General features: G+C 38.4%; 1 protein-coding gene across 1 annotated transcript; it reads right to left on the bottom strand.

The window, feature by feature from the left end:
* Nucleotides 1-69048: 69048 nt before the first annotated feature.
* LOC141441353 (protein charybde-like) lies at nucleotides 69049-71528 on the bottom strand. Its single transcript, XM_074106057.1, has 3 exons — nucleotides 71210-71528; nucleotides 70574-70919; nucleotides 69049-70269 (listed from the first exon to the last, which is right to left on the bottom strand). Exons 1-3 carry the CDS (start codon nucleotides 71262-71264, stop codon nucleotides 70185-70187), a joined length of 486 nt encoding a protein of 161 aa, XP_073962158.1. The 5' UTR covers nucleotides 71265-71528; the 3' UTR covers nucleotides 69049-70184.
* Between the last annotated feature and the right edge of the window lie 561 nt (nucleotides 71529-72089).

The following is a 72089-nucleotide window of genomic DNA, read 5'->3' as shown; positions in this document are numbered from 1 at the left end:
CCTCTATCTAACGCTCCCTCGTGGTGTGATAGTTATTCATAATTAATCAGTCAAGGGGCTCGAATATTCTTCTATTTATTTTAGTCACTACCTTTTGGCATATGTACTCATTACACCACAGATTTCACTCACGAGAAAAGTGCTAATAAATTGCGAGTAATAATTATACTCGAATATACTTATAAATGATTATTTCGATACTTTCTCCAGGTTATTTACGCTTCATTAGGTAAAATTAGGTACGGCTTTATTATTTACCTTTTTTTAATAATCCGTGTTCTTAATTAAATCAAACATGTAAATTGTAAATTGAAAGTTTGGATCTATGTTTGATATTTATATACTGAAGTATCGTATAGGTTATGGTTTTAGTGACAAGATATCGCGTAGAATGTTAACTAGGGGACAGTTATGCGTAACTAAATTCTTAGATGGGTTGCAAAAGTGGGAAATGTGATAATAATTAATTTAGAATTTAAAATTATTGCTTACATCGGAGCCACCTAAAGGAATTGGTGGATTGTTGTAACACGTGTGAAAAAGAGACTGGAGGAGCATGAATGTGAATGTGTATTGATTTCCTGATCATATGACGTGACCAACTTGAAAAAAATACTTGACATTACCAAGTTGAGGGGTTATAACAATTCAATAGTTCTGTGGATGGCAATGATGGTTTATCGGCGCTTAACCTTTGATACAGCACTCGTCAAATGGATTTCTTGTGCAGAAGGTGATAGGTTAAGTCATCAATGACATCAGCGTTGAAGCTGGCGCCAGAAATTCATTACTATACGATTTCCACCCAAGCAGATGCTAAGGTGCTAATGCTAAATCGTCACTACACTACACATTCACCAAAGGACTAGTGTCCATGGTGCTGGAGGGATGTTTAGGGTTAGACTGTTGATTAACGGATGTTTATGACCCACGATGACGGATACCGTACTTTATGTACACTGATGCTTCGCGCTCAACCATCCAGCTTTGGAGGAGGGTATATTGGCGGCTCCATTTCCGGTCGACAGGCAGATGCAAGACTGGGGTGGAGGAGCTGATATAGTGCTATTAGAGCTGACTGTCTCACAACCAGTTCCTCTGTCCGACGCTCCCTCGTGGTGTGATGAATGATCCATAATCAAACTGTCGAAAGGTCTGAAGATTCCTCTAGTTACTTTGGTCAATACCTTTTGGCATAAATACTCACCACGCCACAACTTTCATTCATGGGAAGAGCGCTTATAAATTAAAAGTGATAATTAAGACTCATATATTTGTGAAAGGTTGTTGAAATGTTTTTTCCAGTTTAACAGTTTCCACTTACAAAAACATTTGGGGGTGATTGAAACGGAACAAGAGACACCTTGTACCGCTTCGTTCACAAATATATGAATAAATAAATAAATAAACATAAAATTAAATAACTACTGCAAAGTTCACAATGTATTAAATAAGCCTCTGCTGTTTACCATGTCTGGTCTCTATTATTCGGTTAATCGCTTATTTATTTACCTAAATGATCACATTAAAAGAAAGGGTGACTATATTTAACCACAAGTGAATACATGGATTCAAATGAAATATAATATACTTGATGATAAAACAATAAAGCTCTTCGTTCTTCACAGCTCCATACATTATTCAAACTTAGAACTAACCTTCGCTTCCATTCATCTTACGGTGTTAATATGACTATCTCATTACAACCTTTATGAACTGTATTTCCTTCGCGTTCTAACACTTTCATTAATAAAAATGGGTAGTTCTCCTATTAGGCGCTGCCTCCCTAGTGATTCATATTGTAAATGCATGGGATTTGGCCATAATCACAAACAAATTAAAAGCGAATAAAGAAGAATGTATCGTGCGTCTCATTGTCTGTCTCTTTTACATATTGTTTAGAATCAACCCTTAGGTTAATTCTTCATTCATTATTCAGAGTCGTTCACCTGTCTCGCTCTTACTCTTACAAACTCTATTTCTTTCGCACTCTGGCGACTCCATTCAAGCTGCAATATTCTTCTTTTATCGTTCGGAACTGACAGCCATATGTCTGTCTCGTTCTGACCTTCGCAAACTCTATTACTATCACACTCGAATGACTTAGTAAAACCGCGTAGTACTCCTGTTAGGTGATGCGTTCCTGGTGATTTATACTGTGAGAGATCCGGCTGGAAGCGCGAACATGGAGGCATATAGGGCCCGAGAAAGTTGTAGTTCAAGTACTTGTATACTCCTTATGACTCCTATTATCCTGGTAGTTAGTGAGGTAGGAAATCCAGCTAGGTGCTTAGCTCGAGGAGAGCGTTAAGCATAAGGAGATTGAGTTATATATGTGACGTCGTGAAATGTAGGAATATATGTAAACGCCGGGATCGCGAGAGAAACCGTTGACTTTGTAATAATTCTTGTGGCAGGGGGCGCCGCGGTCGCATAGTATTACGCTATAGTATAAAGACTAGCTGTATGAAGAAGTGTAGAAATTAACTGTAACCCTTTAGGCGGTTCTGTCTCCCTGGTAGTCGAAGACACAGTTAGAGACACAGAAGCTTGAATTGTAGGAAACCCTTGGGCCACAGCTAGCTTTGTAATAGCTCGTGTGACAGGAAAAGCCATTACGGCCGTAGAATCCTTAGTTTACGAAACACGGGAGGCATCGTTGTCTCTGGAGTGATAGGAAATGCAGTTGCTCCAGTAAAAGCTCGGAGTTTACGAAGCGCATGAGACACCGTTGTCTTGAAAGAATAGGAAGTGTAGCTATTGGTTAAGTAGCTCGAAACGCGATACTCTAAACGCCGCTGTCTCTGCAGTAGGACGAGCGCTAGGAAATGAAGGAATTTACTTAAGCTCTCCGGACGCCGGAAACGCATAGCACGAAACGCCGTTGGCGCTGCAGTAGTATGTATAACAGGAAGTGTAGGTGTACGCGCGGGAGGCGCTGCCACACGGAATCGCGCTGTAGTAGGAGTCTTAGCTGTGTACGTAAACGCCGGTATTACATAAAACCTCTTAAGCGGCTCTGTCTCCTTAGTAGCCTAAAACACAGGTATAGGCGCTGCAGTATGGATTGTAGGAAAACCTTGAACAGCAGCTGTAGTTTTAAACGCTTGTATGATAGGAAATGCAGTTGTTCCAGTAAAAGCTCGAAGTTTACGAAACGCATGAGACACCGTTGTCTTTGAAAGAATAGGAAGTGTAGCTATTGGTTAAGTAGCTCGAAACGCGATACTCTAAACGCCGCTGTCTCTGCAGTAGGACGAGCGCTAGGAAATGAAGGAATTTACTTAAGCTCTCCGGACGCCGGAAACGCATAGCACGAAACGCCGTTGGCGCTGCAGTAGTATGTGTAACAGGAAGTGTAGGTATACGCGCGGGAGGCGCTGCCGCACGGAATCGCGCAATATAGGAGTCTTAGCTGTGTACGTAAACACCGGTATTACATAAAACCTCTTAAGCGGCTCTGTCTCCTTAGTAACCTAAAACACAGGTGTAGGCGCAGCGTATGAATTGTAGGAAAACCTTGAACAGCTACTGTAGTTGTAGACGCTTGGATGTTAGGAAGCGCAGTTGTAACCGTAGGAGCATAAAGCGCGCGAGATGCGCGAGACTTAGCTGAAGCGATATGCGGAAGGGCCCGAAATGCACGGAAACGAGGGAACGCAGGCGGCCGGAGGCGCAGCAATATTAAGAAAACCTCTTAACGGCGCTGGCGCCTTAGTAGCTGGGGAAACAGGAAGTGCTTATAGAGCAGGAAATGTAGGAGTGTTAGCAGTATTAGCAGGTGGGGTAGATGTAGTTATAGCAGGAATACACGCTGTCGCACAAAAAAACTATAAAAAGGGCTGCGGCTCGTAGGAACGGATAGTCAACTTTGGGTTCTTTCAAGTGCAGGTCGTTACGCTGCTGGGTAATTGATCTACATAGTAACTACGCGATTTTATTTGTATATAAGCTGGCGGGCTGGCAGTGTTAGGCCGATGTCGCTGGGGTTACCCACGCGTTTTGTTTCGGTCTTTTCGCTGTTAGTTCTCCAGGCTTCATTTTTGTGTTTGTGAATAGCTGGCGGGGTGGTAGCGGAGCCGATGTCGCTAGGGGAGTACCCATGCGTTTTGTTTCGGTTCCTTTGCTACTAGTCTTCCAGCTTAGTTCTTTATTCTGTGAGGTCTGATTTGAGCCTCGGGGTTGGATACCTTGCGGTGCTAACGAAAACCCCCGCTAGAATCACCGCGGTCACCATTACCCAGGAACCAGGAACTGTGAGGTCAGATATGTATTTCTTTATCTTGTGCAACGAGTCATGTAAGTACGCCCTTGTTAACTTTACTCATTTACTGTTGTGTGCTATATATATATAATATATGTGTGCTTAGGGACTTAATAGAAAACATAAAAGAAAAAAAATAATCTAATATTAAAATTTCTATGTCTAAGGTTGACACAATTATGGGATACCTACTAATAATTCCATTCAAAGAAAATTCTCAACATTTATGTGTTATATTTGGTCAAAGCTAGGCATGTAGCAAAGTTCTATTCTTGACAGGGGAACGCTATTCATGTACTGAGAGCCAGACTGAATAAATCGTAAATGTATAAACTATCTGCTATCGACAGATTCTTACAAAACAATAATATGAATAATTGCAGTATTCTTAAAGTGGGTAACTTATATTGTGTTTGACTGTACAGACGGGGAGACCATTACCTCCATCCAATAGATATTAAGTTGGTTGGTATTCTATTTCTCTAAGATAATTCCATAGGTAGTGAATGAATACTACTTACCTGCATAGCAAATAATCTGCCTTTACTTGATAGGATAAGAATACCCAAATTGAAATCTATAACCCGGTCTATAAACAGGTGGGAGGTAATTAGGGGGGGACAATAATTTATACATATAATATTATCAATTAAATAAACTATTTATAGCAAGAGTACTTTTGCCATACCATTATATTATAGGAAGGAAAACCCAAATGCTATTTCTAATTGACTTGTATACACCGACTTTATGAATTTTATCACCTGGTGGACACATAAGTATATTACCTATATACAACTTTATTATCCTGCATTTGAGCCCTAGAATGCTCTTTATTTACTTAACTAATCCATTTAATTCTGTGTGCTTATTTCCAATTGCTGAAGTAAAATGGAAAACTTATAATACCATATTCCTGTTCTACCTATCGCTCACACAATATCCTTATAGTGTGGGTAGTATTCTGTATATCCCCATTATACTATAGCAAAAGGAAACATTATTTTATTCTCATTTTGTTTGTGTTTTATTAACTGTTTTCATTTGGCTTATTTTACTGTTTTTATTTTACACTGTGTTTTTACTAATCCTGTGTTCTTCCCTTCTTAGCATTTTAGAAATCTTGGTTTGTTATTATAGCTAGGTGTTTTAAAAGTCATGATTTTAATAAACTTCACAGACCTATATAATCACTAGGTTAATCTCCTTAAATCTTATATATTTTACTATGTTCTACCATAAGCATTTATTAATGCGCTTTATTTCAGAATGTCATACCTTAGAGCTATACTTGTTCCTCTCAAGTAATCATGGATACAACTTGCCCCTGTTCCCCTAACAGCATTCCATAACATACTACAGCATTCTATATTCCTAGTCAAATTAGTTATTTTCTAGTAATGTGTTCTTAGCTGCGTTATAGGTAGGTAGATAATTAGTTGTAGCTTAAATTCAGACCAACCAATCTTTACTTCTTCACTAAAAGTACCGTATGGGTTACCTAGGACGGACACAACGAAGGGTCAATCATCTTATTTAGGCACTAGACAACCACTAGACGATCACATGGCCAAATCAAATCATCACGCTATCATATAGTAGGTTTCAGACATCTCAGTAGGACTCATAAGCTCTAGTTATATAGGTAGGCTGTATATAGGTAGGTCATAGCTTTGAGCTTAGGAGTTTTGATTTAAGTAACAGTTAGCTTCAGATTCAGGAGTTTGAACCTTAGGTTGAGCTTTTGAGCTGGTAGAGCTTTAGGTTTAGTTGAGAGAGGGCAAAAAGTTTTATATCGGGGGGGGTTAGTTACAATAGGATAAGAAAGGGATCGGTGAGAACTTAAATAGATATAAAGGCTGACCAGAATTATAAAAAACCTCGCCATATTGCGGAAAACCAATGGAACAAATTTCTTGCACTGGTAACTCTAAATTCAAATGTCATCTGTCTATTGCTGTCAAAGTTTAACGTTGTTTGCGCGTGGTATTTTAAAGTGTTATTTTGTGTTTTTGTGCGTTAAAATGCCAAATATTAACCATAGCCTCGGAACGAAAATAATTCACAATGTATAAAATTATTTTTCACAGAAAAAGTCCGAGGGATTAGAAAATGTTCCTTTAAATAACATCACTGACACCGTTGTCAATATGACTGGTAGGTATCGTATAGTAAGTGTAAAGAATGTTGCAATATAAAACGTAGAAGTGCTGCCCTCGCGTCAGGTTTTTTATATTCCTGGTCAGCCTTTAATAAGTAGTGAAACTATTATATTTATCGTGAACCTTTAGGTGAATTTCAAATGTAATGTACATGCATTTCGAAATACTCAGAGCTGCAGTGTTGAGGTGAACCCACGATCCGCTGGTAGATCCTATAAGAGTTCCGTTTTTCCTTTTTGATGTACGGAACCCTAAAAACAATAAACAGTGAAACGTCATGCAATACGCTTAAAAAATAAAATAAGTATTCCACGATAAGTCAAACTAACCCAACCACGAAATTCCCGCTCTAAGTACAGTGTATGTATGAACAGAGGAATCCACCGGTCTGTTAAACATCTGGTGGCATCTAGTCTGTGCGCCAGCATAAAGTTTTATGACTTAAGACGCGTCTCGTAAAGCACAACGAGCGAGTTATTGGTGTGTAAGCTGTTTACTGTCGCTATCAGCTATCACCATGACGGTAACACACCGCGGGCACAGAATATATAATAGTACTAACGTACATAATGGCCACGCTCCGCCCCGCACCGGTTCGAGTTACCCCACCCCTCAAGCGCAAATTGCAGGAAAACCGCAGGAAAGCAGTCGGGCGCGCAACGCGATGTACGAGTATGTCGGCCGCACGGCGCCAAGTTCGAAAGTAATAATTTTGCGAAGTGGTAACGGTACCCTACCTACTTCCTTTTATAAATAAATAATGATTTCTGAAACTATCGCGATTAATACATGAAATAACTACCTACCGAATAATTCGTTTAAGTTTCTAGACGTATATCTATTGTAATTGAAAATAATAATGCTTAAATACACAGACAGACACATTTTAAGTAGGTTTCAATAAATAGGTAAGATTAACGATTACACTTATTTAAGCGATTATATCTAAGCCATACCTACATATAAGTACCTTTAAATGTCATTGGTAGTACTTATAGTACTAGGGTTTTGCGATAGTCAGCCCTGTGTATCTTACGCACACATTGACGCGTGTACAGACGTCGTCGTGCTTATGTAGATTCAAGAACGCGTATTTTGTACGTCGTGGCCGCCGTGTGCCGCGGGCCACAGTATTAACCAGTGGAAGATCAAAATAGAATCCGGAATGCTGAAATTTAGCGAAGCGCCAGAGTAATTTATGATTTTAGGCGAAGGTATCGATGAAAAACAATATTATTGCCTTGCTTCTTCGCTAAAAACTGCGCAACTGCCATTTAGTTGTTGCTTTGAAAGTTGCTTTTAAAATATCTGAAATACTCGTAGAGAGTTTGAAACGTTTTAGCATTTTGTACGGTCTTTGTAATAGTTGGACTTAGGTGACTTCTGTATTGCTTTATGCGGAAAAGGAGAGACGGTTCTACCTGATAACACATATACGTGTCACACAAACATACCTACTTAAATAGCTGCATTGTATGACTTTTAGTGAAGCTAGGGAAAAATATAGTAGTTCAGCCATTCTCATTCCTCTGTGCACAAGTCTAATTACTGTGTCGCGTTTCCCCGCAATAGTGACACGGTAAATGAGATTGAATACATACAAAGATTGAATAGTCGATCGGCCAATCTGTTTGCTGTACTTACATTGTTGGTGCAATTAACTTCGTCAGAATATAATACTTTAACTTTTCACATAAGTTAAATTAAAAATACTTGGACAAGTGTGATGCAATAAAATGTCTATATTTTAATTTAGTGTTCGTGTTGGGTGCAAATTTTATGTTCTTTAAATCACCTACCGATTTGCACTGTGCATCTCTTAATCTCCCAGCTCAAGGCGCGGAAACTGCTGGAGAATTTGACGAGCAAGTTGCGACTTGCGCAGTTGGTTTATTTCTTATTTTACGATTGAGCTGTACTTTATTTGCATTTCACTTGACACATTACGAGTATACTACTTAAAGTACTAGAGCGCTTTCAACCAAAGCAACTGAAGGTTTGGAGACCTATGTCCAACAAAGGCCTTCGAACGATGTGATGGTGATAATTATACTATTACAACAGTCCCATTTTAATTCTACTTGTGACCAAGATAGCAAGAGTGGAGATTGAATGGAAAGGAGAGGCAGAGATAATATGGATGTCATTTTTTATAACAGAAGATTTACCAGTTGCGATACAGAAATGTTGAGCACTTAAAGAAAGTAAGACAGAGAAAAAAAATGTAAATACCCGACAAGTGCCCCTAAATTTTAAACTAAAACGGAAAACAAGTCTAGTAGTCTAGAACTCTGTTAAGTACCTAGTTAAGTATTCCAGCAGACTTGACCAATTCGAAATCGTGACTAGCACCTAAATTTCTAGTAAAAGTAATCCTGACTTTTGCTGTGCTATACCTATTTTTGTATTTTAACTGTATTATATTTAATTTGCAACGCCACGGTTTTATTCTTTGGTGAATCAAAATATCAAGCTCATAGATAGTAGCACGCTTTCTGAAATTGAGAACCAGCAACACGACTCTGAGGACTGAACCCGGAGGTAAGTAAGTGTAGAGAGTTTGCTTCACAACTCACAATTCTGTATAATTTACGAAGTTTGTACTTATTTTCGACAAGTTTAGTGACGATGGTACAGTCAAGTGCAAAGATATCGACACGGCCTATGTTACAAAAATGTGGACATATACAGGACCTTAATGTTAAGTGCATAAAGTCGTGTATATGTCGGCGGCCGATCGTAAAATCCGCCAGATCACGAAATTCCTAAGAATATTATGAAATGGCGCTATTTCATGATATGCCTAAAAGTTGGCCAGGCATATCACGATGAGCCTGCGAAACAATACGGCAGATCAATTGGAGCAACCCATTCGTCGATATTCCTAGCTCTAAAAAAAAGATAAATTTAAGTACGACGAGCGAAGCGAGGAGTTGTTAGTATGAATTGTGACCACAACGCACGAGCAGAGCGAGCGAAGTGAGCGTGCCGTGGCAGCGGCCGGCGAAGTGCCGGGAACGATATGGCGGCGTTTCATGATATGCCTAGGAATTTCATGATCTGCCTAAACGTCACTATATAGCGGATATATAGCGGATGTCCCTTAGCCAATTCATGAAATGGCGCCACTTCACGATATGCCTAGCAAATTCGTGATTTGGCGGATTTTACGATCGGCCGCCGACATTTACATAATATTTTACTAACTTTGGCCTTGTCGATATCTTTGCATTTGAGTGTACCTGGTTGCTTTTGTAAAACGTACGAAACCTAATACGTAATAGTACGAAAACGTATCAAATAATATAAAGTCAGTTGAGTTGGCCAGTGACGTCACATTTCAATATTACCATTAATAGTGAGGTACCTATATAAGGTAGGTTTGTTTTGGTACCATACAGCCTATTTGAAACGAAGGATATTAATTTCACAATATAAAAGAATACATTATATCGAGTTAATTCCACAAATTGGCTCATTACAGTGATGTTTTTTTACTGCTAGTATGGATCAAACTTTCAGTGGTCGGATCGACATGAAATTTGTTCCATATGGCTGTAAGTAAGATAGCAATGCCGTTACAGTCAAAACCTGTTTTTTTAATAAAAATATTACAGCTGTGTTCGTTATAATATACCAGGATATCAGAGATTGGTAGGAAGCTTCCAGGAATCGGGAACACAATTAACCCAGATCTCCAGGAACAATGACCGGATAGCCGCTTATTCTGATGAAAGAACTGTTACCACGCGTTTGTACAATTTTTTACCGAAAATTTAATAAAAGTTCTAACAGCTTAAGGCATATTTTAAGTGCTGAATTGGGCAACTGGTAGTCGAAGCTGTTACTTTTAACAGTTTTTATTGATTCGCAATTAATTAAATCATATATTATTTGTATTGTATAACTATGTTTACACGCGTAAAATATTAGATTCAGCAGGTGAATTTAAACTCCGGCATCATTAACTTTATCTTGTCTTCATTGACTTTACATTAAAAACAGCAATGTCAAATTTTATGACCGTAAACCCAGCTATTGAGATTTTAAGACTTTATCCCGATTTTAGTGTACTGTCGTGTACTGAATCTAACTACAACTGTAACACCTTATATAATGTAGATAGTAAATAATTTTACAATGAAATAAATTTAATAAATAAAAGTATTTTTTTTTTCTTTTTTATTCTTCTTTTTTTTCTCTTAGGAATGATTTTGTTTGATGGGGGTCGTGGGTTTGAACCCCGGCTCGCACCTCTGAGTTTTTCGAAATTCATGTGCGGAATTACATTTGAAATTTACCACGAGCTTTGCGGTGAAGGAAAACATCTCGAGAAAACCTGCACAAACCTGCGAAGCGATTCAACGGTGCGTGCGAAGTTCCCAATCCGCACTGGGCCCGCGTGGGAACTATGGCCCAAGCCCTCTTATTCTGAGAGGAGGCCTGGCCCAGCAGTGGGACGTATATAGGCTGGGATGATGACGATGATGATGATGTTAGGAATGAGAAGGGTAAAGGAAACTGGCCTATGCCTATTTCTTTTTTCTTTTCTGGCAACCCATTTTGTACTGTTAGTGTTTCTTTTATTTTAATTAAATAGGAAAGTATTTTTTAACTGAAAATTGTATCGGTCTCACTTGACTGTATTTTTTTTTAATGTATGATGACCAGATGGTCCCAAAGGAAGACCAGCGCCGTTCGCAAGACCGGCAGATTGCTGATTTGGGACCATTTCGTGACATGCATAACTATATATTTTTTATTATTATTCTTATCCATGTCACGTCACGTCATGTCATGTCACGAATAAATGTTTTCTCTCTATCTTCCTTTAAATATACATCGAGTAATACCTATTTAAAATTATTTAATTTAAACTTGCACAAACATTTCCTCAAATATTCCAGGTTGATTTTATAACACAGTGATGATTGTGAGCAAATTTTACTAAATACACACTTTACCAGATTCCCTGCCAGAATCCACCCTCTTGGTACTTTCAGCAAATTACAATTTAGAACTAACCTACCGCCGCTTCGTATAAATTACTGTGAAGTCTGACGATGCCGATGTTACATACAAATCATTTCCGATTACGTGGAGTTTGCTGTACAACTACCCCCTTATTCATAAAACTTAACAAGCCTACGTTAACTAACAAATGCTTTGTCCCTTTCTAACAAATGCAAATGTCGAAGTGACAGATAAGGACAAACGAATTTTAGCGGCATTTTAACTAAAATAGGTTTGATTGTCGTTTATGAATAAGGGGGTTAGTCTATACCAGTACCACTACCATGAGTTTACAGTGACCGTACTCGATAGCGACGGCGTAAATTATTTGTATGGAGAACTAGCGTTTACCCGCGGCTTCGCACGCGTAAATCATTAGATACAGCAGTTGAATTGAAATTCCGGTATTTTATTATATTCTCGTGGGAATTCCTTAAAATTACATCGTGGTTTTCATTGACGTTAAATTAAAACACTCATGCCAATTTCATGAGTCTAAGCCCAGCGGTTGTTATTTCGTGGGAACATCGGGATAAAAGTTGCCTATGTGTTATTCCAGACGTTCACCTACCTACATGCCAAATTTAATGCCTCTAAGCCCAGCGGTTGTTATTTAGAGATTTTATCCCTATCCCGTGGGAATATTGGGATAAACAGTATCCTATGTTTTAATCCAGGTTATAAACTAACTTTTTGCCAAAATTCATCCAAATCCGTCCAGCCGTTTCAGCGTGAAGAAGTAACAAACATACTCACTCACTCACAAACTTTCACATTTATAATATTAGTAGGAAGTAGGATTGTACAGCGCCCCTACAAATAATTTACACCGTCGCTATCGAGTACGGTCACTGTAAACTCATGGTAGTGGTACAGTGGCTTTGTTCATGTGATTCATTGCCTGGCAGTTGGGTTAGCCATCCAGTTTACTAAATTTCATCCAACTTTTTTTTACATGTTTACCCTGCATCTGAAGATACCACTTATGCTATGCATATCTTACATTGATATTACGCATTACAAATTGCATTTATTTATAATTAAAAAGTAATATTAACGTTTTGTTGTCTTGAACTGAGTACAAAACTTGTTGTGTTTAAATAAAACAAGCGTAAAGGTAAGTCACAGCAGTAGTAGTTTAAAAAAATTACCTAAAATTCATAATTCTTCATCATCATCATCATTATTCTAAAATCGATGCCATGGTACTTAAAAACAGATTTACGTATCCATATTTAATAGTTTCAGACGTTTCCCTACTTGGATATATACACGTATGTATCATACGTATTGTATTGTTGGCCGACGTTGGCGCAATGCGTAAAAGGATGTGTATGTATGATTAACGAGCAATTTTACGTCACTTAATTATTTACTAACGAACAAAATTAAGCACCCTTTGTATGGCAACCGGTACCGCGGAGTTAAATGGCAGATTAGAAGGTCTTTCGACAGCACTCAGGGAAATAAGTCCTTGAAGTAAATTAAAGAGCCGTGGAATCAATTTATTCCCTGAAAGTACTCGGTCGGGTGTTTATTGGGTTCAAAGGAGCGCTTTTTTTTTAATCAGCTATGTAGAAACACCAGTCGAGCGTTAAGTACCTATAAAAAATTGTGACAAAATCTAAGTACGAGCTAAAAGTATACTCTATCAACAAAAACATAAAATGTATATATGACTTAGAAAAGTTGAAAGCTCCCGACATGATCATCATCATCAGCCCGAAGACGTCCACTGCTGGACAAAGGCCTCCCTTTAGAACGCCACAATGAACGACAACTTGCCACTTGCATCCACCGGTTTCCCGCTACTCTCACGATGTCGCCCGACATCGTCATTTCTAAATTCTATATCTCAAAAAGGACTGAATCTATTTTAATGAAACAGCTATAAACCGGCACAAGGGAATTTACTTTCACGTAAAGAAAAACCGCACCAGACAGACATACAGACACTGGCTTATAATACCCCTATTTTTGAGTCGGGATTTTAAAAACAACCCATCACTTGGTATTTGTACGGCCAAGGACTTTATTCATGGGCCACCATGGAAACTTTTCAAAGGAAAAGTCATTACGATGTCACTGTGACGTTTACTGTGAAATGGTTCCGTGGTGGCTCTGCAGTCCTTGACCGTACCTATTATTATTACGGGATTAGCTGGTCACGATTTTAAATGGGTCTCAACTGTTGAAGTTCCGGTTACAATGGATCTAGATAGACTAATACACAATATACTAGATACACAAATAAACCAAAAAAAATAATACATGAAAACACAATGAAAATAGTAACATACTTAATACACAATTTTGTGTGTTCCCGCAAAAGAGAAACGGTCGCTAACTCATATATGCATTATGCTGCGACGAGCGCTGATTTTCCGCCAGAACCGTACGTGTGTGCTTCTTCGAATAAACTTAAAAGTGTAATAAAAATTAAAAAAACTAATTACTTTTAAAAGTCGCTGAACTAATGTTGTTCAGTTTGAGGAATATGATCTATGTTTTAATTATTTGCTCATATTTAATTACAGGCCACACCCGGTATAGTAAAAGGTTTCCCTGGCAACAGGGCAATTAATTCCACCTCAATCACGACACATTTCCATCAGAAGTCGGACAATGCAGTTATCCGACGATCGCTTCAAGACAATAAGACCCGCCATTGCCCGAGTGGGAGTATTGATTCGATCTCCCATTGTTCGGTTAACCTCTTACTTGGGGATATTTTTAAAATTAAGTGCTTGATTTGGCGATAAATAAGTCTTTGTGAAGTACTTATTCATAAGTTATCATTTAAGTACTTTGTTATTTTAAAAGCTAGAAATACGTTGATTCAACTGCCATCTACATATCTTTGGCGACCGGATGGCCAAGTGGTTAGAGAACCTGACTACGAAGCTTGAGGTTCCGGGTTCGATTCCCGGCCGGGGCAGATATTTGTATGAATAATACAAAGTTTGTTCTCGGGTCTTGGATGTTCAATATGTATTTAATTATGTATTTGTCTATATAAATATGTTTATCCGTTGCCTAGTGTCCATAGTACAAGCTTTGCTTAGTTTGGGACTAGATCAAGTGTCCCATGATATTTATTTATTTATTATTATTATGTATGTTTATATAACGTTTTAAACTTTCGTGATTCTCACTCATAATCAAAATACCATAAACGGGACTTATCACGCTATTTTTACACGAGTAATATTTACCTCGACGTTTCGGCAACGTTACAGTTGCCGTGGTCACGAGTAGACTCCAACGGCAACTGTAACGTTGCCGAAACGTCGAGGTAAATATTACTTGTGTAAAAATAGCGTGATAAGTCCCGTTTATGGTATTTTGAATGTTTATGTTTGTTTTTAGCCTGTGTGTGTGTGTGTGTGTGGTGTGTGTGTTATTGTTGCTATAATTAAATATCATTCTTTCTTTTGCAAATAGAGTATTTTTTCTGAATCGAATAGAGTAATAACCTAACCTAACCAACCAAAAGTAGGGAAACCCCGACTTTGTCACTTCAAAGTTCAATATCTCAAAAACTGGTGAACCAATTTTGATAAAGCATGTTTAAGAACCATTGCTAGAAAACCTGCTTTCAAATGAAAAAAAACCGTCCACCCGTTTAAGAGCTACGGTGCCACAGACAGACACACATAGCGGTCAAACTTATAACACCCCTCTTTTAGCGTCCGGGGTTAAATGACAGTCTCAATTTGTATTAGTCTTCATTGGAGGCACAAAACTATTTTATTATTAAGTCTTAATTAACTGAGTCTACTCATAATCATGACGCTAGTTGAATGTAATTAACAGTAAATCATTTAGGCCGTCTTGCAGGAAAAAATAAATCTTGATTTAGTAGTTAAACCTGGCTTAAGCTTGACAGTTCCATACATTTTGACACTACTAAGCTGAGCTTAACGCTACTCGATATTCATGTGTTTCCAGCAAGTAGCCATTAAAATAGTTATCATTGAACCAGATTTTTCTTAACAACATCAACCTCATTGCATCTATACACACACGCACCTACACACTATTTTTGCGCCAAAAATCTTCTAGCTTGTCTATGTAGAGTTTTCTAAATGTCATTTTGCTTTTTGACCACTATATATGGCGGGCGATTTTTCCAGCCACCAATATGGTATTTGACTATCTTTTATTTACTCTGTAAATTAAAACTTGAAAATGCATGTAATCGAACAGAAAAACAATTTAGAAATATAAATAAAAATAGAAATAGAAACGTTTATTCGCTAATTCGCAAAAATATTATAAGTACACCAAAATAAAACAAGTATAAAATAAATATTAATGACAGTATTTGCGAAAATCGCGATAGTGTTGGCCGTAGAGGCAACGCTGGTCTTCCGCTGAACCGCTGGCGACTTCACGGAAGGCGACATAATTTCAAAAAAAAAAGAAAATAAATCTAAAAAGAAAACAAATAGAAAGTAATATAATTTAAATAAAAATAATAAACAAATTATTTATTATATATTTAAATACAACAGAGTTAAAAAGGTTTGAAAAGACAGAGAAAGACTTACTTGCATGTCACACGCAAGTAGCACCATACTTGCTGCATAGAGAAAAGCGTTTTAGAAAGAGACAGATATATAGTTTTTTCAAAATATCGCTATAAACCCAATTTTCAACCGAATTATTTTTTCTCTTCGCTATGTATAATAATACATTGTCTGTGTGTATGTATTTTTTTATGTAGCCTGTATTATGTCCCACTGCTGGGCAAAGGCCTCCCCTTTCCTCCGCCACTCTTCCCTGTCCTGGGCATGCACCTGCCAATCGACCTGAAAAGCGCTCAGGTCGTCCGGCCATCTCCTCTTGGGTCTGCCTCTGCTCCTATGCCCATCCCTCGGATCCCATTCGGTTCGGTTCGGTTCTGTTCAGTTTCGGTTTTATAATAATATAAAAATATGGCAAATTCCACAGTTGTCAAATACCGTATTGCACTTGCACTAACATAACATATTTAAACTTAAAGGCTTGATTTAATAATGACAATGGCACGTTATAAACAAACCCGGGCAGTCGGAATCAATTCACGGCATTTGGCAAAGGGCGGGCTGAACTTTGTTCCCCGGCCATAAATCAGCTTGTTTCCACCACATTTGCTGCGGCAAAGGGGTTACGACTAGTACGGCACTGCCGTTTCACTTTTCTTATATACTCGTAATTATTTTTAATTAAAAGTTATCATCATTATAATATTCAATTATTCATGAAATTAATTTTTTTACATGTAAATTATTAAGTAAGTACTAGCGTTTACCCGCGGCTTCGCACACGTAAATCATTAGGTCCAGCAGCTGAATTAAAAATTCGGGATTTTTAAAAATTCCCGTGGGAATTCCCGAAAATTAAATCGTTGTTTTCATTGACGTAACATTAAAAACAATCGTGGTAAAATTTCATGACTAATTATTAATCCCAGCCCCATCAGTTGTTGTTTCGAGATTTTATCCCTATCCCGTGGGAATATCGGAATAAAAAGTAAGCTATGTTTTATTCCAGATGTGACTCTAAGCCCAGTGGTTATTAGTTCGAGATTTTATCCCTATCTCGTGGGAACATCGGAATAAAGAGTAGCCTATTTGTTATTTCAGACGTCTACCTATATACCAAATTTCATGACTCTAACCCCAGCGGTTGTTATTTAGAGATTTTATCCCTATCCTGTGCGAATATCGGGATGAAAAGTATTCTATGTTATAATCCAGGTTATAAACTAACTTTCTGCCAAATTTCATTCAAATCCGTCCAGCCGTTTCAGCGTAAAGAAGTAACAAACATACTCACTCACTCACAAACTCACTCACTCACTAAATACGAAAACTTGTGTGTATATCTATGTGTGTATGTGTATGTTTATTACTCCTTCAAGCTAAAACGGCTGGACGGATTTGGGTGAAATTTAGTATGTAGATGGCTGGATATCTGGAATAACACGTAGGCTACTTTTTATCTTGATATTTCCACGGGATAGGGAAACAATCTTGAAATAACAACCAGTGGGCTTATACACCTTACACCTTGTACAGACCTTGTACAGATGATATTGACGGTTGTCAATATTGCAATTTGAGATTGCAAAATTATAAGTATACTAGCTTGTTACCCGCGACTCCGTCCGCGTAGTATTTGTTTACCGCTATCCCGCTGGAACTATGAAATTTTCCGGGATAAAAACTATCCTATGTTCATCCCCGGGACTCAAACTATCTGTATACCGTTCAACGGTTTAGACGTGATGAAGTAACAAACAAACAAGCAGACCTACAAACTTTCACATTTATAATATTAGTGACATTATAATTCCATTTCGCCGTAATATAGCCATAGCGGGTTACAGCCGAGTGAATTTCGCAACGGCGCAGGAACTCCCAAGCTATGATATATCGCTCGGTATTCGTTTTAAATGTTAAGTGGAGGGCTTAATGTCGGGGATGATCTGCCCGGACAGCTGGAGGCAGTGGATATATCAAAATCAGGGCAAGCCTTCGTGATTGAGTGCATACGAACTTGGAGTTGAACTGAGAGCTATATCACAGTGTCTCGCAACAGATTATAGAATAGTTACCTACTCCATAACGGATTTGACTGTCATGTTTGAAGCTGGTGGCTTACCGCTTATGGTAATTGTTACAGAAGAGTAAACTTTCGGTATCAACTAGAACAAGTAGAATCATTACGTGTGACGGGTAGAGGTAGGAAGTTTTATTATATGGAGTAACGAAGCACTGCCTGCGAAACACTCGACGATTGGGGTGGCAAGTGGCAAAGACAGGTGGCATTTTTTCTTTCTCTTTCTGTCTATCCATCACTATAAGATTCGTCATTACGCGCAAGAGAGGCAATGAAAAGTTCATCACCATCAGCCGGAAGACGTCCACTGCTGAACAAAGGCCTCCCCCTTAGAATGCCACAATGAACGACAACTCACCACTTGCATCGACCGGTTTCCCGCAACTCTCACGATGTCGACAGTCCACCTGGTGGGAGGCCTGGTTCGTGGCTCGTGGTTCCGCTTCGGCAGTGAAAAGTTAGAGAGCAGAAAATGGTGGCCACATCGTAAATCGCGAGCAGAACATATACTCACTAGCTTCGTCAGTAGCTTTTATATTATCATATAGTAGATTGATAACAGAAAACGCCTGGAGGAGCTATTGGTCAATGAAACACCTTATGAAGGGTAACTTCCCAATTTCCTTAAAAAGGAAACTCATGGATATGTGCGTACTACCAACTCTCACCTACGGTGCTCAAACTTGGTCCTTGACAGAAGCTCTAAAGTTCAAAATCGGGGTTTGCCAGCGAGCCATGGAGCGCAGCATGCTAGGTTTAAAACTCGTCGATCGGATCCGTAACACCGCCCTGCGCTCCATGACCCAAATCACTGATGTAGGTCGATCGGCGTCTAAGCTGAAGTGGACTGGGCTGCCAGTTTGCCGCATGCCAGACGAGCTTTGGCCAAGATAACCACCGAGTGGTGCCCACCAACTCGAAAAGGCGACCTGCAGACCTAGCGGCGATGGCGGGATGAACTGGACTTCTTCTTGAAGGACTGGCCCTTGTATGCAGGGGACAGTGGAAGTATTGGGGGAGCCTTTGCTCAGCAGTGGGACAGAATAGGCTAACAATAATAATAATAATAAAGATTGATAAACAATGGTTGTAAGTGATCAATTCCACCCAAGATATTTAGGGGCACGAGCGAGCAAAGCAAGCGACGGTGCTTATAGTTCGCGGGTGTAATTTGATCATTTACACTCGAGTTGAACGCTCTGATTTTCATCACAAATGCGAGGAAATAAAGAAGAACCGTTATAAATGTATACGCAATTTGTAACAGAGCGGAAAAAAATTATCGCGCCAACCGTCTTTTTTTTTAATGGCCTCGCGCTCTTGACTTTGGCACATTCAGCCAGCACTGGCCAGCAGCATTATGCCAGCATGGAGGTTTGGAGGTAAGTAGGTACCTATAACGCATTAAAATCTCCTTGTTTACCAGTTCGTGAATACAAAGGAGCACCATTAGATTTTTAAATTTACTACAATCCCTATAGGTAGAGTCATTCACGATGAAGCGTACCATGGTTCTTATTACAATGTCATTAATGTCTAATTTCGACAAAATCACGCGTCTTCGTGGATGGCACTAGGTATAAAGATGTAAATCGAATTTACAACACGGATTTCAAGTTAAATGCAACCTACTTTCAGAGCTTAAGTGATGAAAAATTCATAAATCTATTTCGTGACATACCAACAACTTTTTTAAATTTTATTTTAAAAATACCCGATGAAATTCTTAACACGAGCGTTCAGATAAACTAACACCTGAAATTTTCCAGAAATATCGAAGTGAAGGCAAGAAAGATACACGGGTAAGAAAGAGATACACAACAAAGCGACTAAATTCTCGCAAATATGCTACCCGAGTACAAACTCAGTTTTAATGACCCCCTAACGGCCGTCCTGGGGGCTTTTACCCACAAATGACTAAGCCAGCTAATGCGAGACCCGTATCTGTTGCTGCGATCTCCGAGGGTCATTGTCAGGATAAGGTGAGCTAAAGATACCTTCGGTTTTGGACGGACAGATTTAAGGTGGGTGAATATTTTGTACTACCTATATTAAATAAGCCGTGGTGGCCTAGTGGTTTGACCTATCGCCTCTCAAGCAGAGGGTCGTGACTTCAAACCCCGGCTCGCACCTCTGGATTTTTCGAAATTCATGTGCGGAATTACATTTCAAGTTTACCACGAGCTTTGCGGTGAAGGAAAACATCGCGAGGAAACCTGCACAAACCTGCGAAGCAATTCAATGGTGCGTGTGAAGTTCCCAATCCGCACTGGGCCCGCGTGGGAACTATGGCCCAAGCCCTCTTGTTCTGAGAGGAGGCCTGTGCCCAGCAGTGGGACATATATAGGCTGAGATGATGATGATGATGATATTAAATAACTGAACAGATGTTGTGAAATATTCGATACAACTCGTTGTATTATTGATATACCATCCCAGCCTATATACGTCCCACTGCTGGGCACAGGCCTCCTCTCAGAACAAGAGGACTTAGGCCATAGTTCCCACGCGGGCCCAGCGGGTCCATTAGTGACATGTTTGTATTTCATTCATAGGGTATTTTACTCATTAGTGTAAAGTATAGTAGTATAATAAGTTATGTCGGTATGCAATAGCTGAACTCAAAAATACATGCAGTGTTAGTAGACAACACTGAAACAAGAATGCAAAGTTAACAACAGGAAGATCTGGTACTGGGATCCAACACATTTCTTAATTCTCATTCCTAAATAATCATCATCATCATCCCAGCCTATATACGTCCCATTGCTGGGCACAGGCCTCCTCTCAGAACAAGAGGCTTGGCCATAGTTCCCACGCGGCCCATGCGGATTGGGAACTTCGCACGCACCATCGAATCGCTTCGCAGGTTTGTGCAGGTTTCCTCACGATGTTTTCCTTCACCGCAAAGCTCGTGGTAAATTTCAAATGTAATTCCGCACATAAATTTCGAAAAACTAAGAGGTGCGAGCCGGGGTTCGAACCCACGACCTCTGCTTGAGAGGCGATAGGTCAAACCACTAGGCCACCACGGCTTCCTAAATATTATATTGTTTATTTCATTAACGTTGCAAAAAACACTGGCACGATTAACCCATCTGTTGAGATTGCCAGATTTTATAACAGTTGAGTTCATAAACTTGAACAAAAATTTTATCAAAAATATCTGAACACGACTCTATGCCGTTAACGCAAATTTATGAACTCGGCTGTACTTATACCTCAATGTAAAAAATATAAATATTTATTCGCACTTGGCAAATTACAGAGTACCAACACAAACACAATAATTAAAATTAAAACAAGTAACTATGTCTCTCAATTGTGTTTGTTACTTATTTTGTACAATAAAGAGTTTACATACATAAAAGGGCATTTGACGACCAGATGGCCTAGTGGTTAGAGAACCTGACTACGAAGCTTGAGGTCCCGGGTTCGATTCCCGTGTCGGGGCAGATATTTGTATGAAAAATACGAATGTTTGTTCTCGGGTCTTGGGTGTTTAATATGTATTTAAGTATGTATCTATCTAAATAATTATATTTATCCGTTGCTTAGTACCCATAACACAAACTTTGCTATAAGCTTACTTTGGGACTAGGTTAATTGGTGTTAATTGTCCCGTTATATTAAAAAAAAATCCTATGTGTTATTCCAGATGTGCAGCTTTGTGATGGAGAAACATCCCATATACTCACAAACTTGCGTATTTATAATATATACCAGTAGTAAGTAAGATGACCCAATCTCACCACTGTAATGTCAAACAGACCTCTCATCAGCCTCCATTTCGCTATATTTTGTTTGTTTGTTTGTTTGTTTATACTCTTTATTGTACAAAAAGGAAAAACAAAAAGTTTACATAAATAAAAGTAAAGTGTTAAGTATATTTTGTACGTCAGAGAGCCTTGTTTATGTACGTTAATCTAGATTAAATTCGATAATTACCACCCAGAATTACTCACGGTCCAAAGACCTCACTATCAGCCATCCCGCCTGCTCCGGACCCCCATAAATAGTTTCGCAAACATTCGGTAATCGACAAACTTGCGATGTTCCTTATTAGTTTAGTTGCAAGTTTGCAGGAGCCCTATCTTCCAATTGATAAGGCCTCTGTGGCCAAGTTGATAAGTTAAAGGGTTCGTAAGATATTTTGCATTGTGTTGGAGAAACAATTTCATTATAGTTGGAAATGATCAGACCTGAGGACCTGACTATTCAAAATCAAAGTTGAATGTTTAACTTGGGTAGCGATCGAGGTTGATCTTTTCTCTTGTTCTCTGAACGAGTTTACAAAAACCGGGCAAGTGCGAGTCGGACTCGCGCACCGAGGGTTCCGTACACTTTTTTTATATTAGAGTAGATTGAATGAAAGGTAAATTGCGGTGTGCGATTTATGACGTATTAAAAAAAAACTACTTACTAGATCTCGTTCAAACCAATTTTCGGTGGAAGTTTGCATGGTAATCTACATCATATATTTTTATTAATTTTATCATTCTCTTATTTTAGAAGTTACAAGTTGGGGGACACACATTTTACCACTTTGGAAGTGTCTCTCGCGCAAACTATTCAGTTTAGAAAATAATGATATTAGAAACCTCAATATTATTTTTAAAGACCTATTCATAGATACCCCACACGTATGGGTTTGATGAAAAAAATTTTTTTGAGTTTCAGTTCTAAAATCTTAAGGCGTATCGCAGATTACATCTACTTACCAAGTTTCAACAGTATAGTTCTTATAGTTTCGGAAAAAAGTGGCTGTGACATACGGACGGACAGACAGACAGACAGACAGACATGACGCATCCATAAGGGTTCCGTTTTTTGCCATTTGGCTACGGAACCCTAAAAACCACACTGCATGTTTTGTGTTATAATATGTAATACATAAACCTGTAATGATAGTTGTGTGTATGTCAAGCAAACCGCAAGAAACTCCTTTTTATATCCTCTTTACAAGCTTTTGTTTACTTGTAACGTTATTGGTAGGTACCTACCTAATTTCTAACTCTACAGTACTCTACTTTGTACTTGCCATATTTGCGCTTTGCCGTTTTTAGCAGAAAATACTTACTGATAGAAAAACGGCCACTAATAAATTAGGTATCTCAATAGTATGCCACTTCGCTAAAACATTTAATTGGCTTGTTGTTTTTTTTAGTCAAATAGCTGGCAAACGAGCGTGCGGGTCACCTGATTGTAAGTGATCACCGCCGCCCATGGACACTTACAGCATTATTAGGACTCCGGGTGCGTTGCCGGCCTAAAAGGGGGGCTAAAGGGGGAGGGAGGAGGGGGAAGAGGGAGCGGAGTTGGGCCTCCGGATCTCCCACTCACCTGACGAAACACAGTAGCAAAACTACTATTTATTTATTTTAAAACTTTTGGTCCAGGCACAGTAAAAGAGGGACTTAAAGTGGTTTAAAGTATAGTGTAATAATCCCCCTCTCGATTCTAAACAAACTACTTTCAGATTTTCAGTTATTTAATTAACACCTTGTGTTCAAGTTCGATTGAAAGTAATAAATGAAAGTCTCATTAGACTTCTGTTAAAATGGCTACTGTCTTTTCTACTCGACTGTCGGTTGGTCCCAATCGTCGACGGATCTATCATATTAAAAGATAGATAAAATCTTTAACGGCTAGATCTTATTGCTACCGCTCTAGATAATATGTTGTAGAAATAACTCATTGGTTGAAAAATGTGCGTGCAGTAAAAACGGCTTCCTTATTACAACTGTATTTGGTTTTCTTATCTGTATCAGAACATAATTCATTATATTAATCACCACTTGCGTTTCATGGAACAGGTACTGTAGCAGAGGTAAGTCAAAGTCAAAATATCTTTATTCAATTTAGGCTATAACCTCTGCTGAGAAGAATCCAGCAAGAAACTCAACGAGGTACATACCTACTTCTTTTTTTTAAACAGATTTATAATATTACTAGCTTTTGCCCGCGGCTCCGCCCGCGTGGTATTCGGTTATCGCGCGCTGTTCCCTCGGGAACTGTGCATTTTTTTCGGGATAAAAAGTAGCCTATGTCACTCTCGGGCCCATAAACTATCTCTATGCCAAAAATCACGTCGATCCGTCGCTCCGTTACGGCGTGAAAGACGGACAAACACACAAACATACAAACACATTTTCGCATTTATAATATTAGTATGCATTAAATCATATCTATACATCACAGGTATTTAACACAACTTCATTGTTAACACAGTAGGTTCGCTATTTGAATTAAGGAATCGCCAATGCAGATCGGACTTATTTCCAAATATCCCTGTCCATGATACTTATAATCATTAATTTTATTAATACGCCTTAGATATTAATGTCTTTTAGACAATAGATTTGAATTTTGTATCCATTTCATTGGTAATATTTTTTGGAATTTTATTATAAAAACGTATGCAATTTCCCAGAAACGACTTTTTGGTTTTAGCCAGTTTGTAAGATGGAACTTTAAGCTTCCCTGTGTTTCTAGTAGCCTTTGGCTTATCGACGTTAGTGGAAAAATCACATATTATGTTCTTCCTAACCCTAACATACATGATTATTTCAAAAAAGCGACATAAGGAAGTCCTAAAAGGAGGTGGCGGGACGATCTGGAGCGATGCCAGCCGGACTGGCGACATTTTGCCGAAGCCAGAGACGATTGGAAGGAGAAAGGGGAGGCCTTTGCCCAGCAGTGGGACACCGTATGAGCTTTTAAAAACCATTGTATTATTATGTTATTATTTATTGATATTTATTGAAATTCATCAATTTCGTATTCAGATTATGAACGTTCCCGAATGTTTATATCTTAGCTGGCTCTACCTACCGGTTATTGCAAAATCATTGAATGCCGATTCAACCCAATTTTGAACCAGGCTGTGTAAACATATCAATCAATGGTCATCGATCCGGATGCGTTTCACAATGCAGAACTGCACTTATGCATATTATATAACTTGCTTAAATTACATAAGAGATGTCATTATATGTCAGCGATCTTTCAAGGTAAATAAATAGTATATTTCGGTAGCATTGACCGCTAAGTAGAAATTGCGTAATCGTCGTTTCCTATTCTTAAATTTAGTTTTTGGTTTTTAATTTGCTAACATATTTTTTCATAGTCAAAATACCACTAACGAGATACGAGTACGAGTGCCGGTACTTTTTGGGATCAAGTGCGGGTAGTACAATTGACACACCACACTTCAGTTGGTTGAAACGTCAACGTAAATATTACTCGTGTGTTTTAGCGTGATAATTCTCGTTTGTGGTATTTTGACTATGAGTGAAAATCACGAAAGTTTAAAACATAACATATTTTTTTTACTTTAAGCCAATGAAGGAAGGGTTAATATTTTATCAGTCTAGTGGCAAATTGCCATTTTTTTCGTTATACGTAGATATTTAATTGTATTTTGATTATTATTTTCCATCTATTCCGCGATCACCCTTTAAATTATTTGAATTTTGTGGCATTTTATTACATTTTTGCAGGTGGTAGGACCTTGTGCAAGGTCCGCCCGGATTGCTACCACCATCTTGCTCGCTAATCCTGCCGTGAAGCAGCAGTGCTTGCACTGTTATGTTTCGGCGTGGAGAGTAAGACAACCGGTGAAATTACTGGCACTTGAGGTATCCTATCTTAGACCTCTAGGTTGGCAACGCATCTGTAATACCCCTGGTGTTGCAGATGTTTATGGGCAGTGGTGATCTCTTACTATCAGGAGACCCACTTGCTCGTTTGCCATCCAGTCGAATAAAAAAAATGTATCATCACCACCATCATCGGCTGGAAGACGTTCACTGTTGAACAATGAACGACATGTCGCACGACGATGTCGCAGTCCACCAAGCGGGAGGCTTGCTAACGATTCGTCTTCCATACATAAATATTTCACCTTTATTTTTCTATGTTTTAACACTTTTTTCACGTGGTTATAACTCATGAAGAATTTCAGCTTTATAACTTACTTCAGCTTTTACTTTCAGCTTTATACTAACAGCTTCTACAGATACACACAAGAGCTGGCACGAATGGATTGAACGAAAGTAATGTCACTTAGACATTTATGTAAGTAAATGACTGATGAATGAAATTTTCATATTTGTGTGAAGTGTATTCAAATACATACACATAGATACTTTCATTCATTTTGCTCGGGGTTTCTCTGCGGGATAGAATCAGAAATGATGATATCCGCAGTAGGACTAATGTTACCGACATAGCCCGAAGAATTACGAAATTGAAATGGCAGTGTGGGGGGCACATTGCTCGCAGGACTGATAGCCGATGGGGTCAGAAGGTATTCGAATGGCGTCCGCGGACAGGGGACGAGCTGTCGGTAGGCCTCCAAAAGATGGAGCGACGACCTAGCTAAGATCGCGGGATCGCCGCGAATGCGGAAAGCACAAGACCGGTCTGAGTGGAGAGCCTTGGGGGCCTATGTCCAGCAGTGGACGTCTTTCGGCTGACATGATGTGATACTCTCATTCGCTCATTTAATCGAATCGACCTATATGTTAACCCGCAGGGGGACGGATTGAATTGACAAAACAAGGCTTCTACAGGGCTTTAAAAAATCAAATATCACATGTAAATTAACATGTCAAATAAGCATTAAAGTCTACCAGATTTTATGAAATCCCGCGCGAACTGTACACGACCGCTCGGAACCACACTCTTATGAAACTTAATGAATAATTTTATGACTTAATCATAGTTAAATCATAACGACCGCCAATCAGTGGCGTAATTGGCGCAGCTAAAATACTAAGTTTACGATATATATCGCAATGTTTATTTAAAATGAATATTAGGGCTATGCGATACGGTCCAAGTGTTTTAGAATAGCGGCTAAAATCAACATCGACATGCTATGCGATAATGTCTCTTACTTCCCATCCATTACGCTCAAATTGCTATCAATCTACTTTTGCCGAAACTCTCACCTTCTACTTCTTTTCTACGGCATTTTCTGCAATCCTACAACTCTTTTTAACCTCAAAGAGCGATTTAGCAATGTTAATTCTATTCGATGCTCTCAGAATTTTTCTTCTTATCGCCGTTCTTTCATATTCTAAAGGCTAGGTTTAGGCTGTTCGGTTGTAGAGCTCCTTAAGGATAGTCTTCATCGCGGCCTGTATACGTCCTGCAGAGCACAGGCCTCCTTTCGGAACAAAATAGGCGTTTGTTCCCATGCGTAAGAACACCTTTACAGGTTACAGGTTCACGATATTTTTCGTCCACCAAAGGTTATAGTTTCGCAGATCAATTCCAAAAAACTTAAAAGAAAGGAAGAAAAAACATTTATTGCCCATAAAAAAAACACATACATGTTAGTGGTACATGATCAGCTATGTGGTAAAGGTAATGTGCAAGCCCCAGCTCTCCGTTATCCGAAATGGATCAAAACTATTTTAACTGACAAGATTAACACTTACTTTTTTAATGAACTTTATCCGGATAATTCAGGTCTTAAATCGAGTTTAGCCCAACATGTTTCTCTGTTTTTTTTTTATATTCGACTGGATGGAAAACGAGCAAGTGGGTCTCCCGATGGTAAGAGATCACACCACCGCCCATAAACATCTGCAACACCAGGGGTATTGCAGATGCGTTGCCAACCTAGAGGCCTAAGATGGGATACGTCAAGTGCCAGTAATTTCACCGGCTGTCTTAATCCGGGCGGACCTTGCACAAGGTCCTACCACCCGTTCTCGAAATGTCTTTAAATTTGATCTATAAATATTTGAAAAATCCGCTAAAGGTTTTTATTAAGAAAATATTAAGAAAATACAAAATATCCGCTAAATGATAATAGCTTACAAAAAGTATGCCAAATGGTTTTAGGTTGGTGTTAGGTATCAGCTACTTTATACTGAAAGCAATTTAACTATAAATCAAAACACAAATTTATTGAAATTATATCAAAGCATTCATTATTTCGAAGGAAATTTAATAAAACATAATTTAATTACTGCTAACATTACTCATTGCGGTTTAATATGACCTAATTAGTTTGTTTATACAACATAGCAGAATTAAATAAACCATGACTATGTCTATCTCACAATTGCCGGGCTTCAGAGTGGGATAGACACACAACATGGCTGATCGAGATATTGTGATTAATACCAGCAAATTGAATGTAATCGAATACATGTTTACACGAGTCGATGTTTGATAGATTTAATTATAATTAATTGATTCCACCGTCAATTTGCAGGAATCCGTATTATGTTGTTGAAGGACTTAGCTATCCCAATCCTACTACGAGTATACTACTAATGTTATTATATGCGAGTGTGTTTGCATTTAGGCTTATTTTTCTTTAACGCTATAACTGTTCATTCTGGGTTGGAGTTCACCACAATTTGCAGGCCAAAACGTTTCATGCTAGGTAAATTTCAAACATAATTTTGCACATAAATACCTCAGAGGTGCGAGCTCGCAGTTAAACCTACGACCCTCTCCTTAAGAGGCCGTAGGCCACTCACTAGCTACTTAACATGATTTTTCTTTGTAAGGTTCTGTACCTCAATCGCCAAAAACGGAACTCTTACAGGGTCACTGTTGTTCGCCCGTCGTTCCATCTGGTACCCCGGAGCAGTAATAAACACATCATTTATTATATAATAAGAGGGCTTTTGTGTCGGTTTATTTATGTAAACCTCCCACTAAGTGGACTGACGATATCGTGACAGTTCCGGGCAACCGGTGGATGCAAGTGGCGAGTTGTCGTTCATTGTAGTTCTAAGTGGGAGGCTTTTGTTCAGCAGTTGACGTCTTCCGGCTGATGATGATGATGATTTATGTAAACAAACACTATACTAAATTACTACGTGCTGACTTACCCCTGGTGTTGATCACCGCACCGTCTTCCAGCTGATCTAATGACTATCTAACTATATAAACTCCTCGGATTATCTAAGTAAGTACGCGAGTACTTATATTAAGCTTCTTATTCATTCCACGCACCTAAGTCTATAGTTGGAGGTAACTATGTAAGCATTACAAAACAGAGGAAGCACTTTATATGTAACCCGAGTAGCAACACAGTTGAACCTTTGCCAAACCAGCCTTTTGCCAGAGCCCTGTAGCAAGAGCGCCTGCTATATCTATTAACGAGCTTACTCCCTCAAAGGGCAAAACATCTATGATCCTACTTGTATTATGGGTGTCAATAGTGACTGCTCTTTTATCTTTTAATTTATTTGTTGGAAATAAACAGAACCCTTGGTGCGCGAATGTGACTCGCTCTTGACCGGTTTGTCATGATAAAGCAAGTACAGTGAACAAAAATTTTTTACAAAAAATGGGTCCGACTTCAAAAAACCTTGAAAATATTTGTCTACTAGTTTGAAGTCGGGCCTCAGCACGAGCCAGCAGGAGTGGAACTATATAGTCGTCTTCCTCACCTGCATACTATATATTGGGCTTCAATCACTCCTGCTGGCTCGTGCTGAGACACCGACTTCAAACTAGTAGAAATTTATACGGTCTTCTTCATCAGGTCCAGTTCACGAAATAATACTTTACTTGGTAAAGATTGGTTTTTTGGAATCTTTTTGTATTTTTTATTTCAATTCCAAATTTTTACTTTTACGGGTACGGAATACCGAGGACTTGGGTTCGATTCCCAGTGCTGGTCTTATTTTCCTGGTTTTTCTGTGCATCTATATTTCAGTTTGTATTTTCAACTTGACTTGGTGTTAAAAATGCCGCTATAGGTGTGCTTTAAAAATTTGAGGGTTGCCCTCGATTTCTCTAAGATCCCATCATCAGATCCTGACTTGGTGTCAATGGGACCACCTCGGAAGTATGTCCTTAAGAACACAATAAAAATTTGAAATTCGGCCCACGTCAGTTATCGTGTAACAAATACACAAAAAAACATACAGACTAATTAAGAACCTTCTCCTTTTTTGAAGTCGGTTGAAAAGGACTGTTAGCAAAAAAACACTTGTATTACTTAACTATATCCAAGCGTAGAGGCCTAATAACTTCTGAAACTCATAGAAACACATGATTTCATGGTGTTTACAAACCTTATCGCATGGCGACCCACTTCCCGCAGGAAGTTGAAGCAAGCAAATTAATTAACTATATTACCGGGTATCATTATTACCTACGGACTTCAAACAAGCGTAAACACACGGTATGTAGGGTTGCTAGTCCAGTTTTCAGACAATTATACTTAGCATTATAACAAATAAAATGTTGATTTATTTTTGGTCGTCAAAGTTCCCAAGCAACAATTGCTAAAGTTGTGTGCAAAAATCAAAAATAATATTGTCTGTAAGAAAATGTATAATCATAATCACATCCACATATGTGTATGTGTGTGTGTTTGTGTGTGTACGCGTGTGCGTGTGTGTATACAGGCTAAGATGATACCTGCATGGTCTAGCAACTAATACCAATAAGATAAAACAAACAGCGCGGAATGAAAACAAAAGAATTGTGACTCGTGTCTGAGGGGTGCGCATTTTTTCACATAACTTTTGAAGTCCTATTATCGGAAGTCCGATTTTTTTTTTATATTTTACATTATAATGATCACTCTTCATATTTTTTTTTAATGCTAACTATCGAAACTCATAATCATCGGAATTCATAATTATAACTATTAAAACACCTGCTAATATTGTTTTTCATGTTATATTATTATAATAATATTATATTATACCAAAGATCAAAACTCCTAATCATTCTAATTCATAACGCCAATATTCATAATTTTGTTAATACTAATATTTGTTCTTAATCATAAGTGTTATATGGTGTTATTTATCCGCATTATTGAAATTCGTAATGCCAATAATCATACATCTGCTTTATACATATATTTATTGTCATATATCTTTAATCCTTAGTGTAAATGAAATTGGATAGATAACAATAAAAAAATAGGCAAGAGTAACGGATGCTCGCAAGAGACGGGTGTACTCTCTTTTCGGCGAAATATGTTTCGCCAAATTGTCAAATAACATTTGGCCAATTTTTATATTGGAAATTGTTACTTCAAAATTTATGCGAGCGAGCGAAGCGAGCGAGCAAGACGGTTCGGAGTAGAAGCGACTTGGATAGTTTAGGTTTAGAAGGCTAGGGCGGGATCGAAGCGGAGCGTAGCTCTCGCCATAGCCTTCGATGTTAGGTTTTTTTTATAGCAGCATGGATAACTGCCACTAGGAAAGTAGGTTAGATGTCATTCAATATGTGCTTAATTAAGGTATGCCAATTGCCAATCAGTACATTTGACGAATAGGTAGTTACCGTTATGAAAAACAATATTATTGACTTCAAATGTTTCTTATTAATGCCATTATTAATAAGAAAATTATGATATTTGTCTGTTATGAAGAAAAAAATTATGAAAAACGACATTATGAGTTGAGATATGTTCTCAGTAATAACATTATGAGTTAAAAAAATATGAACCCTGTCTGTTATGAATTCTGAAATTAGTAATAAAAATTTACGAACAAAAAAAGTATGAGAAAAAAAATTACGAAGAGTGATTATTATGAACACAAATCGGTAGTAAAATAAAAAATAGGAATAAGATTTTTATGAGAGTCAATATGGACCCGTGTCTGAGTCCTTGTCGGAATTGTATGTTTATTTAACGTTATCATATCATTATTTCACATCCCAAAGATCAGTTAACACATAACGTTGGATATTGTTGTTAGCCCTGGCTATCTACTATTTACGCGCAAATAACTCCACCGCGATTGTTAAAATAATGTGTAAAAATAATAAATTACGCCATTAGATGTCATTTCAGCGCCGTACTTCGTTAACTATTGTTATTAATGAGCCTGTTTTTGTTTTGCAGCGTGCATAAGTGAATATTGACTATTTTTCACACTGTAGGAAAAATATGTTACTGTCAAACATACATTGTAGTATTTTTGTATTTGTCCTATAAATATTATAAATGCGGAAGTTAATAATAGTGTGTGTTTGTTATTCTTTCACGCTAAGCCGGCTCACCGGCTGTGCATATTCAGATGAAATTTTGTGCATTTATTACAAAAACCGGAGGCCGTGTTGCGATCGCGAGCGTCAGAAACGTTACAATATAGTAACGTAATAATAGGCAATACGGCCTCAGTCTGGACTTAAATGTGACAGATTATGCCATTACTAATAAGAAAATTACGAAAGTAAACATAACAATAGTATAACAATGTTATATATATTGTAATTATACTTTTATTTCGTTTTTTTCTCGAACACGATTTTTCATAAAGCATTAATGCTCGCGTTTATTTTATTCGCACATATTTTGTTTGAAAAAAAAAAACTTTTGGCGCTGCACCGGCCGCTAACCGCGGCAGGCTCGCTTCGGCCCGCGCTTGAGTGGCAGATCTTCGCTCGTCGTCGTGCCTAACGGAGCTATAATTATAATATGCTAATAATGCCTAATAATAATAAAAAGAATGACAAAAAAAATCTGCTACTTGAATTTGAAATTTGCGAAGAAAATAAACGTAAACATTATAATTTATTTAATAAAAATGCTGAAAAATTGCTACTTGAATAAATAGGTACGAATGTGATCGCGAAAAACCTCGGTACGAAAACTCGTTACCAAGAAAAAATGCTTCTGTGAAAATAGTATAACAAGCCTATTTTATTATAAGGCAGCCTGTTGTTGTCTTTCCGTCAGCCTCGCTACTCTTTTTACAAGCTTGAAATGTATGTATGTCTGTATGTGTGTATGTGCGGGTCAAATCTTGCAAATTGAATTTGACCCACTATCAGTGGTCGGATTGACTTGAAATTTGGTATACTTATGTTAATCTGGTGACAGTACATTAATGTGGAGTGACATCCTGGTGGTCCAGCCAGAATCGTCTCGGAAACTCCTCAACGGTTAATAGCATCGACTTGAAATTTGGTACGGAAATGTAATTTGGATGACAGTGCAAGTACGGCCATCAAAAAGTACAGTCAGCAAAAAGCTTGTTTTAAAAATGTTTTTTTTTAACAAAATACTTATTATAGTTATAGACAATGGTTAGTGGCCCCATATATTTATCTATTCATCATCAGACCTTTAAACGAGCAATTCTTGTGTATATACAACGTATTAATTAAATAACTGAAAAGCTCAGACACCCCAAAACCTATTTTTTTTCATTTTAAGTTAGTTGATTGAATTTATTTTTGAATACCTTCATTATTTTAAAAGATATTCGTGTGTTTTGCTAAGTCAGTAATTCTACTTCATTTCTAACTCTACATTCATAATTTGTATTTGTCAGTTGCACTTTGACGTTTTTAGAAGAAAATCACACATTGACAGCAAACCGGCCAGTATTAAATTATCGAAATAGTATGCAACCTCGCTAAAATATTTAATTGGCGCTTGCTGCAGTCGTAACTTTTAGACTGGGCACAATAAAAAAAGAATTTAAAAAACACAAACACAACCTAATTTAAAACATAGTGTAATCGATTCTACTCTCGATTCTGAGCACACTACTTTCTGGTTTTCAGTTATTTAATTAACACTTTGTATGTATAATCACAATCTTGGAGACATCTCCAACTATTTCGATGAAATTTAGTATGTAAGGGTTTCAAAAAGTCAGTCTAGCTTTGTCTTATCTATGGGAAAACGCTTGTTTTAGGCCGCGCCAGGTACTTTAATTTTAAAACAGAACCCTAACTGGTAAGCATATCAATCATAATTTATTTCACGCACGATCATAACATTACCTACTTTGTTCCGATTGCTCAACAGCGGTCACTGACCTACCACAAGGATGCACTTGCACCGGCCGATGCATTACAGTTCCAACCTTAATTCAATCATTTAAAACTGTTTTTAGAGGACTGAGCTTCGGTCAGAGTTGCGAATTATGTTTCTGCTTGTTGTCTACTTTATATTAGGTTTGTTTTGATTAAAATGAACAGGCGATAATATATTGTGCTTCGTGACGCGTAATTAGATTATACGAGAAATTCTAGATTCAATCCGGAATATTTCGATAAGTACAGTCAGCAGCAGAAGTGGATGAGCGGACGTGGTACTCAAAATGATCTAAACACTCTCTTGTTAAGATTGGTTTTTGAAGTCTTTTTGTACTTTTTATTTCAACTCCAAATTTTGTTACTTTTACTGTCAGATCCCGTAAAATCCATCCAAATCGACAATCCTTTCGATTCCCAGCGCTGGTCTCTTTTTCTGGTTTTTCTTCAGTTTGTATTTTCGATATGGGTTTTACGGGATGACCGTAAAAGTAACAAAATTTGGAGTTGAAATAAAAAATACAAAAAGACTCCAAAAACCAATCTTAATTTGATTGCTAGCGACATCTCTTGCCCGGGTGTGCAGTTAGTTCCGATGGAGTGTTCAAAGTTTCTCGATGAGGGCTAAAACATAGATGTCGCTAGTGTCGCTGCTTAAGTGACTAAATAGGAAACAAACAAGCTGAGATATGTGGTGCATAGGAGAAATTTGTGTCTGTATTTGTGTATTTGTGTTCAGTGGTGGTGTAGGGGTATAGCACACAGCACGGAATGTTCGACACTCTTATTACCTTGGCAGTAGAGTCGCATGTAGATCATTTTGAGCATCGAAACCGCTCATCCACCGCTGCTGACTGTACTTGGTAAGAGAGAGATTTATTTATATAGGCACGTTACTTTTTATCCTCCAAATTTGACGGTTGTTAGCTTCGCCAACTTGGTTACTTTAGAATGCCAAAGTTCTGACGCCTAATCAAAATACACATTTGCAAAACAGCCGAGTCTAATAATAGACCCCGCGCAACCAGGTCTGTGACCCTTCTTATCATAACTTGTATATGTTGTGACAGTAATTTGTAAATATACCTACCTACTGATAAACCAACGCTATTTGTTAATTATTTACTTACTAGTCAAAATAATAGGGCTAATAATTGAGGAACTTTGATAACTTATCTTCGTTAAAATACCTGGACAGTTTTTTTAAGAATCGAGGACTAAATAAAACTCTGAAAATCTTATATTTTTGTGTCTGCACAACCAGTAAGAAAAAGCTCCTCAAAGAACCCTCGGTACGCGAGGCTTCTATTACATAGTACTTACTGGTACGATATTATGTCTTAATTAAATTAAACTGTGATCAAACTTTTCGGCTCAGAATTGGATACAAAATTAACGTCGTTATACAACAAATGAAATAAAGGGTTTCCAAGTCTTAATCAAGTAATTGAAAATACAAACTGAAATATAGATGCACAGAAAAAACAGAAAAATAAGACCATCACTGGGAATCGAACCCAGGTCCTCGGTAATCCGTACCGCGTGCTATACCGCTACACCACTGATGGTCAACGGTACCGACACGAATTTCCCTATGCACCCCATATCTCAGCTTGTGTTTCTTACTTAGTCACTTAAGCAGCGACGCTAGCGACATCTATGCCGTAAGCCCTCAAACTTTTTCGGCATTCCTTTGGCTAGCGTCGCTGCTTAAGTGACTAAGTAAGAAACACAAGCTGAGATATGGGGTGCATAGGGAAATTCGTATCGGTACCGTTGACCATCAGTGGTGTAGCGGTATAGCACGCGGTACGGATTACCGAGGACCTGGGTTCGATTCCCAGTGATGGTCTTATTTTTCTGTTTTTTCTGTGCATCTATATTTCAGTTTGTATTTTCAATTTCGGTTTTACGGGATGACCGTAAAAGTAAAAATTTGGAATTGAAATAAAAAATACAAAAAGATTCCAAAAAAAAACAATCTTAATCAAGTAACATTATGAGAAACAATAAACTAATAATCTATTTTCATCTTTCTCGTGACTCACAAGAACTTTAAATACTCTCTACGGAACCTAAACCGAATGATTCAACAATTGATTCAGGTGTAGATACGACAAAGTTAACTATTCATGTGGACAAAATACTACACTATAACCCTTGTACATACTTGAGACTCTGTCACAGTATCTGAAGATAATGTAAGCCTATAGTCTACGTAAAACCATGGAGTACGACAAGGAGCTACACGATGTTTTCAGTATAAGTTTGCTGGTAAGTGGCGACCTCTTTAATGGCATATTTATGATGTTTTTACAAACAATGATCAATTGAAATTGATTGTTGTTATGGACGTGTGCCGACTGTATCAATATGAGTTTACATATTTTTAAAAAGATAGAGAATGCTGAGTCAATATGTATTTTTATGATAAAGGAAAATGGCGTTAATAAACTTTAGCCTGAGGTCGTAGTTTTTATTCTAGATGAATCATGAACAAATGTTAATGGATTTGATGCAAGACTTGTAGCATCCAAGAAAAGTTTTAAATTATCAAAATCAATTTAAGCATAAATAATGATTTTAATACCAAAAGCAAAAAGGAAACATTCTGAAATTAGGCTTCAAAGCCCTTTCATATGTCACTTTCAGGAGCAGTTTTTTTGTAACTTAAAAAAGTTGTGTGGCAATTTCCATGCTTCCAAAAGGAATCCATTACAAAATCTCACTCAGTTTTCTACGATAGATTTACCCTTAACCATGACATGTATTTGTGAGTTTGTATTTTATTTCTGTTTTCGCCCGTGTTATTATCCAGATAGCTAAAGAGTGGAATGCTCTGCCTGCGTCTGTGTTCCCTGATCGTAGAATCTGATGATGAGATGATTGTAGAATCTGGCGGTCTTCAAATCTAGGATGAATGGGCTTTTATTTGGCAAGCGTGCTCCATCTTCGTCCACATCTTCGCTTAACATCAGGCGTGATAGTGGACAAACGCAAACCTATTTCTGTGTAAAAAAAAAATCTAAAAATATCTACGTATTTGCAAATCTACTGAACCACGCTCGACAAAGTCACCTTCAGTTCTATCTCGATGACATGTTTTCGAAATTGCACAGAACCTTGTATAAAGCTAATATTGGAGCAAGTGCAAACTGTAATTAATGGTTTAAAAACAACTTCAGTAATAACAGCACAGTGCATATTTAAAGAGACCATTTGTGTGAATTTTTCATTAATGGCTATGGCAATTGGGCAAACAAGCTGTTGTGTGTAACTTACCTATAAATAGTATAAGTATAGAGTGAGTGAGTGAGTTTAGTGTGAGTAATAGCAAAGAATACTAACTATTACTACGGAAAGAAGCGACACTCACCTCCCCCGCCAAAATATCGTCGCCTGCGACGAGGCAGTCCACGAGGAAGTCATACCGCGCTTGCTTCACACGTTTGTCAGTCGGGATTCATAACATCACGAATCATACACCTTGTTTATACTCTTACTAATATATTTTATATTCATATATTTTTTAATACATTCGGCCCCAGTTACACAACGTCTGTGACTTTTTAGTTTTTAGTACGTGTCACTGGCATAGAAGTGACTGCTGTGGAATATGCGTAGGCATAGCGTAAGAGCTTAGTGGATCGTTGCCCGGGCCGAACGTGCTAATCATCAGCTTCTCCGCAATATTGAAATTCATAATGTCGATAAAATAACTATTATGAATAAAAAAACTTATGCCATTTAGGTGATTTGACGAAGGTACATAGGTTAGGTTCAGGGCCGAGGTGGAGCGTGTACTGACTGGGGTACGCTGAGTAAACGCAGGTGCGCAGGTCTTGCAAAAAAGGCGTGGAGCGTGAGCGCGAAGAGGGTCCAACCTCTCAGCCTATGGACCTCTGGTTATAACTATAACCGTTGGCACGTAGAATTGAAATGTTATAATATAATTTAATACATAATAATCTAATATGGCAAGTAATTAGCAAAGAAGTTGGCACTACTTTAAAATTAATAATATATATATAGATATAAATATATATTGAGATAGTAAGAAGCGCAATTTCTTTTTGCGACGTTAGTGAATTTCACGATGTAGTATTTGGGAATTTCCATTAATTTTAGCATCATCATCATCATCATCATCCCAGCCTATATACGTCCCCTGCTGGGCACAGGCCTCCTCTCAGAACAAGAGGGCTATTAATTTTAGCAAAATCCCGGAATTTCAATTCAATTGTTAAGCCTAATGGTTTGCGCGAGTGACGCCACGGGTACAGGCTAGTTGGTTATAGTTACTTATAGTAACTTAGTGCAATTCACGCTTAAACTCTTTAATCTGTTCACTGAAGCAGCACTAATCCAACCAGTTATGTTTTAACAACTCGTTGCCAAGCGCGCCAAGTGTGAAATTTTTCGAAGAAAAAACCTGCCAAGTGCGAATCGGGCTCGCGCACTGGAATTCCGTACAAATTTGTAGCTTTCTATGAATATTTTATTTTGCAGGTGGTAGGACCTTGTTGTGCAAGGTCCGCCCGGATTGCTACCACCATCTTGCTTGCTAATCCTGCCGTGAAGCAGCAGTGCTTGCACTGTTGTGTTTCGGCGTGGAGAGTAAGACAGCCGGTGAAATTACTGGCACTTGAGGTATCCCATCTTAGGCCTCTAGGTTGGCAACGCATCTGCAATCCCCCTGGTGTTGCAGCTGTCTATGGGCGGTGGTGATCTCTTACCATCAGGAGACCCGCTTGCTCGTTTGCCATCCAGTCGAATAAAAATAAAATATCCAGCGTTAGCAATGTTCTCCTAAGCAAAATTTTAAATGCATACTGACATAGACAGACGAATATTATAATAAAATAAGATTTTTAGACTTTTTTTTACTGGTGGTGCTAAAAGTATAGGATAAATGGAAGTACCCCATAGGTTTTGATTCCCCTGGAAATGGAAATACCTTTTTGAATGACTGTATCTTTTGATTCCGTTGATTAAGAAATTTTATTTTCACTTCTCATACTCATTAAGTTCGTGTCTAGGCGACATAAAATAACTTTTTATGCTCTAGTGCATAAAGTAAAATCTTCGTCTAAGACCAAGGTAATCAGGTGTAAACATTAAACAACCACAAAGAAAAAAGTTTCTTCATATTTTTTTATAATTTTTAATTTATATAAAACTAAAAATTAATCAAATCAATCAAAATCAATCAATAAACTAAAAAATATATAATTACATACCTAATACTGCATGAAAAATAAAAGGCACATGGAAAGTGAACAATATTGTTTCCACTGTTGCTATTTCATTTCCTCGCAATCTAAGTGAAAAGCAGAGTGTAAAACTCGAGCATTAAACCCATTTTCCCCTCGACGTGTCAATCCACCCTCGCCGTACCGGCTTGGGTGGCTATATATACGTCTTGGGTAAAATAACTCGTTTTATGCTCTTGTTGTACAATCTACTATTTTTCGTTGTTTCAAGAGGTTAGTGTAAACTTGAGTATTTGATATTCATTTCAGCTTGATAAGTCCACGCGTTCCTGAGAAAAAGCATTTTGATAGCAGATAGACAGACAACAAAGTGATCCTATAAGGGTTCCGTTTGTTACTTTTGAGGTACGGAACCCTAAAAAAGATTGAAGTCTCTCGAAGAATCATTAACATGCGCTATTTTGAGCCCATAACGACCATCCAAGTCATGCCGAGTTAAATAGAGGCTAAACCGAGGTTGAACTCGATCGTAATTAAGATAAACTAAATCTATGCAAAGCAGACGGCAATGGCAACGTGAGGTTAGTTTTAATTGATAAAATCATCAAAAAGTAAATGTAAAATTTAAAAGTCAATTAACTAATGTTCAACCGCTCAACTCCAAATTCTTTTTTTCTCACTTCTATTCACTGTTTTACTCATAAGAGTAACAAAAAAAGTCCTTAATGTATAACATTAAAATCTATTAAGACTTAAATAAATACTCCTCAAAAATTGGTAAGCGGAGCGGAGATGTGTTGAATCAATTTTGATTAAAATTCTTTTAGCTACACTACCTACGACATTGCATGGCGCGCTGAGCGAGACGAAACTCAACTAGGTCAATTTGATTAATTCATTTTGCAAGCCTCCGCTCCGATCTGCTCCACTTCGCTTCCTTTGGTCAATTTATTTGATCGGATCCTGCCTCCGCTTCGTCATTTTGCTGGTCTGGATCCTGCATACCTCTGCACCAATTCACTTTGATTAATTTCAATAGAAGTTCACAGTATGCTTCCACAAATTAGTTTTTCACTTCCCATGCTCGTTAAGTTCGTGTTTATGCTCTAGTGCATAAAATAAAATCTTCGTCTAAGACCAACTTAAGACCAAGGTAATCAGGTATCAACAGCCACAAACAAAAAAGTTTCTACATATTTTTTTAATAATTTTTAATTTATATAAAACTAAAAAAAATACAGTAATGCAAAAAAAATAAAAGGTACATAGAAATTGAATTACTGTTTCTACTGTTGCTATTTCATTTCCTCGCAATCTAAGTGAAAAGAAGAGTGTAAAACTCGAGCATTAAACCCATTTTCCCCTCGACGTGTCTATCCACCCTCGCCGTACCGGCTCGGGTGGCTGTCTTGGGTAAAATGGCTCGTTTTATTCTCTTGTTGTACAATCTACTATTTGTACTTACCTACTATTGAATCCACTAGGAAATGGTGGCATAGTAACAAAGAATCTACATATTTTCATTGCCGGTACATAATCGCCCCTATGTACGATAAGAGCGTTGATTAGGTCCTTCAATACAAGTAGAATTACTAATTTAAATACTTTCTGTAAATTACCTTGGCAATGTCTTCAGTTTATGCAGTCGACCAAATTCTTTTTTGTGACAGTTCCTACATCACAAATAAAAAATCATAAACTAACTAAAAATACAAACTGAAATACAGATGCACAGAAAAAACAGAAAAATAAGACCATCACTGGGAATCGAACCCAGGTCCTCGGTAATCCGTACCGCGTGCTATACCGCTACACCACTGATGGTCAACGGTAACGACACGAATTTCCCTATGCACCTTATATCTTGTGTTTCTTACTTAGTCACTTAAGCAGCGACGCTAGCGACATCTATGCCGTAAGCCCTCGAACTTTTTTCGGCATTCCTTTGGAACTAACCGCTCACCCGGACAAGAGATATCGTTTCTAAGCAATCAAATTAAGAGGGTCTGGTTTTTTCTGTGCATCTGTATTTCAGTTTGTATTTCAATTTCGGTTTTACGGGATGACCGTAAAAGTAAAAGTAAAACTTTGGAATTGAAATAAAAAATACAAAAAGATTCCAAAAAAAAAACAATTTAATTCATAAACTTAACATTTAAACTTCAACAGTCGCGACCCATTCAAAATCGTATTTTTTTTTCATTCAAACTCAAAAGCTGTCGTTCATCGTGGGGTACTAAGAGAGGGGGGGGGGAGGCTTTGTACAATAATGAACGTTTTTTAGCTGATGATGATGATTATGATAAACAAGTGCAAAATTACGCAATAATGCATAATGTAATATGAACCAGGGCCGTTTTTGTTGTAATGTTATTTTTTGCTGGATGACACCATTTTGTGTGCACAACAACCTGCTATATCTAGTTCTATCTCCTTTTTTGTCATCAATATGTTTTTACATACCAGAACACGACCCGATAATGCTTAAAGATACTTCTATAGAACAAGTAAATAAATTTGATTAAGTATTTAGGATTAGGAAGCATAACAACTGGTATAAGTCTAGATGTTCTATGGAATACTACGGATGATTATGGTTAAGAAAGCGTTCCATAACAAGAAAAAAAAATCAAAACGTTCCGTTAAGATGTACCTACATAATTTTGGAGCATAGTATAAAATGGAATTCAGAGTTGAACACTGGCAAAAAGAGATAGAGGTAGACCGAAAGCTTTTGAGATGCAATTCAAATTAATAAAGAAACCTGATTTAAAAAAAGATATACCAATGCTTACGTAAGCATAGGGGGGGGGGTTTGCTGACTTTCGCTGGCAAGGGGGAGGGGTGGTTAAAAATGACTAAAATTCTGCTTACTTAATACTTTAATGACTCCTGTTGGACATAGCCCCCATAGACACCACTTGCTTCTGTGGGAAGCAGCCTGCATCCACTGTGAACCTGCAGCTTTAAGGTCATCCGCCCATCTCGCTGCTGAACATCCTGCGCTGCGCTTGTCAATCCGCGGTTTACATTCGAGAACTCTTCGGCCCCAACGGCCATCTGTTCACCGTGCTATTGAAAAAGTCAAAATATCTTTATTCAATTTAGGCTATAACAAGCACTTATGAATGTCAAAAAAAATTACCACCGGTTCGGAAAAACCTCTGTTTATAAGAATACGGCAAGAAACTCAACGAGGTATATTTTTTTAAACAGATTTACAATATTATTAAATGATATGTATACATCACAAGTATTTAACACAACTTTATTTTTAACACAGTAGGTTCGTTATTTGAAGGGATCGCTAATGCGGATCGTAATTATTTCCAAATATCCCTGTTCATGATATAATCATTAACTTTATAATACGCCTGAGATATTAATGTCTTCTTGACAATAGATCTGAATTTTGTATCTGTTTCATTTATAATATTTTTTGGAATTTTATTATAAAAACGTATGCAATTTCCCAGAAACGACTTTTTGGTTTTAGCCAGTCTGTAAGATGTAACTTTAAGCTTCCCTGTGTTTCTAGTAGCCTTTAGCTTATCGACGTTAGTGGGAAAATCACATATGTTCTTCCTTACATACATGATTATTTCAAAAACATAAAGCGACGGCAGGTTTAGGATACCTGTTTCCTTAAAAAAAGATATTAAAGATTCACGCGTCTTCAAATTATAAATTGCTCTAATTGCTCTCTTTTGTAAGATAAAAATTGACTCGGATATTATTGCCAGACCCATCGCCAGACGTTTCATAAAAGTTTATAATCCACATGATTTCCTTTAAAAATATCAGTGGCCTTTAGCTGCGTCCTTAATTAACTGATAACTGCTGATAACAACCGTGGTCGCAATCCCCACCCGTTGTAAGGCTCCTAAATTGACTAGTCTGGTTCCTACCGGTTAGTTCAACCTACATTAATATCACCGTTTTCGAAAATCGTCGCTGCTATAAAATCCTCTAGCAATTTCAACTCTATCTTAATGATACTGAGTGGGTTTTCGCTTGGCGTGTTCAGTGGCGCATACGCATATTAGCGTTGAGCTAGTAATTTATCCAAATAATATAGTTCTGATAAAGTAAATTCAGAATGGAGGTCGTCGTTTGCGATTGTGTTATCAGTGTTTGTCTTGATTGTTTTAGTATTTTTATTGTTAGACTTCCGCTAAAGATTGGAGTGGGCAGATATAGGGACCGTCAACCATGAGGTCGGAAAAGTTGAACATATAATTAATACCGCCATCATCATCTCGGGTTATCCTCGTGCCTCCCAGACATACGAACACTTCATATTTTTTTATGTTAGGTACATATACCTTAAGTATGTATATCGTACAACGGTGTTATACAGATAGATACCGACCTACATGTAGGGCATATGCGATGTAAACTTGAGCATTAAATCAGTTAGCAACAAATCATACTCGTGTAAGTATATATCGTTAATATCTCAAACATAAAATATTATAATTTTCCATTATCCAATCACGCAAAATAGGCTCGTCGAGTTGCGGAAAACAGCCTGCTACCACTTATACATATACTACCTATTAATGTTAAATTCACATTATAGTATTAAATAAGTTTTTGTCAAAATGACATTTTTAATACAAGCTTTTTTGCTGGATGTACTTGGAATGTCATTCGAACTACATTTCCGTACATAACTTCAAGTCGACGCCATTAACCGTTGAGGAGTTCCGTCCTGCGGAGACAATCCTGGCCGGACTACCAAGATCTAGTGTATATGTAGATTATTGTATTGTCACCAGATATAGGTATGCCAATTTTCAAGTCAATCCGACCACAGTGACCAGAAGTGCGACAATTCAACTTGCAAGTTTAGAATCGTAATACATACATACATTGCAAGTTAAATAAAAGCTTGTAACTTGTAAAATGAGTGTTTTGAGTAAATATTCCGCCTGTCACTTGTACGAGTATGTCAGTAGTTCCAGTACGTTTCTGATCATATTTCCCATTGTTCCTAATCTAGATCATTCTAGATACATACATACATATTAATGTTTTCAAACATAGAAACAGACAGCCTTGTTTTGTGCAATCCAACATGCACTTAATTCGTATCTATTGTTTCATCATTATTGATCCAAGTGTGTAGAAAAGCGCAAAAACGTGAATCATTCAGTAATCATAATGCGACTGTAATATCACATTTATAATTTTATTTGTGCGCGTATGCCCTTGTCGCTGTCACTATTCGTTAATTCCTTAAGTGTTTTGAAATAGGAGGGGAGGGGACTAGTTTATTATGAAATGGTTCTGCGGATACTAACGAAATTGTGGCTATTCATGCGTATTGTTTATTAAAACGTGATCCTGTTATGTTGTTTTAATTTAGTAAATGTGTGACTAATCAAAACCGGAATAGTTTACTTTGGTAACGCAGGTTTGGATATTAATTTGTGTAAGTGGAAGAGCAACGGTTGAGTTCCGCATTTTTAGGGTTCTGTATCCGAAGGGTGACGAATAGAACCTTATTACTGTTGCTGCAAACAGCGTAGCCTGCGTCCATCTGTCTGTCTGTCTGTCAGAGTGCTATTTCTAAAAAAAAACGTAATAAATAAATAAAATAAATATCATGGGACACTTGACACCAATTGACCTAGTCCCAAACTAAGCAAAGCTTGTACTACGAACGGAAGACCAGCGTCGGCCGCAACGTTGACAACATGGTGAGTTTTGACCATTTCGTGACAAAATTTGTCTCGATTTCCTTGTTTCTTTTTCTGTGCTTCGTAAATGTCACGATTTTTTTTTTTTCTTTCTTTCTTTACTATGAATAGTAGGTAACGGATAAACACACTTATATTATAATAATACATAGATAAATACATACTTGAAAAATATTATACATCCAAGACCCGAGAGCAAACATTCGTATTATTCACACAAATATCTGCCTCGGCTGGGAATCGAACCCAGAATCTCAAGCTTCGTAGTCTGGTTCTCTTACCACGTTAGGTCAGGTCGTCAAAATAAATCGATAGTTGGTAAGTACTCAGAATGGCAATCACTCGTAATGAGACCATCTCTTAACGGGGATGTTGTAAAATGCGACTAAGGAAGCTATTGTGAGAGTGGGCACTGTGAGCAGCAGCGCTCTCTATTGCTAACTACGATTGCTTTGGTGAGCAAAGAAATTCTTTTAGTTCATAAGTTTCATAACGTAAAATGACTACCAATTTGGATTGAACATTTTAAGACTCTAAACCGTGCTTGTTGTCTCTTATTTCCCTGTTCCCCTATCAGATTTAATTCACTATACCTTCATACATTATACGCACGTCAAAACCATAAACCCTCCATAAAAAACATAACAGATCTAAACATAACCGTAAGTTACGTGCAGCGTTGCGTAAGGCAGACGGACGGGCGGTTTCTATTTGTCGAGTCGGATACATACAAACATACATGCGTGACTTTGAGGAGATAAAAGTAGGGGGACTCTGAGTTCGGAGGTTTTCTGGACAGTTTTTTGAAATAAATAAAGTTAACTATTTAGTGACTCTCTGAGCTGTAGAACTCGTCAGCTCTAGACTTTAGAACTCGTCGTCAATGGATAAAGGAAAGGATAAAGGTTATTTGATTAATGAGATATTTGATTAGTGTTGTTTTACAATAAATAAAAATAAGTTTCAATCAAAGTAATTACGAAAACATAACTAGATTTCTTTTTATTGATAAAGAGAAATAAACAGCAAATAATACACACGAATATTTAAATTTGGATAACACAAAAGCCAAAACAGTTTCCACTTTCATTATGGTTGCTCGGAAAAGAGTTTGTATTATATAAATGGCTTAAGGGAAACGTTTAACTTGAGTTGATAAATAATTAATGATTTTTGACTTGATGCAATTAAAATTACATTTTTACTTGCTCTTTAATCGCAGAAACAATTTTTTTTACTGTTAGAATGCAAAATACATCAACACGAGAATATTTATCATTGTAATTTTTACATGCTCTTACTATAAATCTGTTCCTTGCATTTGACCATGTGACCCCCCCTGGCTATAATGCTGGATCCGCATCCGCCCTTGGGTGTCGTTGATACGTGTTCAATAATCTCTGTACCTACGTGTGACAAAGAGTTACTTTTTTTGTCCCTGCTTTTATTCTATCATGGTCACAGCACATGCCCGTATCTGTCAGTTTGACTCACCGCTTTCTAAGTTCAGACAAACCGTTCTCGCTTCATATTATAATTAACTGCGCTTTATGTCGCCTTAAACAGAACATTGTCTCTTTATGTTAGTCTTTCTTCTTTGGAGATTAGACAGTGAATGTTACGCGACCCGAGAGATGGCGGCAGGCGCATTGACAATTAGGCTGAATTACAGTTTTAAAGATTACAGTACGATCAATGACAATAGGAATACAGGATGTCTCTGACTATTATGAGGCTTTAAATTCAAGGTTCGATTCAACTTGTATAACTAAACTACCTACTTTTGTTTTGTAACATTTTCAAACAACTTAAATTTAGTCAAGCAGATCTTCAGAGATCTGCAGAGATTTAGCTGGTCTCCATTGCTATTCAGCCGGGCAATGCTGCTGGTGTAATAGGAGGGGACCTTTGGGTAGGGCAGGACTCTGGGCGGGGATCGTGTATGTTAAAATTTGTTGTGTTGTTTATTTGTGTATTTTATAAAGTTTGACGAGTCTTGTTGCGTAATAATATATGTATCAATGTATTATTTCTATATATATTTTTATTGATTTGTCGAAGCATGTGGCTGAATATTTTTATGTTTTTAATTATTCTTCCTTTTTTATGTAAACGTTGAGTAGGAAAATCGATTAGTCACTTGAAAAACAGTTGCTCACCGATTTATCGACCTTGGGAACACCTGTTCTAGAATCGGAACGAGGGCATGAGCCGGCTTCGAACCCCGACCCCGCATTGTATGCTAACCGCTGAATCACCGGCCCCGACGTACAATATGGAATTTTGAATACATTTATGAAACGAATTTGATGACAAATGGTGACACGAGCTTTCTTTTCTGACAAAAATATGACAGACTTACAGCGGCGTGGCGTGTTCGCGTGTTTCAGGAACGCACCCTTACCGACTTACCTTACTTCAGGTTAGCAAACTTGCGACGCGGTTCTATGGTGTGTTGATGTTCCCAATCTGCACTGAGCCCGCGTGGGGATAACGGCTCAAGCCTTTCTTATTCAAATAAATATTAATAAAAAAAAATACTATGTAAGTGAAAGTAGGCCGCAAAGGGCTCTTTTGCATGTCACTTTCATATTCATTTATTCATTGTAAAAACTTAACTTTGCCTTTGTACATTTTTAAACTACCAGCGCTTTCGAAAAGACCATCAATGCCAAGAAGAATGCACCGCAAGAAACTCATTCATTCATTCTCACTCAGTCATTTTTTCCAAACAAAATTCAGGGGTGATTACAATAAATTTTATTGACTTTATTGTCAAGGTAAATAACCTAACAACAAACAAACATGTCTAAGAACCATTGCTAGAAAACCTGCTTTCAAATAAAAAAACCGCATTCAAAGCGGTTCACCTATTTAAGAGCTACAGTGCCACAGACAGACACACAGGCAGACAGACAGACACACATAGCGGTCAAACTTATAACACCCCTCTTTTTGCGTCGGGGGTTAAAAATAAAAATTGCATAAAAAAATACAGGATGACACTTCTTAGAGGCGGACTACTAATATAGTACCCATAATACAAGCTTTGCTTAGTTTGGGACTTGGTCAATTGATGTCAAGTGTTTCGTGATTGTTAATTATTATTATTAATACACTACATAATACAATTTTGACACTTTTCCGTCATATGACAGTGGTTTACTTAGTGGACACGTTTAGTTAATTATAGTGCTATTTATTTAGTGAACGGTGAGTTTTCCTGTTGGCAATGTCTCTTGTACACATTGTCGTACTCACAAAAATACTATTGTATTTGTGATGCAATAGTGTCAATTTAATAACCGGGTTCCTTGCATTGGGTTGCCTTGCCGTCTAGTCTGATATTCTTTTCAACTCGGAATGCTCCGAAAGTACTACACCGATTGAGGTGAAATTGGCGCACACAATGTACTCTTAATTCAGTGACTCAAAAATGAACTAGCAAAGTAAATTAATGAATTCCAAACATAAGGGCTATTTCTGGAGGGCATATAAGTCAAATCGTGTGGTATTAAAATTAAAGAGTATTTTGAGCATCACAAATATATGTGCCATTTATAATTTTAAAATAAATAGTCCTGAAGTTATTTAAAAAATTGGCGAAAAATTACCATATTAGATACCAAAAAAACATGCGTATTGGGACCACACACGTCATCGTCAGCTAGAAGACGTCTATACCGTTGAACAAAAGCTAACCTTAGAACGCCATAATGAACGACAACTCGTCACTTGCATCTAACGGTTGCACGCAACTCTCATGATGTTGTCATTCCCCCTAAGGCCTGCCAATGCCTCGTCTTTAATTATTATTACTATAAAATAATAATAACTATTATTTACTACCCTTAATGTAACAAATATACACGCTGTATGTAATTTTTTCACAATATTTTCTCTTCACAAAAAAAAAACAGTGAATATTCATTTTTTTACTGTTGTGTACTAAGTTCAGCGGAGCCCAAACCGAAACTGCTTCAACCCGGAACCGAACCCATAAAAGCCGCAATAATTTATCTTGTTTTTTTCTTGTCAGACCAATGACCTTTCTATAACATGTGTTTTCTAGCGCGCTGGCAAACGTGAGCGGTGCTTGGAAATAGACCGGTACAGTCAGCCACGATAGGAGAATAATTCAGCGACCGGATGGCCAGGTGGTTAGAGAACTGACTACGAAGCTTAAGCTCCCGGGTTCGAATCCCGGCCGGGGCAGATATTTGTATGAATAATACCAATGTTTGTTCTCGGGTCTTGGATGTTTAATATGTATTTATGTATGTATTTATCTATATATGTATGTTTATCCGTTGCCTAGTGTCCATAGTACAAGCTTTGCTTAGTTTGGGACTAGGTCAATTGGTGTCAAGTGTCCCATGATTAAAAAAAAATATCTGCGCGTTAGCTTAGGTTAATCATCATCTCAGCCGTAGGACGTCCACTGTTGGACATAGCATCCCCCATAGAGTTCCAGTTGTTTCGGTTGGAAGCGTCTTGTATCCCCGTGAAACCACGGCTTTAACCAGGTCAGCCGTCCATCTCGTTTGTGGACGATGATTTTACCGAAAGCGGTGCGTATAAATAAAGTCGCAGTTAACAGAGCCCTTTGCGACCTATTTACAAAATAAACGTATCGATTTTGAAGTCCGTAGAAGGACATATTATTTTTTCTATCGTACAAAAATGCATTTTTATGAGGATAAAATTCATTTTTCGCTGAAGTCGCCGGCAAAATGGTAAAAGTTGCCTGGAATGGATCGCTTTGAAGCCTTAAGGCCGCCTGTTGTTTACTCTGGAAAATCTCTATATACCTGTGTTTTCCGTACTGCTTACTATGTGTTTGTGTTCAATAAATAGTCATTGTATGGTATTGTTTTGTACAATTTCAACCTGTCATCACGTTTCTGTCACGTGTATATGTAAACAATAGAACGCAGCTGACTATACGAAGCAGCGCACGCGCAGGAATAACAAATAATTTAGCCGGCACATCATTTGCTCCCATCATTTCAACTAAATCAGAGTAGGCAATCTCTAAAATCCCGTCGAATGATCTAGAATGTATTATAAATTGCGTAGAGTTTACTATTGAGTTTGTGAGGTATAAAAAAAAGCTTTATTTTTGGGATGTTAAAAACAGTTCTGTGCAAAACGATTTTATCCCGCTTCTGTGTCAATTTTGGTATAAAATGTAGCCTTTATTCCAGAGATGCGCATACTAAATTTCATCTTAATCCATCACACGCACACGTCTAGCGCGTAACGATATCGCCGCGAGCGCGCAACGATGTCGCTGCGTTAGCGCCGAAGACAATAGGGCTATTATTGTACGAGTCTAGAATATGGCGTTTTTGGCGCTAATGCAGCGAACTCGCTGCGCGCCCGCGGCGGTATCGTTGCGCGCTCGTGGCGAAATCGTTACGCGCTCACAGCGAACTCGCTGCGCGCTCGCCTCGCTTACAACTCGCCCGCAAATAGCAAGTGTGATAGATAGTCACTAATAATCCAGAAAAAGCTTTGAACGGCATAGTTTTTCATTGAATGATCTAAATAACTTGCTTGCTTGCTAAATTACTTGCTTACCCTATTTTTTTATTCTTTGCTGCAGGAAGGAGTAGGTGCTACTACTTCTATAAGGGTATTACGATGCTCAAAGTTTACATACTTTTAAGCGATAGCGGATTGGCTTCTTAGTCAAATATAACAAAGCCTTATTGCCACCAGCCAACTCTGCTGGACGTCCAAACGTCAAATGTTAATTTTAGACTATTGCCTGAGTCTGGGTGCGGGCAGTCAGATAATCCAACCTTTTCCTTCCACCTTTCCATCAGTTACCTTAGGTCGCACGGTGCAGGCATCCCTACTCTATTTATATGTATATCTATTTGTTATACTCTATGTTAGGGCTAGGGCTGTAGGGCGTTAGGGTTGTTTGGTAGGTTTGTTAGGTGATATAGGGTACTACTGCTCTCCCATCGTGTTATTTAGTAGAATCAATCAGTTGATTTTACAACTATTATCATTCATATTAAAATAGTAGTTATTTTAGTAAATGTGTACAATTCGCATATTAAAGTTGAAAAACCATACGAAAAACCCCTTCAATAATTCTCAAAGGGAATACCGTACCGGACCGGTTCCTGATGCAAAATGCACGATTTTTTGGGTACGCACGCACTTATTGGTCAATCATAATGTTCTTCATCGTTCCGTGGCCTTATTTCTCTGTGGGCCGGGTCTTCTTGATCGGCGGCGCCAGAATGGTCTTCTGGGTTGGCACAGGACTTAGATTCTGCTCTTTCCTCTTCTCGAAATCCGGCCACCACGTAGCGGGATTCTTCTATTTCCCAGGTGTTTTGTTGGGATATCCAAGCCCGTTACAATGTTGCAATGTAATGGTCGATCGAAATAATAATTAATAATAAACATACATTCAGAATTAATGAATAAGTCCGAAAATATAAATAAGGCGCCGAACCGAGGGTTCATGCACCGCGAGCCTTGACACGGATCGCAGATATATTGCGCCCGCGCAGCCCATAGACGAAAATCAGTACCGCAAGAAATGCAAATACCAACGATATGCTGAGCCGGGACCTTTTATAGCGGCAACACTTCTTATTGTTATTTTTCCTAACCTTAATGACTGTGGCAAACGAGCAAGTGCTCCAGATTAAGAGATCACCAATAAACATCTATTTTGCAGACGCGTTGCCAACCTAGAGGGCTGAGATGGGATACCTCTAGTGCTAGTAATTTCACCGGTTGCCTTAATGTGTCATTGCAGTTATAAATAAATTATTTTATTTCTTTCTTTGTTTCTTTCAAATACCAAATGATATAAAAAAAGAAAGAAAGAACAACATTTACAACAAAATACGAGTAGTACAACAAAATATTTACAAAGACAAATTCTTATCTAATACCTTTAAACGAGCGATTCTTGTATGTCGGCGGCCGATCGTAAAATCCGCCAAATCACGAATTTCCTAGGCATATCGTGAAATGGCGCCATATCTCTGGGAAAACGCTTATTATCGAGTTTTAGCTCGAGAAAAGTTCGGACGCCCAGGTACATTATAATAACAATTAAACCGTTAATTTCAACCGAATTGTAAAATTAACGAACTCAAAGAATAACATGGATACCTACCTAGGAGAAACATAAAACAAACTCACGTCGTCCGAATATTTATTTATTTTATTTATATTATATTTATCCGTTGCTTAGTACCCATAACACAAGCTTTGCTAAGCTTACTTTGGGACTAGGTCAATTGGTGTGAATTGTCCCGTGATATTTATTTATTTTATTTATTTTATTTATCAATAAAAATTACAGCATGACAGTTACAAAATTAATGCACTGTAAAGTTCAAATTATACACAAAAAGTATAAAAATATATAAGAAAAATATACAACAAAAAAAAAACCAATTAGGGATTTTTGAAGGTCGTCTTCGTCGCTACCCTAAAACGACGGAACACCACACCCTCCGGCCAGAAGTTGGAGCGCAGGAACATCTGCTGGTGCTTGGCAGGCACTTGGAGTCTAAATGAGCTGAAATTGATAGCCCTTTGAGTCCCAAGCGGGATGATGGACAGCTCTAGCTGGGCTCCTTGTAACCGGCGCTGTACCGCCTCGCGGACGTGCTCGAACACCTTCTCAGGCGTCGTCTTCGTGTCCAACCGAGACAGGTAGATGTCCACCCTCGGTACTGCAGCTTGAATACAGGACGACGCTGCAGGAACGGTCCCACGCTGATTGCGATTGCGCTTTAGACGGCGTTTCCGAAATATATCCGCTGCGTTGGGATAAAAATGCCACAGGACGGATGGTGACGGCGGGTTAGGCCCAGACGAAGACGGCGCGACGACCTGGATGTAGGTATTTCTCGATAACTGGCCTTATACTGCTTTGGGTCGGGAGTAATGGAGGACATGAAATGAAAAATGAAATGAAATGAAACTTTAATGCCTAACACTAATACATGGGGAAGGCTTTTGAAAAATGTATAAATCTAAAACAATTTAAGTAATAATTTATTGAAATTATAAGGCGTTACTTTGCGGAGCTCCATATCAATGAACTAAAAGAATTTCTTTCATGATGTACGGTTGTGTTGCTCTGAAGATGAGCTCTGTTTGAGTTCGAAATGCGTCAGTGTAGTGTGGTGGTGGTGATAGATGTGTTTGTGTGATTTGTGTGTGTTCTTAAAGTGTGGAGTTGGAGGAACTGCATGAACACGCATATCTTGCATTTTAGCTATCATAAGGTCGCGGGTGAGCAAATAAATTCTTTTAGATAGATAGACTTAATAGTCATGAAAAGTTAATACTCGTATTACGCCATCTGATAAAAGCAATGAACCGCGCTCAATGATACCTATAACATATTTAAGTAGATTTACGGACGCGTTTCGGTCCTTTGAGAAAAAAACCGGCCAAGAGCGTGTCGGACACGCCTGCAATAGTAGCCCTTACGAAAAAGTTAAGTACTTAATATTTTTTTAAGGATTTCGTATTTTGTACGGAATATTCCAAGTTTAGGTATAATTTATACCTTAGGCTGCTATTAACTCTTAAACTACTAATAATTCTCAAGAAAACTTAACCATTATAATTTTCCTTGTAATTTTGATATACTTACTACCATCCCGAATTTTGGGGGGGCGGGACGCTCGATTTTAATGAAAATTTTCACTTTAAAGTTTAATATTTTGCAATCACATCACTGAATCGAAAAATCGTCCACGCAACCCCGGTGATCATTTTAAAAGACCTATCCAACGATACCGCACACTACAAGGTTGGATGAGAAAAAAAAATCACCCCCACTTTACGTCTATGGGAGATACTCTAAAATATTTTTTTTCATTTTTATTGTACCATTTTGTTGGCATAGTATACATATATATTCGTGCAAAATTACAGCTTTCTAGCGTCGATAGTCTCTGAGCAAAGCCGCGGACGGACAGACAGACAGACAGACAGACATGGCGAAACTATAAGGGTTCCGTTTTTGCCATTTTGGCTACGGAACCCTTAACAGTAGACTAGGTATCTGCATTATTTTATGTGGTAACTAACCTAACTTAACCAACAAAAAATTGGTAAACCCCCGACTTTGTCACTTCAAAGTTCAATATCTCAAAAACAGCTGTACCGATTCTGGTCCACCACATTATAGCGGTCAAACACCCCTCATTTTGCTTTGGGGGTTAAAAATTAGAACTTTGTTAGCTTTAGGTTACTGTTATCGCTCTGTGTGCCACGCCAGGTGGTACACGTGGCTTGAAGCGTATGAACTTATGTAAAGCTTTTGTCCACTGTTTATATAATCGTGCTATGTACAATAAATAGAAGGTTGCTGTGTTTATTTGGGTCTCTGAACGAAGGCTGCATTATGAGGTCTATTTTAAATTTTGTTTCTGAACGATTTCAAGGAAAACGAATCTCGTTAATTTTGAATGTACAATATCGATGAACTAAAAGAATTTCCTTGCTCACCCGCGACCTTACGATAGCTAAGCTTATGCAAAATATGCGTGTTCATGCAGTTCCTCCACCTCCACACTGTAAGAACACACACAAATCACACAAACCCATCTATCACCACCACCACACTACACTGACGCGTTTCGAACTCAACCAGAGCTCATCTTCAGAGTGACACAACCGTACACCATGCTACCAGTTGTTAGTCTAACAAAGACTCCAGAAGTGTCGACCAGGGGCTTGCACTTGTATATTAAGTAGTTTGTGCGCGCCGGGACCCCAGGGACCCTGGGTCTCAAAAAAAGTACCAGTAATTAAGTAACAAAGACTTGTTTTAAAAAGAGTTATTACTCATAATAAGCAGCAAACTGCCCACTTTCTCTAGCCCATTCATTTATGAATTCAACAGCTGATCGACTCAAAATGTCAGGCAGCTGCTCTCCCCCCGTGGAATAAAACTGTATAATTACTAGCTTTTGTTGCGGCTTGCGTTATGCATACCTTTGTTTTAACATCAGATAAAAAACCATGATAGTGAAATTATTCAAATTACAAACTCCCCCAAAAAAGTATTAGTAATTCACACATAACGTAGTAGTTAACACTCTTGTTGGTCGCAGTGGAGGTGGGTGCAGTACGCGTTGTTTTACTTTTTAACCCCGAACGGAATAAGTTTTTGGTAAAACTTTGATTTTTAATACATATTTTTTTTGCTGACTGTACTTTTTGTTGTACTGTACTTGCATTGTCACCCAAACTACTTTTGCATACCAAATTTTAAGTCGATGCCATTAACCGTTGAAGAGTTCCGTCCTGCGGAGACGACCCTGGCCAGACTACCAGGATGTCACTACCAGATTATTGTATTGTCACGCAATTTACACATGTATGCAAAATTTCAGCTTAATCGGTAACCGGGAAGTGGATCAAATTTAATTTTCAAGATTTGATGACAAACATCGGCCCAGATGAAACTAAATAAAAGCTTTTAATGCTAAAAGAGGGTTCATAAATTTGACGCCAATAATGTCTGTCTGTCGTCTGTGGCATCCATCATAGCTATTGAACAGATAACCCGATACTGATGCGTTTTTTTACGTGTAACTGATTTTGCTGGCAGTGGTTCTTGCTATGTTTACGTTTCATAAAAATCGGTTCAGCTGTTTTTAAGGTATTGAAATTTGAGATTAAAACTTCGGGGTTTTTAAATTTCCTAAGTTGGTAGGTTAGGTTAGTTTTTTACACGCTTTCATTTTATGAATGTACGGAATCTTTAAACTTCATTTTCATCCCACTTCTTATTGTGGTATTGACACGAAAACTGGCAATTCTGCGTACTTCTGACGACAACACAATAATGTATGGTACCATCGAGCTAATTTGATGATGGAGACGGAAGCTAGACATTGAAACTCCAAGACAACACAGTGTAACTTAGCCATTTTTGGGCTTATTAGAATCATCTTAGGGATCCAAGTCAAAGTTCTGACGGTGGAGTCAGGCAGGTTTACCATAAGGTTTTTTTTAACTATTTTTGACAATTTAGTTTCAGATAGAAAAAAACTTAATAGGACGGATGACCTGGATAAAGCCGCGGGTTCACGGTGGATGCAGGCCGCTGCCAACCGAATTAAGTGGAGGTCTATGGGGGAGGCCTATGTCTAACAGTGGACGATGACTGATATGACGATGATGATGATGAAAACGACAGTGATTGAGTGAATGAGTGACAGTGATGTGAGTGTTTTGAATGAGTGAGTAATTAAACATCACTGTCGTCTTCCGGTCTTCCGGTTGCTGATGTCGATGGGTTCAGTAGCATAAGGGTACTGCTATCTTCTTACTGGGCGCACCGAAGCGCACGCGCACCTGCCAAGAGCTATTTATGCACCGGATCTGCGGTCGCGCAGATATCGCCCGTGTGCTGCTTTGTGCCCGTCCTTGGGTCGGTGATTAATCGGGACATCAATTGTTTCTAACTGAAACCAATTGCTACTCTGCAACACTACAGGGATACAAATTTTACCACGTAACGACTGATTGGAAAAAGTTCCGTTGCGATACGAAAATTACCAACCCTTACAAATCACAAGGATACGAGTATAATAATAATAATAATATTAACGAACGACTATTGACGAAGCGTTGGCAGGCCTCCCACCAGGTGGACTGACGACATCGTGAGAGTAGCGGGAAACCGGTGGATGCAAGTGGCAAGCTGTCGTTCATTGTGGCGTTCTAAGGGGGAGGCATTTGTCCAGCAGTGGACGTCTTCGGGCTGATGATGATGATAATGATGATGAATAATATTAAAGTTTTTATTGACAATAATGTATATTCTTATTACTGTCTTGAAATTACATAAAACATTACCATTTGTTCCATCACTGTTATCACGTAGAAGGAAATATGCAGTTGCCCCTGTACCATCCAGTAAATCTTTATTTGCTAAAAGGCAATTCCCTACTCGATCTGCACTGCTAATGCTATAAATAAGGTAATTAATATTTATTCTTTACAACTGCTTCAGTGTAAAAAATCCTAGTATACTTAGATTATAATTTTTATATTTTAAAGTTTGTAATTGAATAGTTATTCAATGCATATCATGCTATAGAAGAGCGGGACTTTCTGCTACAAGTGTTTCACACTTACTAGAGGGCCCCAACCTTCATTCATTGTCAACCACCTTATGATAAACAATAAACTTTTTCATTTTCTTTTTCATTTTTTCAATAAGGTACAGAATCAAAATAAAGTCCCTGACTTCTGAGCTAGGTTAAACCTGTGTTACAGTATGTAAGGTCTATTCATCCTTCCGTGTCTTGTAATGTAAACAAACACTTCTCGAACTCTTCTTCGTCTGCACTTTTTTCTCGGATTACACAATAACCATCACTTAAAATGTGGTTGTATACTTAAAGAAACTCACAAAGTATTGAAATAAACCAAGTAACCACTGAAAAATATCATTTCAAAGTCAAAGTCAAAATATCTTTATTCAATCTAGGCTACAACAAGCACTTATGAATGTCAAAAAAAAAAATCTACCACCGGTTCGGAAAAACCTCTGCTGAGAAGAATCCGGCAAGAAACTCAACGAGGTACATTTTCGAGTAAGATTGCCTTCAAAAATCGAAGGAACGAATGAATGACTTCAAAAATATCTGCCATTGCAATGTCTAGATTGTCTAAGATCGTGTTGATGGGATACGACAACTTATCGATATGGATAAATGTGGCAATCAATACTTAATGTAGAGATTTCGGAAAATGCATTGAAATCAATCATAACAATTACTCGGAATTGTTATGGTTGAATTCAATATTTTTTTTAAACGAGGACGGACACGGGCGTAGGTGCCCAAGGCTACGCTTAAAGTCATTTCATATTGAGTTGGATCTTAAAAAAAAGAAGAAAAATATAATGAAAACTTGACTGTAGTAATGGTTTTCAACCTTTGCTTTTACACTAGAGGAAATAATAATAAATAAAATAAAAAGAGGAATCTATAAAATGTCATTCGTTTCGCTACTTCGCTTGATGTCGTACGTTACGGGTGCTCTTTTTGTGATATTTCTAACGACTTGGCTTGCTTACGGATTTATTTGTGTTAATAGCAAAATAATCGGTCACGTTTTATGTATATTTTATCGACTTTTCCAATCACTAGTCATTGTCTATTATCACCTGTGACGTCACGTTTGTTTACATTTGGTTTACATGATACGACACGGAAGGATGAATACACCTTAAGTATTTCAGAATTATCTTTTATATCTATTTTAACTTAGTTTACCATTAATGCGTGTTTTTCAGTTTTTATTTTAAGCAAACTGTAAAGTAGTAAGTAGTTTTTACAGAGGTGTAGGTTTATATGGAGTTCCTTAGTTAAGCTAGTGGTACGGTACTCAAGTATAGTCAGCAACAGAAATGGATGAGCAGTTACGGTGTTCGAAACGATTTATTTACAGACGACTTTACTGCCGAGGTAATTAAAGACCTTTTAGATCATTGTGAGCACCACAACTGCTCGTCTTCTTCTGCTACTGACTGTACCGATGGCGCCTAAACTAGGCCCTTCAAGCTATAATGGTCATTAAATGCATTTAAAAAAGCAATAAACTAAGTTATTAAACTGAATGAGGAATTAGTTGATTATTTATCGTTACGGCAAATTGAGTGGTTCGTAAATTACATAATCTAGGTAAGCGCTTAGGTATTCTATATTCTAATTAGAGTATACTGGAAGTTTTTGGAACGGGCTATTTACTTGGTGGCGTGCAACACGCGGCGTCACAAACGCAGAGTCGCAGATGCGAATTCACAGACGCAGAGTCACAAATCTGACGACGCATACGTGGTATCGCACATGAGGCATCATATAGTATACGCGGCGTCGTACACGCAGTGTCACACACGCGTCGTCACGGATGCGGCGTCACTGACACAGCTTCACATATGCGTTGTCACAGACGCAGTTTCACAGACGCGGCGTCAGAATCGTGGCGTCACAGTTGTAGCGTCACAGTCGCGGAGTCACACATGCGGTATCTCAGTAGCAGCGTCACACATGCGATGTCACAGATGCGCCTGTACAAACACGGCATAACAGTCACGTCTCACACATGCGGAGTCGCAGACGCGGTGTCACAGACTCGGCGTCACAGACGCGGCCTCACAGACGCGGCGTCACAGACGCGGGTTCACAGACGCAGCGTTACACACATCATCATCATTATTTCCACATTAGTGTAACAGGTCTTACACAAGCTTTCTGATCCTACGAGTATACCACGATATCAAAGTTGAAGCCCCGTGGTGTAACGTCTGCTGATAATCCCTGTACCTGCGCTATCAGCGCTGATAGTACTGATAAGCCGGTGGTTGCTCCTGGCACGTGTGGCCGCGAGCGTCTAAAAGCAATCTTCAGTGTAGGTACTAAAGTTGAGAATATTCTTTCACAATTAAAAAACCCCCGACATAAAAAAACGCCAGCAAAAATAATAAATAAACGCCGCCAAAAAAGACAACTAAAAAGTAAAAAATAATTATGCACTACCTAGCTGTTGCCCGCGACTTCATCTGCGAAGAATTCGTTTATCCCTATCCCGCGGGGACTATGCTGATTTCCCGCAAAATTAGCCTAAGTTGATTTAGTATAAGTACCTAGTAATATTTTTTTATCTAAGCGTCGTTGGAGTCGGGGGACCGCTAAGGTTAACAGGAAACTAAAGTACATGTTGTATTTTTTAGCGGTCCCCCGACACCGACGACGCTTAGATAATAAAATATATAGATAATTATGTCAAAAGTATTTATGTCAAAAGTGTTATGGAATATTTGTGTTTTGGACAAACGATATTATGGATTACGAAGGAGACCCGTTTACTACATTGCAGCGGCGGCAAACAAACACAATCTTCGCTTCTTTTATCCAGTTTCTTGTCGGAGATCTTTTTCCGAACCGGTGGCAATTTTTGACATTCATAAGTGCTTGTTATGTCTCAACTAGTATAAATTACTTAACCTAGCTGTAATTACATGTCAGCCATTATTCAGCTGCGCATGATTGGCTAATCATCCCCGGGACGGAACCCGTATACCGATACATCCTGGGGCATAAAAAGTAACCGCCATAAAAACTAAAGTGCATAATGACATTAATTCAGCACACACGGCTGTGAGGCGAAAGCAGTTTGGACGTTAGTTTTTTTTCTCAGCCTTTTTAAGTGACCACAGCTGAAGGGTTACTACGAAATTCTAAAATCGAAGTTCGTATCGTACCGTCTCTCTTACTCTCGTATTAAATGATATTAGCGTCAGCGGGACGGTACGATACGAACTTCGATTTTCGTTTTTTTTTTATTCTACTGGATGGCAAACGAGCAAGTGGGTCTCCTGATGGTAAGAGATCACCACCGCCCATAAAAATCTGCATCACCAGGGTATTGCAGATGCGTTGCCAACCTAGAGGCCTAAGATGGGATACCTCAAGTGCCAGTAATTTCACCGGCTGTCTTACTCTCCACGCCGAAACAACAGTGCAAGCACTGCTGCTTCACGGCAGGATTAGCGAGCAAGATGGTGGTAGCAATCCGGGCGGACCATGCACAAGGTCCTACCACCTGCTGTTGTGCAGCGGCCATAAAAAAACGACTTTTGGTGTTTTTGTGTCCTAACATAACATTTTTATTCATACAAAACCTAAATGCACTTAAAGATAACGTGCGGCTCCTTAACAAACGAGAAAAAACCAAAGTTTTCAATAACAATCTTTCCTTATTATCTGAAACAATTTGTGAACTTCCTGGTTTTGTTATTATCTTAGGCGTCCCTGTAATATCCACCCTAAAAGGTACAATTTCCGCTAAATTCACAATCAATACTGTGCAAATCAATATCTAGGCACAGAACTACCTACGATGCAAACTGCCTAGAAACAGGTTTAACGCCGCCACCATTCAACAGATGGCGCTAGCAGTATCAAATCGTTCTCCGAACCGCCTATGGCAACAAAGAAAATTGTAAACACCAAGATACTTTTTGCTGTTACGTGCGGCGCTACAGTCATGCAATTACTGCAAATCGCAAACGGATTACCGTAGTTCCAATTTTCGCCACTACTACGAGATAAAGTTGTATCCTCCGAAACCTAGATTTAATTAGATTTTATAATTGATTCTGTGGTTTAAATTACTAAATGCAGTGTAGAAAAGTTAATATGTGTGTAAAAATGGTTGCTATGTAGAATAATGGAGGTATGTAACCGCCTAGTAACGACCGCTAAGTGCTTTTTGTTGTAACTGGGCGATGGGCTCGATAATCTATGTGAATTTTGGGGTATCTCATAACTCATAACATATTACAGCATTTTAACTACATATCTACTTCGTTTCATAAAAGGATTTTATGTTATGAAGTAATTATTAAAGAATATACCTACTCCTAATCAAACAAAATGGTACAAGGGCCATTGACCCCCGTTAAAGTCAATTACATAATAGTGGTCATTAGACAAGTAAATAAAATCAGTGTCATATAAAGAAAAGATAAAAAACTAATATGAATTAAAGTTTAAAATGCTGGCGACTAAATCAATCTAATACCTTTAAACCTGCAATTTTTGTTTAAGTATTATTTTTACGAGAATCTCGGAAAGGACTTAGCAATTTCGATGTCATTTGCTAATTGGGGGTTTTTGTGGGCGAACAATCGATCTGGCTTGGTCACTGAAGTACCTAAAGAAAAAAAGAACCATCTATTTTGGTTCCATAAGCACCACCACCTTACAATAATAAGACTAAAACTAGCACTAAAACTAAGTACTGAAAATTTTAACAAAACAACGGTACTTTTACGGTACTTAAGCCCGTCACAAAATTGATTTTATTTCGAGATAATATTTTAGAAATAAATATAATAAATTAAAATTGTAGGATATTATTACATACGGTTATCTCCTAAATTTATATGCCATAATTTCATTTGCCCAAAATTCATATGCCCGAAACTTCATTTGCCCGAATGTTTCGTTTACTAGAAATTTTATTTGATATATCCTTATTTTCCCGAAAATTAAATGCCAAAATGATACGAATGCAATAAGTATTGTTTTCCATATTATTAAGTGCAATGATATTATGGCATGTGATACTTATGTCTTACAATGATTATGAAAAATGAAATTATTGAAATTAATATTATGGGAAACAAAGATTCTGTCATTTGATTAATATGGTAAACAATAAGTAGTGAAAATGAATTTATAAGAAACACTATTATGGCGGTTGAATATTATAGCACACGAAATTCGGGCAAGTAAATGTATACCATTACATACACACATACAGATGTACTGCTTACGATTTGTTGGTGTTCGATGAAGAGTCATTGTATGTATGTATGTATGTAAGTAAACTCTTTATTGTACAAAAGAAAATTAACAAAATACAATTGACAACGAAGAAACGTACATAAATAAATTTATATGACATCATCCATGACTATGCTACATTACAAACATTTCGGAGTAGGTATTCATCTCACAAGTGTCCCTATTGATTGGAACCCAGAGCCTTTAGCTTCACAGCAAGGGTCACTAACCTTAACTACCAGAATATTTGGTCATAGTAACAACTATAGAAAGGAAATACTGTATGTTTGTACGCGTTTTCTATCGCGGTATAAGTGCAGAGATCAAGCGATCAATCTTTTTGTGTGACTTGGTATCTTATGATTGATCTAATGACTTTTGGCCCTCGTTACTCTTCATTATAAGAGTCATGATGCACGGCACTGATTTTTGGGGTCCCGTGATCAAGGGCTTCAATGGGACCCCATTACGAAGGCTTATCTCTCCGTCAGATATCACAACAGTGCTGTAGCTGTTTCTATGAAAAGAATAAGACGGATAAAATATGACAAATGTTGTGCTTCAGAATTTACTGGAGAGCTGTAGTTTAGTGAATTCTATGAAAAGACAAAAAAATATCGATAGTTGGAGACAAAGATAATAGGAAAACCGATGATTTTGTACAAATTTTCAAGCAGGGTTATAAATATAATAATACTTACGTTATGAACGTCCTATTCTACAAAAATCCAGCATCAGCTTCTGAGTAAAATATACGCCATGTGACGTCATTTTATACTGGTTGTTTGTACCTATCTCCTTATTTTTTTTAATTTGTAGGGTTTCGTACCTCGAAAGGAAAAACGGAACCAAAGGATCACTTTGTTGTACGTCCGTCCGTCTGACCCTTTTTCTCAAATAAAATTTAATTTGAAATTTTAATTTAATCTGAAATTTATATCAAATACTCAGGTCTACTGTCCCTTGGAGCTGTGGAAAAATCAAACTTCTAAGCCAACGCAATCAAAAGATACAGCCGTTTATGCCGCAAATTTTCGAAATTCGCAAGGGATTCAAAACCTACAGGGTACCGTGAACTCAGAATCTTAAAATTTGTTACGAAGCAACATCTTATAGCACAGATAAAGGAAAAATTGCGAAAACCGTTCATTTTTAGTTACATCATATAAGTAATAAAAATATTTTTAATAATTTTAAAGTTACTAAGTACCTACAGGTTTGTACGGAACCCTCAGTGCGCGAGTCCAATATACATTAAAATGCGTAAATATCAGCTATCTATTAGGGTTCTTAGTTCTTGGGTATCTCCTGTGACAGACAGACGGACTGACGGACTACTGTCTGTAATAAAATCCTGTTTGTCCTCCTTCGGGTAGATATAAAACTCAAAAACGACAAACAATAAAGAAAATAATAAATTGGAAGTGATCCCACAAAAAACATGTTTTTCTCGATGTTTACAAGCCCGATCATTACAATGACAATTGTGCGGTAGGGAACCTTTCGTGTGTGTGAGGCTCGCGCTTGACCAGTCTTTTTATTATCATTTCAATTCAATTTGAAATACTTCAAGCCTGAAGATATTAGATGAGCTCCATTGTTCGTATTTGAAAGGATACAGAATTTGCTCGTGTTGCATGGTTCTGTTAGTATGGAAATCCAAAATGGTGCTTTACGTTTTATGTCTGTGGTTGAAAGGTGAAATTTGAATGGTTGTTGGTGAATCTGACTGCTTGCTATTATGTTACTAATATACCTATAGGAAATGTGTGATGTAAAGTTATTTTTTGTTTATTTCTCAATGTAAAAGGTTAGAAAGTGAGAGCTTTTATTTAAAAAGCTCGTATCTCAAAAAAGAAAAAAATTCTAAGTGAACTTTATGACCATTGTGTCAAGGATCAATTTTGTTGACGTATTGATTTGAGATACGGTATTTTTTTAATGATAGTGACGATTTGTTATAATACCTGACCTGATACACTCGTACCTGTATCATTTTTAAACCAAACCCAAAAAGAGGGGAGTTATAAGTTTGACGCCTATGTCTGTCTGTTCATCTGTGTGTCTGTGGTATCGTAACTCTCAAACGGATGGACCGATTTCAATGTAGTTTTTTGCGGTGGTTTTTAGCTACGTCTTATTAAAATCGGTTTAGCCGTTTTTGTGACATTGAACTTTGAAATGAAATTGTCGGGGGATTTTCAACTATTCTAAGATGATTACTTTCAACTACCTATTCTAAGTTGGTTATTTTCAACTATTCTAAGTTGGTTATTTTCAACTATTCTAAGTTGGTTAATTTCGACTTTTCTAACGACACACCCGGGGATATTAGCCAGTAGTTTAACAGTTAAAGTTCTTACTGTTTGCTTATACGCGTGAATTAGTTACATCTCAGTCAGGCTACATACCAACACCGCGAAGGTCAACAAACAAATACATAGTTGTCTACGCCTAATACCATACATAAGCGTTTCTAATCATAATGTTATCTATTTTAAATTACAAAATAGAAAGGATAGTTTTGCGGAGACCTTTCGTGAATTGTGCAAATATTTTTTGTGTGCTAATGTCGATAGGCAGGTAACATTTTATATAGGCAGTGGAGACTTTATCTTTCTCCTACAGGTAAGACTTAAAATTAGGTTAGCATTACAGCACAATGTCTCTTATTTTCCTCTCTTCTCCTATTTATGTTTTTACTGTGTTTTTTTTGTGATGTAGTGTGTTTTTCTTGTCAATAAATGTCGTGAGTTTGAGTTTGAGTTTGCATTACAAGCGGAGGTAACGTATATTCCAACTGTAATATGCGAAGTCACTAAAGTTCGGGACGTGGTGGAAGAGATCGAGAGGAATAAGTGGAGATGGGCAGGGCTCATTGCCAAGATGAACCACGATCGTTGGGCGAGGCGAACACTGGAGTGGAGACCTCGTGAAAACACTCGCAGTAGAGGGAGACCACCAATGAGGTGGAAGGACGATATTGCCGACAGGCGGGTGGTGGATGGATGCATATGGCTGTCGATCGCCAGGCGTGGAGAAATGGAGAGGAGGCCTATGTCCGAAGACGGACGAATTAAGGGCTGCTATGGATGGATGGATGGAATATGCGAAGTAGTTATGGGAAAAATCCAGTAAAAAGAATGTTACGCTCAGCGAAAATAAAATCATTACTATCACGGGACAACAATTGACCTAGTCCCAAACTAAGCAAAGCTAACTTGTATACTTTTAGATAAATACATATTAATACATATTAAACATCCAAGACCCGATAGCAAACATTCGTTTTTAGGGTTCCGGAGCCAAAATGGCAAAAATGGAACCCTTATAAGTAGTTTCGCCATGTCTGTCTGTCTGTCTGTCCGTCCGCGGCTTTGCTCAGTGACTATCAAAGTTGAATATTTCGCAAAAAAATAATGAATCGAAAAATTGTTTTAGCAAACCTCTAATGGTTTTAAAAGACCTAACCAACGATTCCCCACACTATAGGGTTGGATGAGAAAAAAAAATCACCCACATTTTGTCGGCATAGTTTACATATATACCCGTGCAAAATTACAGCTTTCTAGCATTGATAGTCCCTGAGCAAAGCCGCGGACGGACAGACAGACATGGCGAAACTATAAGGTCCTGTTTTGCCATTTTGTCTCCGGAACCCTAAAAAGCTCGTCACCCAGTAACACCTCTTTATGTTTGTACACGTAGCACTGTTTAATATACCTAATGTGGTGCGCATGCGATGCACGCACACATGCCAATTATAACATGCGTGTGCCAGTTACTGAAACGGTTAAATAATATTTATTCTCCGCGGAGTGTACTCTGTACCAATTGTTTGTTTAAGAGATCTCGCTTTTATGCTCATACAAATGTGTACACGATTTACTTCGGTACCTACCTATAGTAGATTGTACAACAAGAGCTAAAACAAGCCATTTTACCCGAGGCGTTCATAAAGCCACCCGAGCCGGTACGGCGAGGGTGTATAGACACGTAGAGGGGAAAATGGGTTTAATGCTCGAGTTTTACACTCGACTTTCACTCCGATGGCGAGGAAATGAAATAGCAACAGAGGAAACAATGATTTACTATTTATGTACTTTTTATTTTTATGCATTATTATAATTATTCCATTATTTTAATTTTACTGATTTATTATGATTGATTTGATTGATTTTTAGTTTTATATAAATTAAAAAATATATAGAAACTTTTTTGTTTGTGGCTGTTGACACCTATTGATTATTGATTACCTTGGTCTTGAGTTGGTATTAGACGAAGATTTTATTTCATGCACTAGAGCATAAAAAGTCATTTTTATGTCGCCTAGATACAGCATAAACACGAACTTTACGAGCATGAGAAGTGAAAAAGTTTTTTTTTCACTGTGTCAATAAAAAAGGAATACATATTTTAGTAGATGGTGAGTTTTGGTTTGACCAAACATGTTACAATGGTACCAATATCTGACACTGCAAAGCGTGCATAAATATCTTGTTGCTACGGTCGGTAGGACGCCTCAGATATTTTTGCACGCTGCGGTGTGGCAGATATTAATTAATGCAGTACACAGATGTTTTTCAGACTTATTATCATTTTTTATCATCATCACCCGAAAGACGTCCGCTGTTGAACAAAAGCCAGGGGATTTTTCAAAATTCTTACTTAAAAGAGAGTTGACCCATTTTATAATCGTCACCAGAACAAAGCTATTCTATTCTAAAAGTATATCCTACAATTATGTATACCATCATCATCATCATCCCAGCCTATATACGTCCCACTGCTGGGCACAGGCCTCCTCTCAGAACAAGAGGGCTTGGGCTATAGTTCCCACGCGGGCCCAGTGCGGATTGGGAACTTCACACGCACCATTGAATTGCTTCGCTGGTTTGTGCAGGTTTCCTCACGATGTTTTCCTTCACCGCAAAGCTCGTGGTAAATTTCAAATGTAATTCCGCACATGAATTTGGAAAAACTCAGAGGTGCGAGCCGGGGTTTGAACCCACGACCCTTTGTTTGAGAGGCGATAGGTCAAACCACTAGGCCACCACGGCTTTTTATGTATACCATAAATGAGAAAAAAACGAAATTTCACCTACATCTGAATGTGTGTTACACGCAATAACGGCTGAGCTGACTGACTAAATTCGGCTCATAAATAGTTTATAAGTAACCTAGAATAACACATGGGGTAGTTTTCACTCCGAAAAATGTCATTGCCGCGGGATAGCGATAAACGAATTCTTCAGAGACAAAGTAGCGGGTAACAACTAGTTAATTATACAATACGGTTGCTATGGTATGGTTGCAATATGGTTGCGGTTGCTATTGGGGGCGGCAGACGTGAACTTGCCTTCGAAATCCAAAAGCTTAATGGTTACTTGACCTGAAATGTATATTTCAGAACTAAATTATTGTTATTATTATTTTAAAATTTATGACGGTGGAAGCATTCTACACTTCCACTGAACGTAGATATAGTTTAGATATAGTTAGTGTTTAGTATTGTAACTAAGGGACCCCATACATCCCTGTATTTCTTTTATTATTATTTTTTGTATTTTTTTTTCTTTAATTGTATAATATAGTTTTAGTATTTTATTGTAATTATATTTTTATGAAAAAATGACTTTCTGCCAAGTTTCTTGCGGCGCATTCTTCTTGGCAATGATGGTATTTCCGAAAGCGCTGGTAGTTTAAAAAAATGACGTGTAAAAGTGCCCATTGCGGCCTATATTTACTGAATAAATCATTTGAATTTGAATTTGAATTTATGAAGTATCCCAGTGGTTCAAAACATCAGGTACCTATTGGAAACCGACTGTAACGCGATAGAGGTAACGACTAAACTGGTATAGTTAATGGCTTTGTTTATATCTACGGGGTGCACCATCACGAGCAAACCGGTCCGGTCCGCCGTCCGGTGCGAACCGGTTACAGTCTCGCTGTATCTACACTAGTTTTACCGCGGCTTTACACGCGTAAACTATTAACTGGCAATTGAATTGAATTTCCGGGATTTTAGTAAATTTCCATCGTGCTTTTCATGATTTTACACCAACAACTGTGCTTTTCATGGCTTTAAACCTAGCGGTTGAGATTTGGAGATCTTATCCGGATCCCGTGGGAATATCGGGATAAAAAGTAGCCTATGTGTTATTCCACATCTTCGGCAATCTCCATACCAAATTTCATTAAAATCCGTCAAACAGTTTCGGCGTGAAGAAGTAACAAACATACCCACGTACACGTACTTTCGCATTTTATTATTAGTAGATTCATATCTGGCCCCATGTATACTATAGGTATAGGTAATGTATGAAAATGTAAGCGGCCATTTTTGTTTTTCATTGCTTGCTTTTGTTTTTAATTTTAGACTTGTTTGCAAGGCGTGTGTGATGTCATGTGTTTTGATTGTCATCGAAAGATAATAATTGTTTTTGATAGTTTCTGTATGTACCTACCTATACTCATTTAGGTACCTACTGTAGTTGTAGATGTATCTCTGAACTAAAGACATCGTAACTATTGTATATTCATGCTGTCCACGTTAATCCCGAGCGAAAAAGGCAAGGTAGGGTGTCAAATCCATATCCCAGCAGGGCTACTACGAAACTCGAAGTTCGTATCGTACCGTCCCTCTCGCTCTCGTATTAAACACGACATGAACTTCGAGTTTCGTAGTAGCCCTGCAGGCTATAAGTCCCACTGTTGAGCACAGGCCTCCTCTCAGAATGGCTTGGGCCGTAGGATCCAGTGCGGATTGGGAACTTCACACATTGAATTGCTTCACAGGTATTCACGATGTTTTCCTTCATCGTAAAGTATGCAACCCAGGTTTGAACCACCTGCTTGAGGTCAAACCACTAAGCCACCACGGCTTTTTTACGAAGTAAGGTGGGGGTGTATGAGGGAGGATTGAAACCATTGTGTCCATTATTGAAACTATGTATTTTCTTTTCATTTTTCTCTACATTTTCTTTTACGGTCTATCAAATAAATATCAATTATAAACAATTGATACATTTAACATTATTGTTAGTTTTGTATATGTCGACATTTCAAATTTAGAAGGTAAAATGTTTTTGTAGCATTTTTAAAATGTTTTTTGATGAAAGTGAACTAGTGCTATGATATTGTGCGTAAACACTGGACCCTACAAACATTAAGATTCCATTAAAACTGTTATGCTATTGATTTACATTTAATGTAGTAATTACACTGGATGAAGAAAATGCATCGCCTGCGCGTCGTCAACGTTAGTCAAGCCCCCCCCATTCTGGGCGGAGGAAACAAACTTACAAAAATTACATTTTTATATTAACTTAAATAACTTAATACTTTTAATAATAACTATAATATAACGTGAGATCTTTGCAATATTTAGCGCGGAGCGGCGAACCTCCGGCGCGCGCGCCGACCGGCCCGCCGCGCCGCGCACTCTCTGATTGCCTCCGTTCACCCGCGGCGCTATACACCTCTAACATCATAATCTGCATGCGTGCTCTCATTCATAATAGTATCTTTTTCTCTTTAAAATTTATACATTACAAAAGTAGTATCACAAACAAATGTACGAACTAGTACAATTACGAAAAACGTACACATATCTGACCTCCTCGGAGATCGCCTCTAATAAATACGATACACGATATATCCTACGCAACTTCAGAATATAATCGAACTCGAAACAAAAAAATAATACCTAAGACTAAATCGTTCAGGGCATCAGTTATCACTCGCACGGCGGCCCCTGAGATCGAAACGCGCCGGCCGCCGTGCCACTCGCGCATCACGCAGGCATCACAACAACGTACGAGAACGTAAGTACGGCGGCGGGGGGCAGCGGTGGGGGGTGGGGGCGCCGGCCGGCGCCCGCGCCGGCTGCTCTGCGCTCCCCGCTCGCTTACAAAACACTACAACTATACATTACATATCACGCTGTGCTTTTTTTTTCTCTTATTAAAAATATATAATAATTAATATACATATAATATTGATATTTGTTAAAATAACGATACGTAGATATCGAGGAGGGCAGTCAGTCGACTCGTGCGCCGCGGCTACTCAGCCTGGCTTCGGAAGAGCTTTTGTTTTTCTATCGTGAACTGGGGGCTGACGATGATGGTACCGCCTCGCGTTAAATTTCTGTAACAAAAGGAAACAACCGTTAATACCCCGCCACAAAATCACGACAAGGAGTCTTCACATTTCTCAAAAGGCCGGCAACGCCGGTAACTTGGTTTATGTTATGGATGTCCATGGGCGGCGGTGATTGCTTTCCATTAGGTGACTGACCTGCTCGTTTTTCTCGGATCATGTTAACAAAGAGACAAAGAAAAAATGTACTTATGGAGGAAGGGAGCGTCCTAACACAGGCTTTTTAGCCTAAAGGGATGCCCCAAGTACTGTATGAAATAATTTTTTTTTTTATAAAAACAAGGAAACTTACTTTAAAAATTGCGGCAACAGGCTAGTCCAGTTCGTAGCGTCATGCTCGAGATGGAGATGTATTTCGTGCGTGGTGAGCGTGTTGGGGTCAATTTGGAAGGCAGCGAGCCGGCGGCCGGCGACGTCGACGATGACGGCGGCGCCGCGAGCGCCGCACGGCTCCCCTTCGGCCAGCGCGAGCAACTGCCGCGCTGCTCGTGCCAGCAACTCAGCCGGCACTAGCACCTCCGCCGCAGCCAGCTCGCTGGCTCCTTTCGCGGCTCTAAGCTCCCGCTCCAGCCGCTGAGCCAACGCCGCCTCCGTCGGCACCGGCATCGGCGCGTCCCGCCATGCCGGCCCATTCCATGCTAAAACAATTGAAAAGCACATTCAAATTTCGTTTTTCAAAACACTATAGGTTTAAAAAAAAATTGTCATTATCAATCTTATTAGAATTGACTTTACAAAGAGTGGTTTGTTGTTGATTGGTTTTGGGCAAGACCTCTAAAGCGAGGGCGAGGCACCGCTGCGGAACAGCTGCCCGTCAGCTGATCGCCGGCCGCGGCCGCCGCAGAGACGTGCGCGCGCCGCGTAGCAACAGCTGAGCGGTTAGAAAGCCGAATCGGCGATAACCGGCGGAATAGAAAGTCATCCTCACCTTTTTCATTGTTGAACACGCCTCCAAACTGATTCGTGACAGGCAGTATCTCCATGTTTTCCAAATTTTTACTTATATTGTACACTTCTAATACGAAATATTAAAGCGTTCCGTTCCGGAACTTATACTAGAAAAATATCACAAGTCTCTTTTGTACTGGGGATGCGCACTGAACTCCGACTAGCTCGAGAGATCGATGGGAAACTGAACGTCCAAGGCTAACACGACTGCATCAGATCTGATCTCGTAACCACAGGGCTTCGTAACTCGCCCTAGGCTCACTCTCGACCCACCCGACCCTGTCGCTGTGTTTGACGGACTGACGAAATCGGGAGGAGCGCCGGTTTATATAGAGAGCCGGGGCGGAGGGTGCGAGGGGGCAGGGGGCCGGCGGCCGCGGGGACCCCGCGCGCCAGTCGGGCCCTCGCGCCGGCCGCGCCGGTCGCCCGTCGCGCGCGTCGCGAGACGCCGGTTCTTTGTTCCACATCCGATCCCTACATCCCACCCGAACACAATCCTACATTCCCAGTGAAAAAAAGAGAAACAAACCAATGTGTAAACAATAAGGACTATCACCAAAGTTTTAGATGTAAGTTTCGTGTATCGCATAAAGACAGTTCAGAAGTTCTAGGTGTAAGATTAGTGTAACTTGACGGTTTTGATATTTTAGTTATAAGAGTAGATTTAAGTAAAAATTGTAACTCGTTTAACGTAAAGGATGTTATTCTAGCTTAAGCCATATCAGTCAGGGATTATGAAATGATAAAAGTGATAACGAATGAGGCGACGGCCCGACTGGGCTGAGCTCTGACGTCCCGTGCAGATAGTGCCACTATCTCAGATAAAGTAGATTCAGTGCCGGGACGTGCCATTTTGTGTA

This window comes from Choristoneura fumiferana, chromosome 23, assembly GCF_025370935.1.
Source record: "Choristoneura fumiferana chromosome 23, NRCan_CFum_1, whole genome shotgun sequence".
In the NCBI taxonomy this organism is placed as follows: domain Eukaryota; kingdom Metazoa; phylum Arthropoda; class Insecta; order Lepidoptera; family Tortricidae; genus Choristoneura; species Choristoneura fumiferana.
The sequence above is the reverse complement of the archived record's forward strand: the minus strand, read 5'-3'. Positions and strand labels throughout refer to the sequence as shown.

Bases quoted from the DNA above. Each gene is read 5' to 3' on its own strand.
- LOC141441353 (XM_074106057.1), bottom strand. From the start codon at position 71,264: ATGGAGATACTGCCTGTCACGAATCAGTTTGGAGGCGTGTTCAACAAT. The intron at 70,920-71,209 runs GTGAGGATGACT...CAATTGTTTTAG, and splicing joins CGTGTTCAACAATGAAAAAG to CATGGAATGGGCCGGCATGG. The intron at 70,270-70,573 runs GTAAGTTTCCTT...CTTTTGTTACAG, and splicing joins CTGTTGCCGCAATTTTTAAA to AAATTTAACGCGAGGCGGTA.